At 44.3% G+C, this 72,089-nt stretch overlaps 1 protein-coding gene and 1 pseudogene across 1 annotated transcript in view; both read left to right on the top strand.

Moving 5' to 3' along the window:
• LOC136536802 (disease resistance protein RGA2-like) overlaps nt 1-879 on the top strand; it is a 1,416-nt gene extending 537 nt beyond the window's left edge. The window contains exons 1-2 of the mRNA XM_066528976.1: nt 1-168; nt 253-879. The exon at nt 1-168 is cut by the window's left edge and continues 537 nt beyond it. Of these exons, the coding sequence (XP_066385073.1) occupies nt 1-168; nt 253-879 (795 nt within the window). The remainder of the gene's footprint in view (nt 169-252) is intronic.
• Nucleotides 880-39,818: 38,939 nt separating this feature from the next.
• On the top strand, nt 39,819-63,273 carry LOC136536801 (uncharacterized; annotated as a pseudogene).
• The last annotated feature ends 8,816 nt before the right edge of the window (nt 63,274-72,089 follow it).

Here is a 72,089-nt window from a genome sequence, read left to right as displayed (position 1 = left end):
AACGCCCTGTTGCAAGACAACTCTCCTGTAGGTGTTCCAGCTGTTGTACCAGTAATTGGTGCATACAGAGCCGGGAAGAAAAGCTTAGTTGGGTATGTTTGCAACGATAATATGGTTCGCTCTCACTTCTCCTCAGGTTTGCACTTGAAAAGCAGTAACTTTCTGAATGTAAGCCGTGAAACATTCATACCTGTAAGGACTTTAGTTGTTGTTGAGTTTATTTCAGACGTGGATGACGGTGAATGGGTAAAGTTTTATTCAGATGCATCGTCACAGATGGGCGCAGGACGCAAAGTGATCATCGTAAGCAGGTTCCAAGAGACAGCAAGGTTTGGAACTGTAAAGCCAATCATCCTCAGAAGCTTGTCAGATGCAGAGTTTTCTTACCTCTTCAAGGTACTCGCATTCGGAGGGACAGACCCAGAGAATCACCCACAACTTGAATCAATAGCTATGGAGCTAGCCATGAACCTGAATGGGTTGCTCCTCGTGGGGAACATGCTCGCTGACATGTTGAGGAAGAATCAAGACGTCCAATTCTGGTTTCATATATTGAAAAGGCTCAGGAAGTCAATAGAGCATAATTTTTCCAGGTTTGGTGAGCATCCGAAACAACTTCTTGAGAGGGACCATCCGCTTGACATAACAATGCTGGTTCCGCTGCCTTCTGCTACACTTTGTGTCATGCCATCCCACGACGAAACTAGGATACTGCCCAAGGTGAAACTTGCAGACATTGTGCAAGGTTCAACTGCTATTCTACCCAATGAGGAGTTTCAGATAATTACTAAGTTTGTCACAAACTGTATCGCTGAGGAGCGTCCTTGTACTTCCTCAGACAACAAAAGGCATAAGTCAGCATGTAACTGTACTAGTTGAGCTGAACCTTGTTTATGTTTTCTTTTGGGTGTGTTAGCCTTATGGCTATGGGTTGTATCGTGATCAGCTATGTACTATCTTCGGATGGTAGAGACTAGAACTTTATTCCTTTATCTAAAAAGACTAGTGACATCTTTTTATTTGGATTGCATGGTCCTATTAAGTAAAATATATCAAGAACATCAGGATGTTTCGGTGTCTAAGTAATAGGTCCTGATTTATGTATACTTAATTGAGTTTTGGGTAGATTCTTGTATGTGTTACACTTTGTTAGAATATGTGTCGAATATTATGTATAAGTTTGGTTATGTTAGGATTCTGAGTTGGCAATATAGGGTAGAGTTGGTGTTAGACTCTGTAATCCGGTCTCCTCATAAATATGAGAGGAGGGCTGCTGTTGTAACCATGATGACATAGCGATAGGTTCACTGGGAGGACGGCGGCACGTGCTGTCGGGACCCTGGAGTGGCTGATGTTGCTGGTATTGGGGAGGAGCGCCCATAATCATGCCCTGGGGATTAAGCTTCGGCTGAACCTCATTAACAAATATCGTACCTCTGGTGTCATCTATGATCTTGCATGTTCGTCTCGGTAGATTCAATCGACGCTTCTATGCGTGGAGATTAACAAACAGCTTGTTGCTGTGGGAGGCTAATTTCTAGCAATTGGGAGCTATGGTTGGATTTGATCTAGAGGTTGTGCGGAAGGTCACCTAGAGGTTTGAGGATTATGCATCTACAAGGCGTCGTGCAGCGTATGGTGATGCGAAGTGGATACGGCGCAAGGTGGAGTATGTTATACGTGGACCGAGGCTGTGCAGTATGTGTATGGTGACGGCGGGTCGACAGAAAGTCAACGTGGCTAGTGTTTCTGGCCAAGTATCGTCGAGGAAGGCACAGATGCTAATGTCAAGGTCAAGTTTGCGTCCGCATGGCATGGCGCTGCTCAACATGGATGCAGAGGCAGCAGGGCGATGCGCAGAGCGGAGGAGGCTTGCAGATGATCGTACGTGGAGTCTGGCATGAGCCGAGTGAAGCCCGATGAGTGGTGGATGCTGGGAGTCTTTCGATTAAGGATGAGCACGTACGGGTGGTACGTCGTGTTCCTGGATTGTGTATATTGTGGCCTAATTGGAGTCGTATACATGCATGGCCATGGTCATGTTGTTAGAAAAGGATAAGAAAACAAGGATGTGGCCATACAAGACATCTGAATCTTGCTCTCAAAAGCGGGCTAATGAATAGGACCATGTCGCCCGTTAGCCTACTGGCCGTCCGATCCAACCAAGATGCAATATCAACCGTTGAATCGGGGCTGTAGCGGGTGTCTTACCCGATAAGACGCGAACCCGGCCACACGCGAATGCTCCTGAACCCGCTCGGTTGAGCACTCCGCCCCTCTGCCTCGAGCCGCACTGTTCACCTTCTCGAAGGCCCATTGGCCTCACCCACGCCGCCGCCACCCTCCCTTCCGCACTTCCCGCGAGCCCACCATGCTCCTCCGGCTAATCCTCGCGAACTCGCTCGCACGGGCGGGGATATCGGCGAGGCCACGCGGGGGCGGACAGCCGAGGGCGGTGAGACACGGGGACAGGCACGTGCATCGAGTACAGGCGAGCATGGTGGCCGAGGACTGTGGTATGCTGCTCACGACGCCGCTAAGCATGCTCGAACTAGCTGCGCTGCCTGCCGGCTTCTTCCCTTCGTACGCCTCGCCGCCCGCACCTCCCTCCGCCACGGCCCTCGTCCCAGGCCTGACCACTTCAGCCCTTCCATAGTGATGCAAGTTGGGGGCCATCCCTCAACCACGGGCAGCAACACACGCAAGGAAGAAGATACGACGGGTCCACTGGACACACACGCGGCCCGGATGCCGCCGCTGCACCCGCCGTGTCTCCCTCCCCAGCGCCAGTCTGCAGGGAACCCGCCGTGGCCACGATGCGACAGGGCAGACATGCAGATTTGGCCCAGCAGCGAGTATATCCGGCCGTGCTATTTGCTGCTCGATAAGGAGCACATTTGTGCTCGTTTTAGAAAAAAAGGAACAAACTTTTGCAGCAGAACTCCATGATCTTTCTATCCTTCAGTAGCCACCCAAAGGTTTGCTTTCTTGTATTGCTTTGAAAATTTTCCTCAATTGGATGTCCTGCTCTTGCATTTGCAATTTTGTACCAATACTGTGGTCCAGCTGATCAAGAACTGCCGTGCAACTTGAGCTGCAGCCAATTCACATTTGACAATGGCATCAACTGAGGCTTACTTGATAACTGCTAATGATGTTGTAGTTTGAAGATTCAATCATCAAAATTTGACAGCTACCAAATGACCCCAATATTTCATATAGGGTAGTTTTCGAGGCCTGGAAAGAGAGGTCCTACTACTTAACTATGTTGTATGCATAAGGATGTTCAATTACATTTGTCAAATATCTATCCCCACGAGAAAAATAAATTTGATTAATACCACATTTTCTTTTACTCAAGAGCTCTATATCAGTGTCAGTTAATACTCAGTACTTTGTATGGTAGTAATCTGGGTTAGCCATGCTACAAAAAAATGTGCTTGTTGCATCCAGGCTAGGCTCATTGCAATTATCAGGCCGTTGATGTTGTGCCACAAGTCCTGTTTATTTTCACGTAACCAAGCTTCTGATGTTATGCTTCTGATACAAGTTCCGGAAGTGGCCTGTTTTCAAGATTTTCTTATATGATACGAATGGATTCTCTCTTATTTTCAGATGAGTATGCCTTGATCAGTAGTTTTATTTTTGTAACTACTTGTAATGTTTGAGTTATCAAGTCTCAGCACTTATTAGTTATTCCTTCATGTCAGTATTCATGCTTTATGGCTTGTTGCCATGGTTATTAATTTATTCTAATGTCAAATGCAAATTGTAGTGAGGGCTGTCATATCTAGGCTCCCTTATGTGCCCATGGTGTTTTATATACTAACCTACTCAATAGGTTACTCCACATTTTATTTTAAGGTAAAATACAAATTTTAGTGAGAGCTACCATATTCAGCTCCCTTTTGTGGCTTAACCAGTCCATAGTATTTTCTATACTAACCTACTCAATAGGTTACTCCATATTTTATTTTAATGTGAAATGCAAATTTTAGTGAGGGCTGCCATATCCAGCTCCCTTTTGCGGCTTAACAATAAACTACCAATAGGTTACTCCACATTCTTTTGTGTATTCTCCTACTATTTCTTTATTTTTCTCGTTCGAGACATCTTCCTCAGAATCTCAGATACTCGGTCCTCACTCTTTGTTTACTGAACTTTTATCTTTGATTCCTTTTTACAATTTCACCTTACCTCGCCTAGGCCGCACAACATTTTCAGATTCAAAATAAAAAAAAGTCGACACTCCACTCAGGTGCGCGGCAACACCACTTGTTACTTTTCAACAAGCTTATTAATGGAATAAGCTATTTTAAATGTTAGAACATTCCAAAACAAAAGAAGCATATTCAGGCCAAAAACATCAGTAGCACTCAACGCATATGCTTCTGGCAGAAAATTACGTCATGTTTCCTCTGCATCATTTGACCCTTCTTTTATGCTGATGAGTGATGACAGGCTTTACAGGAGAGATCCGTGATCTCTTGATTTTATTCTGATCTAATAACACATTATTAGTTAGATAATAATGTTGAAATGCATTGTCAAAACTAGCTTTACAACTATAGACGCTCCACGCAGTCACACGGCGACGCTGCGCTTTGTTTTCTAGTTGATAATGGAGTCCTGCCCACGGGCTGTACACGTCATGTAGACTGCACGGTCAAACACGCGCGCGCACACGATGCCTGCTCTATGACACGCCGCGCACGCCGCGCCTCTGCTAGTCGCTCTGACGCACCGTAGAGCAGTTTTCCCAGTAGAGGTTGCAGGCCTTGTACTTATATAAATATGAGCACACGAGATCAATATAGAGTTGAGGTTCATCTGTATCCTCTTTCATGGTATCAGATAGCGCTGCTTAATCCCCTGTCGCCAGCGCCCACCTCCGTCTCCGCTGCTCGCCATGGACACCAACCCGCTGTCGCCTTCGAGCACTCCATCCATGGCAGTTCCTCTCCTTCTCTTCCTCTGTCGCTTCCTTCATCGCCCCATTCGATGACGGCGAACGCCGGGCGCCGCCGCCTCCCTCCACACCCTCCCTTCAAACAATCAACATCAAATCCCATGTCCCAGTGGTCCTCTGACATCGTCAATCCTAACTACCAGGAGTGGCGGTGTTTCATTGATTCCGTCATCGGCAAGATTGGTCTCCACTCTCACATCGCCGACGCCCCAACCGCCGTTCAGCGCGCCGACCCGGACTGGATCATGGTCGACCAGTGCCTAGTCAACTGGATCTACAACATGGTGACGCGCGACGCCATGCGCATCATCCGTGTTCCTGGTGCCACCGCGCACGCCATGTGGGCCGCCGTCGTCGACCTCTTCCGTGATCACCAGCTGCACCACGCCATCTACCTGGAGGCCGAGTACCGCCATAGTTTAAAATTGCGGACTATTGAAAATAGCGGCATCTTTTTTTCAAAAGCTATAAAGCTATAGCGCCGCTATAGCGGAGCTACGACAGATAGCGGTTTTTAAGAAAACTATGAAAAATTCAAGTCATTGATTTGTAAAAACACAGGAATCGTAAAATTTAGTGAACACAAATATGTTTTCAATGCTTTAAGAGTTTAGGGAATATTATTTAAAATGGCATTATAGCGTGACTAGTAAAATTCAAGTGTTGAATTTTTCAAAAGGCCAACTTAACAGCAAAAGATAACTATAGAATAACTAAATTGTTACTCTAAAAGCTAAAGTTGAAATAGTGGCACTATTTTAAAGCTACAGCTAAGCAATTTAGCGATGCTAAAGCATAATATAGCGGTCATAAATAACATAGCAGAAAAATAGGAATAGCTTAGCGCGGGCTCTCTCCGAAAGCTATAGCGGTGCTATAGCCCGCTATTTAAATCCATGAGTACCGCAGCTTGTACCAGTGCGACCTCAGCATCACCGACTACACCGCCAAGCTGAAGGAGCTCGTTGACGCACTGCATGATCATAGGCAGCCGGTGCCAGAGCCGTCCTAGGTCTTGAACATGCTGCGCGGGCTGAACGGCAAGTACCGCCACACCATCTCCACCATCACCTCCAAACAACCACCACACACCTTCCTCTCCGCTAGCTCGTTTATGCTACTAGAGGAGCTCTATGAGAACCAGCATGGCAAGCTGGCTGCGCAGCACGCCATGGTCGCCCAAGGTGGCAACCGCTCATCTCCTGCCACCGCCGCACCATCGCCTGGCGGCCCTCCTCCGGCCATCGGCGGCTTTAGCAACAATGCCGGTCACGGTGCCTACCCCGGCAACAATCGATCTAGGCTCCGTCGCGCCCGTGGCGGCAGGCACGGCCCACCTTCCACAACACTCCATGGGCCACCGGCTTCAACCCATGGCAAGGCATGGTCCAGGCTTGGCCATGCCTTTTCGTGCTCCAGCAGCCGGCGTTCTCGGCCCGCGACCCAACGCCCCCAACCAGCAGGCCTTCATCGCCAATGGGCCTCCTCTTCCTTCGCACGCGGCCTACCAAGGGGCGTTTCCTACCTACGACCCCAACACGCTGCTTGCAGCCCTAGCGAACATCGGCGTTCCACCCGCTGGCACCAGCACATCGGATTGGTTCCTAGACACGGGCGCCTCATCGCACATGACTTCGACTCCCGGTAACCTCCACTCCATCCAACCCCTTCCCTCCTCCACCTCCGTCACCGTGGGCAACAGCGCTTCCTTGCCGATCACCCACCTTGCTAATTCCTTTATCCCCACCTCCACTTCACCTCTGTCTCTTCACAATGTTCTTGTGACACCTTCTTTGATAAAAAATTTGGTCTTTGTTCGATCACTAACCCGTGACAATGTTGTGTCGGTTGAATTCGATCCTTATGGTTTCTCCATAAAGGATCTTCATACCCACCAGGTGAAGCTCTGATGTAACAGCACCGGCGATCTCTATCCACTGCAGCCACCGACGCACCAAGCTCTTCACGCCACCGCTGCCTCGGTCGATCTCTGGCACCAATGACTAGGACACCCGGGTCATGATTAGCTTGCTGCGGCTCTGCGCTCCTTCCCCTTCAGCTATACAAAGTTAGCCACCCACACTTGCCACGCCTGCCAGCTTGGGAAGCACGTTCGGCTGCCATTTAGCTCTTCTTCATTAGTTAGCTATTTCCCTTTTCAGTTAGTTCATTCAGACGTTTGGACGTCTCCTGTACCTAGCATATCAGGAAACAAATATTACTTGGTGATCATCCATGACTATTCCCATTACGTCTGGACTTTTCCTTTGATGAACAAATCTGATGTGGTTCCTACTTTTCTTTACTTCTGCTCCTATGTCTATCGTCAATTCCGGTTACCCATTCTTGGTTTCCAAACTGACAACGGCCGCGAGTTTGATAATTTTGCCCTCCGAAAATACTTCCAGGACAACGGCATTGTGTTCCGCCTCTCTTGCCCATATACTTCTGCGCAAAACAGCAAGGCGGAGCGCACACTGCGTACTCTCAACAATAGTGGTCGTGCCATGCTCATTCACGCGCACGCGCCGCCCGCATTCTGGGCGGAGGCCCTCGCCACTTCTACCTATCTCCTTAACCGGTGCCCATGCAAGGCTACCGGCACTGTCACACCACATTAGCTTCTCCTCGGCATGCCACCCTCCTACGACCATCTCCGCGTCTTCGGTAGCCTGTGTTATCCCAATCAGTCTGCCATCGCCGCCAACAAGCTCAGCCTGCGCTCCGTTGCGTGCGTGTTCTTAGGCTATCCAGCAGATCACAAGGGCTACCGCTGCTATAATCTAGAGACTTGCCGCATCAACAGTTCTCGGCAAGTGGTGTTCGACAAGCTGCATTTTCCCTTCTAAACACATGCTCTTCATCCGGCGTCGTTGTCACCGCTGGCCATCGCTGTTGTCCCTGATGAGGACCCAGTGATCATGGCTGGCTACCAGGCTGCACCGCCACACGTGAACGCTTGTCCCGGCACTGCACCTACCACGACATTGGCTGCTACACCTTCGACGCCCCTGGCTTCTACGACTAGCCCTGGGCGTTCGGTTCTACCAAACCGAACCAATCGGTTCTTCGGTTTTTGAAGAAGTTCGGTTCTCAAAAAACCAGTACCGATCGGTTCTTCAAAAAACATGGAATCAACCAAGTTCGGTATTGGTTCTTTCGGTTCAGTTCTGGGTAGAACCAAAAAACTAAACAGTACCCAAAATAATTGAAGTGACATACATTCAGATCTAGAATCAAATCTAGAATCATATCTGTTAGCAAAATACTTACACTGCAGGAGGCAATGGATGTAGCTATCTTGGGGTGGAGGGCGCTAATGAGTGGTGACGTGTGGACTGCGGACCGAGAGGGCTGGCAGCGCCAGCGGGGATCTCACAGGCACAGCGCAGGGGCAGCAGGGCAGGGCAGCACCATGGCAGGCAGGGGCGCAGGGCCACAAGGCGGACTAGTGGGTCCAGCAGCTCTGTGTCGCTGACTTGTGGGCCCGCTCAATGGTCAGCTCAGGCCGGGTCTAAACTAGGCCGGTTGGGCCTGGATACGGGCTGGGCTTTGGCCTGCCACATGGCGCGCGCTCGTGCGGCCACATCGTCTTACTGGGCCACTAACGGGCCATGGTCCATGGGCACAGGTGAGGCGCGGTTCATGGTGAACCCGCGTGCATTGGTCCATAGACCGCAGAGCCGGTCTATGAAGGACTTGGTCCACTTACTCCTTCCCAGGGTTCGGTTCACGTGCACTAAGTGCACGAACGTGTGGCCGGTGATGGGAAAATCCCCATCTTCTTCCCCGACGTGCTCCCGCCGGTGGTGAGCTCCCCGGCGAGCCTCACCCGTGGCGCTAGTGTTCAATTTAGGTGGGCAAAAGCATCGCCCCACTATGGCAAACATGATGGTGAGGTCAAAGCGACGAGTAGGGTTCCCCATGGGGCTGGCCACGGTGGCGGAGGTCTGGCGGTGGCGTGTCGACGGTGGTAGGGTGATGTGGTGGCTGGGAGCATGCTTGGCAGGGTGCGTGAGCTTCCTGTGGCTCCAGTGAACAGGGCGGGCGAGATAAGGAGGCGCTAGGCGCTCCTAGCGGTCCTAGCCATGGTGGAGTCGAAGTGGTTGTGGCGGCGCTTCGGCCGCAGCGCGGTGTGGTCAAACGGGGGTCCTCCGGTGGCCTTCGTCTACCTCGATCATGAGCGTGGCGTGTTCCACGGCGAGGAGGAGCTAGCCAAGGTGGTCGCATCACCTCTACCGCGGTGATGTGGCCACGGTGGCTTCGCTACAGCCATGTTCATGGCTGCGGTGTGCACGCCCGTGCGTGCTCGCGTGTGTGCTCATGTGCGTGCCGCAACGTGTTCTCGTGTCGACTTGGCTCGACATTGCACACAGCGTGTGGCGGTGCAGGGCATGTGCGTGCGTGCATGACATCGTGTGTGTGGCTTGCGTTAGCGTGCTCGAGCCGGGACAGCTCAACGTCGCCGCGGCATGCTTGGCGTGTGTGCGTGCGTTGGCGTCCATGGGGCTAGGAGGAGGTCTCAGCAGCGAGAGGCTCACCGTGCGGTGCTTGGCGGCGTTAGGTGGTGGTGCGGTGGCGAGGTGCTGCCTAGTGGTGGAAGCCACGTCGTCGGAGTAGGCGCTCGGGTGGCGCTCTGAGCTCCGGTGGTCGACGACTCTGAGCTCCCTGCTCGCCTCCCTCCTCTGGGTCCTCCTCTCAACCCTCTTCTCTCGAAGTGGTGCAGGCAATTGGGCCACCGAACGGCGGTGGTGGGCTGAGGAACCCTAGGGCGCTCTAGGTGCTATTTTATAGCCCCAAGCTCCAAAGCTCACCAATGGTGGACGGGATCAGATGGCGATCGTGGCTCGGCATGATCAAGTGGCCGAGGGTGCTCCTGCTGTCGTTATTCGCCTACAAGTGGGCTCCGCCGGGCAGCGAGGATGCGTCGTGGCCAAGGAAACGCAGGACGGGGCCATGGCGGTGATGGGCGGGGCGCGCGTGAGGGGGGCAGGGTCACGCCGTGGGCGTGGCCCTGTCAGACTTGGTCGGTCTGGCTAGCGTCTTCGAACGTGTCCAATCGGTTGGTGACGCGATCGTGCGGCCAAGACGGGTTGCGTGGAGCTCCCGCTCCCATCTCTACCCTGTGGTCGGGGAAGCAGGGGGGACCGAGGTGGGTGATGACACCTGGGTACCGCTTGGCAGCGGCTACGGTCAGGTGAAGGGCGTGCTGGCGTGGGCGTCCTGCTAGGCTGCCTTCGTGGGCCAGCTTCATGGGCCGCGTGTGCGAGTGGGAGGGCAGGCGGCTCGGCCGGGCTGGCTCACAAGGCCGAGCAGGCCCGGGCTGCTGCTGCTCCCTCTTCTTTCCTTTCTCTTTTTCTTATTCTTTTTCTATTTTGTTTTCCTTTCTCTTTTATTTGTTGCCAATTTGGTTAGGGTTTAAACTTGAGCTTCGAGTCATGTAGTGGGTCCCACAAGGTGTTTCAAATGGTGGTCAAAATACATCCCATATATTAGGGATTATTGGCTATTTTTGTTATACAAAAATAGTTGAAGTTTTTATATAGGGGTGTTTTATTCTTCCAACAAATAATTCATTATTTAGGGTTTATCATAAATAATAAGTAAGTTAGTTAAACATCACATAAGGCAAAAGAATCCAAATCACAAGTGGGTTTAAGGATGCATGCATGATTTATTTATTTAGGAATTTAATTACACATGTGGTATAAAACCAAACTATGCTTATGATTTTAACTTAGGGTTTGGCTTCTACATGTGTCACTCAACATCACATAGGGTTTAAACAAAAATTTTGTAGTTGTGATTTTTGGTATGTGGATTTTTGGGTTGTTATAGTCCTACCCCCTTAACAGAATCTCGTCCCCGAGATTAAAGCGTAACGTACCCTTCGAAAAGATAAGGATATTGTAGCCGGAGGTTAGACTCTTTCTCCCATGTTGCTTCTCTCTCAGTGTGATTGCTCCGTTGGACCTTGCACATAGGAATAGTTTTGCTTCGGGTTTCTTTGGTGTCTCTACCCAAAATTCTAATAGGATGCTCTTTATACTCGAGAGTGTTCTGAATGTCAAGTGTATCAGTCGGGATTACTTCATCGGGCACTCTCAAACACTTGCATAGCTGGGATACATGAAACACGGGATGTACACCCGCCAATTCCTTAGGTAGCTCAAGTTTGTAAGCGAGTTTTCCAATCCTCTTGTGTATCTTGTATGGCCCAACAAATCTAGGGGCAAGCTTCCCTTTCACGTGGAATCTGATAGTTCCACATAGTGGGGATACCTTGAGATAGACGAAGTCTCCCACATTGAACTCGAGTTCTCTTCTTCTTTTGTCAGCATAGCTCTTGTATCGACTTTGGGCAATTCGAACTCGAGTTCTCTTCTTCTTTTGTGAGCATAGCTCTTGTATCGACTTTGGGCAATTCTCAAATTCTCCTTTACTTGAGCAACTCCTTCTTCGGCATCTTGAATCTTAGCAGAGTCAAAGAATGATCTTTCCCCCGGTTGAGACCACATCAAAGGTGTCTTACAAGGTCTACCATATAGAGCTTCAAACGGCGACATCTTGATACTGACTTGGTAGCTGTTGTTGTAAGAGAACTCTACATAGGGTAGGCATTTCTCCCAATCAGAGCCATAATTCAGTACACTAGCATGAAGCAAGTCTTCTAAGATCTAATTCACTTGTTCAGTCTGTCCATCTGTCTATGGGTGATAAGCAGTACTGAAATCAAGTTTGGTTCCAATGGACTTGTGCAGGGTGGTTCTGTGCTGGGCGTTCATTCACTGAGCAGGGATGGTTGGAACGATCCTGAGTGTAACAATCCTGAGCAGGGTGGGAGTATTTGGTGGTGTAGCCTCCACCACCCCTACTCGATCCAGGGTTGTCATCCCTATTGTGGCGAGAGCGTTCCCTAGATGGTGCATCTCTGTGGAACCTCTTGCGATCATGGCCATGGAAGGACTCCTCAGGCTTACGCTTTCCTCTCCATATACTCCTCTCTAGCTTCAGCATGGTCCTTCTCGATCTAGATGCAGCGATCCACCAGAGCATGTAGCGTGCTACTCTCAATACCGCCAAACTTTAGCTTGATGTGCGGGTTAAGTCCCTTGTGGTAATAGTACAGCTTCTCCTTCTCAGAGTTCACAACATAGGAAGGTGCATAGCGTAGAAGGTTGGTCAAGCGAGTGGTGTACTCAGTCACCCTGTCCTTTCCCATCTTGATGTTGCGGAACTCCTTGGCTTTGGCCTCCATGATACCCTTGGGAATGTGATACTCAGTGAATGCTTCGGCGAACTCATCCCACGAGATGTTGATAGGGCCCTCATGGGAATCACTGAAACTATCCCACCAGGCGCGTGCTGCACCTATGAGCTAGTGTGCGGCAGCTCCGACACACTCATCATCGGTGAAAGTAGTGAGGTCAAGCTTCTTCTCCATCTCCTTGAGCCGGTCATTGGCTACAAGCGGGTCAGGGTCGGTGCCATCATAGGTGGGTGGCCTCAGCTTCAGAAATCCCTCTAACTTCCTTTGGAAGTCATTCTGCTGACCTCCCTAGCGATGGTTTGCTCCGTCAACAAGAGCTGCAAGAAGCTAGGTCTATTGCGCCATCACTTCCACTAGGTTCGGTGGTGGTGGTGGTGAAATGTTCTCCTCAACAAGCGGCGGGGTATTCTCCAAGTTGAAGGGTATCCCTCCATGTCCACGGCAATGGCCATGGCCATGGTTGTTGCCACCACGCCCCCCATTTGGTTAAACTAGTTTGGGGGTGGGCGCACATCCACGGTTTATTAGGCGAGCAGATCGGCGGTTCAGCATCTGCAACACGGATCATAGGAATTTTAGTGTTCGTGCCATAAGTGCTTATAATTCAGTATGATTACATGATTTTGATGATTTAAAGAAAAACATTTATACTATCCAACACTCATTACAAAGAAGCAATAAGATCCATAAGATGCAACAAGATCCAAAACATTCATTACATGGGTTTTATTACATAGCATCATCTCCAGTAGCTACACTTGAAGACTTGCGAGAATCGTACTATGCAAAGTGTCTCATATTACATCTCATAAGGGGTACATCATGGGGTACAACTTATGGAAGCCACTGACATGACTTATGACCACGAAGGGTCATCTACTCTAACTCATACACCGCAGTTGGGATACGACTGTTCTCGATCTCAATCTCCTCGTCAGACTTGTGAAGTCAGGACACGTACTTCAAGGCCTCGGTGAGCTCCTCAGTAGGCTTGGCTCTAGGTAGGGGAGGGCAGGCGTCTAGGTTGAGGCAAGTCGGGGCTAACTCAAACTCCTCTATCCTAGGCTTCATCTTGCTGCGAATCTCCTTAGGTAGCTGATCCTACATACCCTTCATCTCCCTGAGGCGCTTCTTGTCAGACTTCTGCCAAGCCTACCAAGTCCTCTCACACTTGTCCTGTAGGTACTCGTTCTACCTGAGTGCCTCGATCAGGTGACCCTGGTTTGAATGGCCTTCTTCCTGAACTCCTCTAGCTCCTGAGTCATGGTCTTGTTCTGAGATTGGATTTTCAGCATATCAATCCCCTTGGACCTCTCTTTGTCTCCTCTATGGTTGAACTCGGCCTTCTTGTCATCCAACTCTCTCTGCAACTCCAAGACCTTGCTGTTGAGGTAGCAGTTCCTATTGCCTAGGTCAGTGGCTTTGTCATGTAAGTCAGCGACCTCGGCTCTGTGGACTTCTTCACGACGGTTGAGCTCGTCCTGTAGCTTGGCAACTATCTCAAGCAGACTAGCTCGCTCCTATGCTCCCTGCGAGTCTTGCTCTTGGTACTCCCATAGAAGGGCCTGGTCCTGATGTCTCCTCTGCTCAAGCTAGGTCACGTACCTGTCTTGCTCTAGTAGGTGGATAGCCGAGACACGAAGGCATCTGTCCTCCTCGGCAAAGTTAACTCTGCCGGCTGTAAAACTCTGCTCACTAGGGGTAAGGCTGAGGTCGAGGGCCTAGGGAAGTAGACAAAACTATGTCATCTTCAGGTGCTCATAGTGGTCCCTCATCACTCTGCGAAGTGCCTTGTGTGAGACAGCTCGCAGTCCCTCCTCAACTATGTCCTCTATAGTCCACTCAGTGAAAGCTAGGACAAAAGGTAAGGTAGTGCTGGCTAGGAACTCGACTGAGGTGACAACCGGTCCTTTGATTCCTCCTTCCTGAGCTGACTTCCTGGTGCAGGTGACCTTGACAAGCTTGTTAGGGACTCCTAACATGATGAGAACTCGGCAGAAGGTCTGTGCAAAACCCTCGAGCTCACGTAGGTCGAAGGTAAGCTTGGCCTAGTCCAGAGGTAGCGGTCCTAGAGGCGGCCATTCGACGTTCGTTGCCATCTGTATGTTTTAAGGAAACAGGTGTTAGCAGGTCAATAAATAGATAAGCCTTGCATAAAAGTAAATGCAGGGTCGGTATATAACCAAAAGAAGGGTTGTTCACGTCCTATTCTATCATCCATTTCTGAGGGTTTCATCCTAGGGTCAAGTATTTCTCTGATACCAACTGAAATGACCTAATTTTCGCGAAGGGAAATCCATAGAGTCGAAGTGTATTATGACCATTGTAGATCATATTACCCAAATTCCTATCGAATACCACATCCATACAACGATAATATCAAAGTACATAAAGTGCGGAATTACATAAATTATTACATCACCGCATCGGCAGAATCAAAAGTAGCATTCATCCAGAACAGCTTGGAGATAAGATCGCCAAAACTCGAGCATAGGAACGAACCCCTCAACCGTCATACTCCTTAGAGCTATACTCCTCAGTAGAACCTGTGTGCCAAAGTTTATCAGTACGATTTGTACTGGCCACTCCCACCCTATGAGCTATGCTTTGTGGAAATTGGATGCAAGTTGGATATAATCAAAAGGAACATATAAGGCTGGGGTTTCCTATGTATTAGCATATCAAGTATATAATAGTATAGTCAAGTTTTAACACTATTCCCACACACATTCCACCCCATTTCTATCCAGAGCCAGGTTTTGATCCTGGGATCGATATACCACCATCTCCATATCATCACCATACCATCGCTCAGTCGACAGGTCAACTCTCTCTCAGCACTGTCTCATGGCCCGTAGCCCCTAGCTACGACTAACACTCTCTCATGAGGGAAGAAGAGAAGGACTCATCTCGCTATCTAGTTTAAGCAAAACCTAGGAAAGATCCATACCCGACTAGTCGGCATATGTATCGATCGATCAACCATACACTCTACAGAGGTTTTACATAACCACAAGATCTGCCTTCTTCACTGACCATCATCAACTGGGCTGATTTCGGCCGCTTGCTAGCCTAGGATAATGCTACTCTACCATTTAGCCCTGGTACACCCCAAGTCTAGTCTAGGGTGGCTCAATCTGTGAGTCATGAGCCGGGTCCACAAGGTCTCCATGAAGTCTCAGAAGGGTGTGGGGGAAATCCTTTGTGCCCTGTACCTCCTTGCACTGTCCGCTATCAACCTAGCCGTAGTGGTAATATCCTACCAAGTAGTCCGGCCGTCCCGCACCATATAGGGCGAGTGGTACGTAAGGCTTCCCGGTGAGTCTGAGTACTAGTAAGTCCTTAGAGATGACCAAGCCAGAATGTCTTCATCAGGGTTTTACCATGCCACCACAACACCTCCACCCTGGGCTCCTCCCATCACAGGTTCACACCTCGGGCCACCTCATATCACCATTTACCTACCATAGGTATCCATTCCAGGGGTGCCCAGGTAGCACCACACGACAAGACTTGCCTAGGCTCGTCATATACTCCAACTTGGTCGACACAACCCTTACTCTCCACACACCCAAGTCACACACGCAGCACTCTCCCCATAGTCCAGATAACTCCAGTTTCCACCACGCATCAATATGGTATATATAAGCGTAGTAGAAATACTAAGCACTGAAGTATAGCAGCAAGCGTGTGACTTAGCCTAACAGCAGGGTGAGTAGGGGTAAGGTTGCGTCAAGGTAAAGGCCATCAAGAAAGCATACTACCATGCAAGTCCTATCATAGTGTGATTATAACAATAAAGTAAAGCAATAGCAGCTCTATATTAGCCATGCGTAATAGGTGCTACGAGATTGGGTGGGTTGTGGCACCTTCAGTGTAGTCGTCTCTGTACTCCTCACGGTACTCTCAGTCCTCGTCCATCTGGTTCTCCTCCGAGTCTGCAAACGATCGCATTATAGTCACGGTAGCGACGTCTATAGAATAGCATAAAAAGCAATAAAAATTCAAAAGAGCCAAATGCACTCAAACATGGGTTCATTGCGTAGAGCTCGATTTTTGATGAATTTTGATCCTGGTCTTGTATTTTTCTGAGTTCGTATGAATTATTTATGAATTTCCGAAGTTTCAATCATTTCTGAAAATGGGAAAAGGCAGAATTAATATCGTGCTGACACATGTCATGCTCCTATTGGTCCACATGGCATGCTGACATCATCATGATGTCACCTCGGCTGTGTTTGTCACTGACAGGTGGGACTCGCATGATGTCATCATGATGTCACCCACTGATAAGTGGGTCCAGCGGCTCTGTGTCACTGACTTGTGGGCCCGGTCAACGGTCAGCTTAGGCCAGGTCCAAACTGGGCTGGTTGGGCCTGGATACGGGCTGGGCTTTAGCCCGCCATGTGGCACGCGCTGGTGCGGCCACGTCGTCTTACTGGGCCACTAACGGGCCGTGGTCCACGGGCGTAGGTGAGGCGCGGTTCATGGTGAACCCGCGTGCGTTGGTCCATAGACCGCAGAGCCGGTCTATGAAGGACTTGGTCCACTTACTCCTTCCTAGGGTTCGGTTCACATGCACTAAGTGCACAGATGTGCGGCCGGCGAGGGGAAAATCCCCATCTTCTTCCCCGGCGTGCTCCCATCGGTGGTGAGCTCCCCAGCGAGCCTCACCCACAGCGCTGGTGTTCAATTTAGGTGGGCAAAAGCATCACCCTGCTATGGCAAACATGATGGTGAGGTCAAAGCGATGAGTAGGGTTCCCCATGGGGTTGGCCACGGCGGCGGAGGTTCGGCTGTGGCATGTCGACGGCGGCAGGGCGATGTGGTGGCTGGGAGCATGCCTGGCAGGGCATGTGAGCTTCCCATGGCTCCAGTGAATAGGGCGGGCGAGACAAGGAGGCGCCAGGTGCTCCCAGCGGTCCTAGCCACGGTGGAGTCGAAGTGGTTGTGGTGGCGCTTCGGCCACGGCGCGATGTGGTCAAACGGGTGTCCTCCGGTGGCCTTCGTCTACCTCGATCACGAGCGTGGCGTGTTCTGCAGTGAGGAGGAGCCAGCCAAGGTGGTGGCGTCACCTCTACCATGGTGATGCAGCTGTGGTGGCTTCGCCATGTCCGTGTTTGTGGCTGCGGTGTGCGCGCCCATGCGTGCTCGTGTGCATGCTGCAATGCGTTCTCGTGCCAATTTGGCTCAACATTGCGTGCGACATGTGGCGGTGTAGGCCATGTGTTTGCGTGCATGGCATCGCGTGTGTGGTTTGCGTTGGCGTGCTCGAGATGGGATGGCTCGACCTCGCCGCGGCGTGCTTGGCGCGTGTGCGTGCGTCAACGTCCATGGGGCTAGGAGGAGGTCTCAGCAGTGAGAGGCTCACCGTGCAGTGCTTGGTGGCGTTAGGTGGTGGTGCGGTGGTGAGGTGCTGCCTAGTGGTGGAAGCCGTGTCGTCGAAGTAGGTGCTTGGGGCGGCGCTCCGAGCTCCGGTGGTCGATGACTCCGAGCTCCCTACTCGCCTCCCTCCTTCGGGTCCTCCTCTTGGCCCTCTTCTCTTAGAGTGGTGCGGGCAATTGGGCCACCGAATGGTGGCGGTGGGCTGAGGAACCCTAGGGCGCTCTGGGTGTCATTTTATAGCCCCAAGCTCCAAAGCTCACCAATGGCAGACGAGATCGGATGGTGATGCGGCTCGACGTGATCAAGTGGCCAAGGGTGCTCCTACTGTCATTATCGCCTGCAAGTGGGCTCCACCTGGCAGCGAGGATGCGTAGAGGATGCGTCGCGGCCAAGGAAACGCGGGACGGGGCTGCAGCGGTGATGGACGGGGCGCGCGCGAGGGGGGGCAGGGTCACGCTGCGGGCGTGGCCCTATTAGACTTGGTCGGTCCGGCTGGTGTCTTTGAACGCGTCCGATCGGTTGGTGGCGCGATCGTGCGGCCAAGACGGGTTGCGTGGAGCTCCCACTCCCATCTCTGCCCTGTGGTCGGGGAAGCAGGGGGGACCGAGGTGGGTAATGACACCTGGGTCCCGCTTGGCAGCGGCTACGGTCGGGTGAAGGGTGTGCTGGCATGGGCGTCCTGCTGGGCTACCTTCGTGGGCCGGCTTCATGGGCCACGTGTGTGAGTGGGAGGGCAGGCGGGCTCAGCCGGGCTAGCTCGCAAGGCCGAGCAGGCCTGGGCTGTTGCTGCTCCCTCTTCTCTCCTTTCTCTTTTTCTTATTCTTTTTCTATTTTGTTTTCCTTTCTCTTTTATTTGTTGCCAATTTGGTTAGGGTTTAAACTTGAGCTTCGAGTCATGTAGTGGGTCCCACAAGGTGTTTCAAATGGTGGTCAAAATACATCCCATATATTAGGGATTATTGGCTATTTTTGTTATACAAAAATAGTTGAAGTTTTTATATAGGGGTGTTTTATTCTTCCAACAAATAATTCATTATTTAGGGTTTATCATAAATAATAAGTAAGTTAGTTAAACATCATATAAGGCAAAAGAATCCAAATCACAAGTGGGTTTAAGGATGCATGCATGATTTATTTATTTAGGAATTTAATTACACATGTGGCATAAAACCAAACTATGCTTATGATTTTAACTTAGGGTTTGGCTTCTACATGTGTCCCTCAACATCGCATAGGGTTTAAACAAAAATTTTGTAATTGTGATTTTTGGTATGTGGATTTTTGGGTTGTTACACTAAGGTGGCGAGGTCGCTCCATTGGCTAGACCACGATCTGAGCACCCAGGACTTCGATGGAGAGGCCATCATAAGGGCAGGGTAAGGCAAGAAGCATGGGCGGTTCTGGCTTGGCGACGGCGTCATCGACACGGCCTCTACTCCCTCTCTCTCCCAGATCCGAGCAAGAAGCATGAGTGAGAGCCCGACCATTCGCACACGCCCGACCACTGCACAACACCGGGTTGACGCACTCGAGATTATTCCTGTTTTACTCGTCATACATTGATCTTTACACACCTTAATTAGCTTTGCATTACTGAAACATTGGAGTGAAATATTGCAGGCCTGGCTGGAACAAGAAATCAGGCAACGTCAGGAGCTAGAGGCCGAGCAGCGGAGGATGGTGGCCTAGCTGGAGGCCGAGTGGGCCGAGCAGCAGGCCCAGGCGCAGAGGCTGACGGACATTACGGAGTTCCTATAAGGGCTTGGGCAACATGTGGGCTTCTCTCTGCCAGCTGGGCTGTTGGTTCCACCTCCGCCTCCGCGTCCTGTAGCTGCAGCTACTCCTGTGAGTATGATAGTTTTTTACTTTCGCTTGTGCTTTGCTTGTATGGCATCTACCTTCCTAGATTAGCTATCCAAATAATCTTGTCTTACATGCAATCTTTTCTCCTTTGTACAGTCTCCATCTGACGGTGGTTCGAATAATCCACCTCATGCACCTCCGAATGACAAACCTTCACCACAGTCGCAGTGGCCGAGATGAGTGCACGTTGTATTTTTTTCATTTGTTGTTCACTTGGTGATGGACTTATGATATAATTGTGATGCACTTATGGATTTTGATGGACTTGTGGATTTATTTAGATGGACTTGAGCATTTATTATTATATATGTGATATATATTGTGATGGATGTGATATGTGCGGATGGATGTGTGGATGGATGAGATATATATGTGATGGATGAGAATATATGTGATGGATGAGATATATATGTAATTTATGTTTGTATGAATTTATTTGTCATGATGGAATTTAAAAAAAATAAAAATTGTTGTGTTTGGGTCACTTTGCCGAGTGTTGCACTCGGCAAAGGACCCCGTTGCTGAGTGTCATGGTCACAGCACTCGGCAAAGCTAGAAAAATAGGTGTTCGAAAAACCATTTTTCCGGCTTTGCCGAGTGCCATGACCATAGCACTCGGCAAATTTTTTTTTTTTTAAAAAATCAAACTTTGCCGAGTGCCGGCCATAGGGCACTTGGCAAAGAATTTTTTTAAAAAAAATCAAACTTTGCCGAGTGCCGGCCAGAAGACACTTGGCAAAGAATTTTTTTTAAAAAAATTCAAACTTTGCCGAGTGCCGGCCAGAGGGCACTCGGCAAAGAATTTTTTTTAAAAAAAATAAAATTCAAACTTTGCCGAGTGCTGGCCAGAGGGCACTCGGCAAAGATTTTTTTAAAAAAAAATTCAAACTTTGCCGAGCGCCAGCCAGGGAGCACTTGGCAAAGAATTTTAAAAAAAATCTTTGCCAAGTGCCTGCAGGGTTGGCACTCGGCAAAGCCACCATGAACGGGGCCGGCGCCGTGACGGTCGCTTTTCTTTGCCGAGTGCCCGATAAAAGACACTCGGCAAAGAGATCTTTGCCGATCAATTTTTTGCCGTGTGTTCTTGAATCTAGTAGTGTATACATGGAGGTTCGCGCATGGACGACTTCAAGATGGGGGAATATTCACCAAGGTGGAGTTTGTTAGAATATATGTCGAATATTATGTATAAGTTTGGTTACGCTAGGACTCTGAGTTGCATTCGGCAGTATAGGGTAGAGTTGGTGTTGGACTCTGTATCCCGGTCTCCTCATAAATATGAAAGGAGGGCTGCTGTTGTATCCATGATGACATAGCGACTGGTTCACAGTAGGGCAGCCGCACGTTGTTGGGACCCTAGAGCAGCCGGTGTTGCTGGTATTGGGGAGGAGCGCCCGTAATCGTGCCCCGGGGATTAGGCTTCAGTTGAACCTCGTTAACAAATATCGTGCCTTCTGGTGTCGTCTGTGATCTTGCATGTTCGTCTCAGTAGATTCAATCAATGCTTCTGCGCGTGGAGATTAGCAAACAGCTTGTTGCTGTGGGAGGCTCATTCTAACACACTTTAAACCCAGCCGATAGTGCAGATGAATGGCAAGAAGAATATTAATATTTACCATATAATGAAAATGTCGCATCAGCATGCATACATGCATCTGTTTTTCAATAAGGGTAGCTTTATTAATTTCAAGACATTACATCGAGATAATATCATGACCATAGCTAGGATACATGCGGCCTTACAAAGAGATTTAAAAAATTTAGGCACAATAGTAACACTCAATCCATAAACTAGATTGCCATCCATGTGCCTAGGTAAAAATGTGTTTGGCCACCCGCACCAATCATTGAGATGCCGTCGTAGCCAAATTCTATGATGTTGGCTTCTGTGGGATAGTCTATGTACATAGCCGATGTATAACCGAGTAAATAACCTATTGAGATGCTGTCAGTAGCCAAATTCTATGATGTTGGCTTCTGTGGCATAGTCTATGTACATAGCCGATGTATAACCGAGTAAATAACCTACAAAGGGAAGGAATTCATATTCTTTTCAAAAATCATGTCTCTCCTTTTTTTAAGAAATAGGAGAGGCAAAGCCCCTACTGAAATTAAATTAAAAAAGGAACACACTGGTACAAAACAAGGGGTACAGAAAGCACCGACTGAAGAAACATAAAAAGAAAGGAAGAAGAGAAGAAGGTGAAGAATTATGAGAAAGGGGTTTTCTATCCATGAAACTAAAAAGGGTTCTATTCTTCTTTTAACCCCGTGTGACAACATAGAGTTAAATCCTTTTTGAAGTTTGTTCTGCACTTCAGGGTACTTGGCTGAATTCCTTCGAAGATGAGGTCGTTCCTTTCTGTCCAGATGTACCAGCAAAAGTAGTATGAAGAGTTCCATGAAGAATGGAAAGCCAAATTGAGACTTAAAAGCTTCAGTTGCCTGAAGTCTGGTGCAGTTCTGAGGGGGCTAAAAAGCAAAGATGTTCCAGTAGGTAGATGCAAAGGGGCAATGCAAGAATAAGCGTTCTAACGTTTCTTCAATGTTCCCAAAGCATAGAATGTAGTTATCACTATCCAAGTGCATGTTCTTCCTTCTTAGAATTTCCTTGTACTTAGTCTATCATTTAGATATAAGCAAAAGGTTCCACTTTGTGTTTTGGCTGACAAGAGGAATTCCAAAGCCATGACAATGCCTGATAACTTCGTTGTGTCCTCAGAGTGACTTGTATAATCTTGATGATGAGAACAATGTTGATCCCAAATGCATTTCCAGGTATGTTGTGCTTAGGTCAAGTTTAGAACTTCTAGCCAAATGCACTGAGCTATCCTCCAGGAACTTTTAGCTCTGGTGAGCATTTATAGAAGTTGCAATTTGCATGTATCACCAGTTCACCACATCTATGCAAAACATTGAAACATTGGATAGAGTTTCTTTTCTGAAAAAAGAGCCTGGAAGTTCTTTGATAGTTCATCACATCTTGCATTTGACACACAATAAATTATTCAATGTACTGTATGGAAAATTTTACTGTCTTCATAGCGTCTTGAAGTAAAGCCATGAAATGTTAAGATCTCTTACTATGTATACCTGATAATGTTGAATCACAAGTAAAGTTATATTTGTTGCAAGAATGCAAGGCATGATATTTGGTGAATAATGCAGAATATTTCTTAATCACTTATGATTTTGTATAAGAACTACTGAACTCTGAGCCCAAAGAGTTCAGAATGGAAACACCAAGATTAATTCATGACTACTTACCAAAACTACATGCATTTGGTATCGTTCATGTTATGAATATTTCAGTATTGTCATCAGAAACACTAATCACACCATTTTGTACATGTGCAGGCTTTGTAGGAATGGCATTGTTTTATGGTCTATGCCTAAATAATTCCTTTGTTTTCTCTATCCAAAACCAGTGCCAGCTATCAAATCAAATTATCTCTGTGGAAAAGGAATGCCAGGATTGGTGTGTTCAGGTCAAATATGTCATTGACAAACATGTACATTTGCGCATATTGCAGATCCTCTGTAGAAGAAGATCCAGCTTATGGTTATTTCTGAAGCAATCATGTTGTTTCACTAGCTCAAGTTCGGTTCCTGAAAGAAGTTTGATGTTGGAAAATGAGTTAGTTTCTGGTGATAATGGAGCTCGTTTACTTCATCCAGCCCAATCTATGTTGGTACTACTCATGTGGAAAGAATGTCAACCTTTTAGTTGTGGGTTGGATTTTGATATGAATGTAAATATGGTGTTGGTGCTTAGCAGCCAACTCTTGTTGTAAACACACACTTTATTTCTCTATCTAAATTCTTATCATCCATTACATGAATCGAGCAGCCAACTCTTATTGCAAATACACATTTTGTTCCTATATCTGAATTATTGTCACCTGTTACACGAATTCTCTCAAATGTACACTATTGTTTCTCCAAAATTTTCAATTTTTCAATGTTTCTCTTTTATCAATGAACTTTTGAATAAAGGTGTGATGTGCTGTAAAGTGTTCATTTCGTAATCCATCTTATTGGTGTAGTAGTCAACCACCTTGATGTATACAAAACTAGCTGCTTGTTCATATATATAGAAACTTGAACAAGCTCTAAATATTTCATTCTTTTTACTGAAAGACTGTACACAAGAGTGTAAGAAACTTAATAATTTTTGTCCATGTGTAGATGTTTGAAAATTGGAACCAGCATCTACTTCTACTGAAGGAAAAGTTCAGGAAAAAACACTGGATTGCTCAGCATCTACTAAAGGAAAAATTCAGGAAAAAAAATGGATTGCTCTACCTAAGGTGAAGATGCCCTTTTTGTGTAATTGTTTTTCATCTTCCTGTCATTGCATGATTATGTGCAGGAGTCATATTTGGCTTTAAAACAGAATTTTATCGTCAGTTATAAGATAGTAACAGATCTTAACAAGTTAAGGTAAAATCTGATCAATTTAAACAAGGAAAGAGAGGAATTAAAAATGAATGACTTGCGAAAAATTCTGTACCAACATATCTTTATCTCAGAAGTATCAAACTTGAAGTGAAATGAAAGGAGTTCGAAGTAAAATAATAGGCCAATGTCTGCTTTCCATAGTCCAGAATAAGCAGAGCATTGACATTGCCAATTACATATTGGTCCGCACTTAGGCCAATTAACTATTGTCGCATGCTTACGCTAATTACCTATTTTCCTGTTCTCATGGTATTTACTGATGCCCCACATTTGAACTCAAATGGTTTCCTCAGCCAGTGCTTTCTGTCCTTCTGGCAGAGAGGATCGTCCGTGTACCAGCTTGATGATGGAATTCTTTCTTTAGTCATTGTATTGGGATTGATTAGAAGAATTATAGGGCAAGGACCAGATGAGAAGGTGCTAAGCCAGTTATATATGTCAGCAGGGCACATATCAGGTAGACACCATTAACCAATCATTAAAAAAACATTTTGTGTACACTCCATCAATTTTTCTTGTATTATGATACTGATTTATTCATGCAGATTTCAGATTGTATATTCATGCCATGCCTGATTATAAAATCTAGAATATCTTATCTTCAGTTTCTTAGCCTTGCTATGGCTGATCATTTTTTGTGCTTCCTTTGATATATGCTCAAAAACATGCATACCACTTAACCTAGGCCCTAAACATGCTCAGATTGAGCCTGATCTGAAGAACAGTAAGGGCTTTTAAGTCAGGATATGTGTATATTCCTCATGGGTGTTTTAGTTTGTGCCCTTCACAAAGGTGCATTGTGGGAATTTCAGCCAAAGAAGCTATGTAGTGGTATAGTGTAGTTGTATATGATCTGTGATGCTATCTAAATAAATTTTCTTCTGTTATATTTCCAGGTGTTAGAGATGTCCTCACAAGCAGAGATCTATACACTGTATGTTCTTATGGTGTTGAATTCCATTTGTGGCTGTTTGAAGACTACCTGTTGGTGATATGTAAATGCATGCCGTCGACCTAGCTTGCCTGAACCTGAAGAAGACTTGGATACTAGAACATATTTTTCCTCCGACAATTCTATACCCGCCCGCGCGTACCCACACCCACTCCTCTTCCTGCGCGCACCCTTTTTCTCCCCGAATCGTCGGCACTATTTTAGTGTTCAAGAGGTGGCAATCCTACATGCTCTTAGTTCTATTGAAAGATCTACTTGACTGAAAGGATGGACAACTTCATACATGGTGGATGGACATTATGTGCGATTAAATCTTTTTTGCATATGTTGTGTGCTTATTTGAAGTTAATGATGATAGTTGCCTCTAAAATATTTTATTTATTCTTTTTATTCGAACACGCAAGAGAGTTGTGTCATTATATTAAGAAGAGAAAACAAATACATAATTTATTTCTACATGAATTCTTGTCATCTATGTCACACATAATTTTAAGGATAAAATTGAATGCATAATCTTCTGGGCGTCCAAAGATCAGTCACACACATAAGCCGACAAATTACAAATGGTACCATCACAAGTGTTTATTACATCACGAATATCATCCATCACATACTCTTTACATAAACATAGCAAAAAAGTAAAGATAGCTCTCGCGGTAGCTCCATATCACAGGGACATCAACTGGTTGACCACAAGTCTAGTAATCCTCAGAAAAATCCTTATAACCAATGCCATCTGTTACCCATCCAAGATTTTTATCCAAGTAGTAAATATAAACAAGCGTAAGTACATCTCATACTCAACAAGAATAATATGGGGGTTATGAACCTCAAAAGGATGACACTGACGGTCAGACATTTTAATAAGTCACAATTTCAGCATTAATTTAGCATATAGTTGTGCTTAAGCCCAAGTTAAACCACATGATCATATGAAGCAACATTCTATCTCATAATTAATCAACAACATAAGTAATCCTCTATTCCGTCAATTTTCCAGGCCGCTCGTGACCGTGAGCACGGCTGTTATAACAGTTTTACACTCTATAAAGGTTGTACACTTTCACCGTGAGTCGTGATTCCCATTTACTCGAGGCCCGTCGACCCCCTAACACTCCCAAGGTGAGCAGACAGGGTACACTATGAAGTCTTTCTATGCCCTGTAAATGTAGAGCTCCCCTTCTCGATGGCACATTCCGCGTAGGCTATACACATAAGGACAGATACCACACTACACCCAATCCGAAATAGACCCCATTTACGCCTTTCGGTAACCTCTAACAAGCTAGAAAAGGTCCAACTACTGAACTAAAACTAGAGCCATGTAGCCCTTACGGTTGTACTGTAAGTCCCAGATTTTGCTCATAGATAAATCCTTAGGGAGAGAAATCTAGAACATCACAAAAACTATGCTCTAGCCCCCTTGTTCCTTGTTGCTAAAAAGCAAGTTTTAACCTTTATTGTATAAAGTCATTAGTCATCATTCAGATCATGTATAATTTGATGGAGCACTAGCAAAACTACCCATATACAAGTGATCCCGTAGGTATCAAGGTACAAGATAGCAATTAACAAGGATGTCCATACGGGTAACAAATTAGACACATGCATATGATTAAGTGATTAATGGTGAATAGGACAACAAGGATGATCCCATGCTATACTTGCCTTGCTCAGTGAATTCCTATTGATGCTGCTCGTCAAAGAACTCCAGGTCACCAACGTAGTGCTCACCGTCTATACTTGATCAACACAGGAACATACAAGCATCAAGAGACAATCATGCAAAGCAAACAAAGGTTATAGATTAGAATAGTACACCAACAGAGGTAAAAGATGTTGAAAAGTTTATAAATCTAATCTACATGTTGCTACGATCACATAGACACAAATTGCACTCAGATCGGGTCTAAAATGGGTAAGATATGATGAAATTGGGCTCTGGAAGGTAGATCTGTAAATAACGTGAACTATTTTCGATTTAAAATAATTAAAATTGGGATTAAATCAAAACTGAGGATGGAGGGTTTAAATCTGGAAAAGTGGAGGGACTCTTTAGCAAAAGTGCCTGACGAAAGGGTATGGTGTGATCTGGGCAGTTGGATCTGATTTGGATGCTTCGGATTAGATCAGAGGGGAATAGAGAGGGCTGTCACTTGGAGAAGATGACCAGCACGGCGGCTGCCATGGCCGACGGTGAGTGGACCTTGCTGGCGATCTTGGAACCAGCCCTAGAGGCCATGGTTTGGCTCGAGGAAAGCATAGGAAGAAACAGTAGAAGACAGCGAACTCACCATGTTGAATCACAGAGGCGATGAGCGGACGAAGATGGCGCGGGGCTTGGAAACAGCGAACGGCAGGAACCTGCATACGTCGGTGGTGATTAGCGACCAACCGAAAGCGATAAAAAAGAGAAAAGCTCCATAGGTGTGCCCATGGTACGAGAAGCTCCGCCGTGAGCTTACGGTGGCAGCGAAGCGATGGAACGACGGGACGAGTTCGGCGGCGAGGGATTAGGGTTTCAGGCGGTGGCGCAACTGCTCGGGCTCGAATGAAGGCGGAGGAGTGCGGGGGCCCGACTTATATAGCCCAAAGGCTGCGCCATCGATGGAAGGTGAAGATCCGAGCTCGGATCGAACTCGTCCAGGAAAGGAAAGCGCCGACGTTCAATTTAGGAAGGAGCCAGAGGTAGAAGAAAGGAAGGCAGGGTGTGCGGCTGATGGATCGGCCCACCAGTCAGCGAGTCAGTGAGGCGAGGCCTACCGGTCAGAGAAACAGAGAGAGAGAGAGAGAGAGGGAGATGCCGCACGGGCTCGGTCTAGCTGGGCCAGCCTGGTTGAGTGGGCCGTAGGGGAATGCTAGGCTGTGGGTTAGAGGGTGGGCCAGCAGACCAAAAGCCGAGAGAGGGAGGGAGGGAACGCTTCGCCTTTTCTTTTTTATTTTCAGAACTTTTACAAAGCTATTTTCAAATGGATTTTGAATTCCTTTTCACATTTGGTAAAAACCAGTCATCACAGAAATAAAAGTGCAGCAGCATGAATGCAACAACATGTTCCTAGCCTTATGATTAATTCAACAAAAAATATTATTTTTCTATGTTTGAATGCTCACATAATTGCATAATTAAATCAATTTAGCTATTTTGGAAAGATATAACTTTTAGGGTGTTACAATCGATCTATTACATGAATTGAGCAGGCAACTCTTACGGCAAATACACATTTTTATTACTATCTGAATTCTTGATGTATTCTCTTGAATGTGTTATTTCTTGAAATTTTCAAGAATGAACTTTTTTATGGACAACGCCTCCTTTTTAAATGGGTGCGCCTCAATCTACAGCTGCCTCTACAAATCAATCCGAACCGAGCGGCCACTAGAAAAGCATTTATAGAGTTAGCTGCTATTTTCAAATGCCTCAACAAATGCCCACATCATTAGAAGCAGCTCCACCTCTGCAAATGAATTTGTAGAGACGGCTGGATCTAGAGCTGCCACCTCTAAAAATCGATTTGTAGAGGCAGCAGGATCTAGAGCCGTCTTTAATATAAGTGCAGCACAGTAAATTTTAAATTTTTCAAATGATCTTAGATGAAGAAACCACCAAAAACCAAAGTTGTAGATCCGAAGACTTACACAACTTTGTAGTTGATAACTTTTTCATTTAAAATCATCTATCTAAGAAAAATTATGTTTAAATTTATCACATTTGAAATCCAAATTTTTCATACAACCTCGGATGAAGAAATGACCAAAACCAAATATGTAAATCTTGATGATATCGATAACTTTGCGGTTGAAAATTTTTTCATTTGAATTTGTTTAGGGTCCGAAACACTCATTTTAAAATTGGATGAAGATAATACGAGGAGAAAGAATATCTTATATAGACATAAGTGACTTAGAGCATATCCAAGAGATCTTGTAAAAATGAATCTCCAAAAATCACAATTTAGAGGATCTCCAAAATAGATAGCTCTCCAAATTACTGGAACACCGTAACAGCTTCTTTGATCCTCTCTCCAATCCGAATTTAATTGGCCACGTCAACGGATCTATTTATCATTGTTCACATGCGCCACATGGTGATCCAGTCCAACATGGGCGAGCCCTGTCATCGGTGGCGTGCCCTAAACGCTCAACCATGAGCCGCCATTCGCTCCTATCACGGTGCCGCCAGGAAGGGTTCACGGGGCTACCACGTCACGGTGCCCCTATCAGAGTTCTGCCGGCTTGCTGAATGTCTGGCAATTTATTCGTTGGCCAGGAAGGGCTCATATGGGGCTACCACGTTCAGGCGGCAGGCCCGACCAGGAACGGCAGCAGCTAGCCAGGTACAGCTGCCGGCTGCAGAGAGGCCCTCAGGTAGGCCAGAGCATACCGGCATTTTCTAACGAAGTCAAAGACACCGCGTCCTGCTGCTCCCACCCACCGCCGGGCTGGACTGCGCACGGGAGTTTAATGTTTTTTTTTATTTGAAACTGATTTTAATGTTTATGGAGGAGAGGAGGAGGCGAGCGACGCCCCCTCGCCAATTCTCCTGACTGAGAGCGCTCACGATTTTAGAAAAACCAGATAGCAAAGTTGTTGGGAGTAGTTTTTGTTTAGAAAATCTCTAAACCAGACATCACGACAGAGTCTCTCGGAGATACTCTTATGGGTGGAGTTGTTAGAAGAGATACGCGTGAGATTGATGCAACTGTTTCTACGAATCAATTTGTCTAGGTGACTTCTGTTCCAAGCCATCCCTAGAAATTTGATTATTAGAGGTGGCTAGATAACCGTCTCTATAAATTATTGATTAGTAGAGACAGAAAAATAAAGACCGTCCGCCGCCTCTATAAAGGCATCCTAGCCATCTCTACAAATCCTATCGGCAGTAGTGAAATAAGTGTACAAGAGAACGGCTTCTCAAGTCAGATGCAAATAAAAAAATAGTGGAGCTGAACTCGTTTTGGGGCGACAAGCGAATCCACCAAAACATGGCTTTTTCTAGCTTCTACGTTTTTGGAAAAGTCCTGCGAAAAAGATATTGATGGTTACATAAACCAAATTATTTATTTGCAGCTTATATAACTTAGTGAGTGTTTTAACGAGGTAAATTCTAAATTGCATAATTATTTTGAGGCTTACAAATTTTATAATTTAATAGAGTTGGTTAACTACCCAATGATTGCAATTTAACACAATTAAATGGTCTTGGTAGTGAGAATAATATTTATATGTCGATAATGTGCGAGCTTATAATAGTCATGTACGCTTGGCTGCAGGTGCTACGTACTGTGGCTGCAGTTTCTAAACTGCTGGACACTGTAATAGCTAGGGATGAAAACGGATCGGATATAGACGGATATCATCGATATTACATTTGTTTTCATATTTTTGTCCGGATTCGGATTCGAATACGGATAGTGTCAACTATGTCGGATAGGATACGATTGGATATCGACAACATAAATATGCGATTTGAGTATTCAGATATGGATACGGTATCGGATGTTGGATATCCGGACTCAGATACGGACAGATCTCAACCCCTCTAAACGGATTCGGTTTCGAATACGGTCGGAAAATATCCATACCATTTTCATCCCTGGTAATAGCTGCAGCTTTGAAACTAATACAGTCATAGCCGCAGCGGGTGTAAAGATCGAGAAGCCAACACGTTGAAATTGCACATAATATTATTGTAAGACCCTAAAATTTGCCTCTTTTAAAAATAGAGCTAAAATGATTAAATTTGGAATTTTGTGTTCATTAAAACATAGGAAATAAAAATTTTCATGAAATTAAAATTTAATATAAGGTTTAGAAACATGGATCTACATACATGTCGATGCATTTGATTTATTTGGTTGAGTGGTTTTGATTTAAAAATCCTAAATGGTTTGAATTTCTTTTGCAAATAAAATTAAAAGTGGCTTTGAAATAAAAGAAAAGAGAATTAGAAATAAAAGAATTTAAAAAGGTTATAAAATTTATTTTTGAGAACTTACCAAAATTTCTCATTTTTATTGAAAAATAAATTGGGAGTAATGTTTGAGTTTGCATAGAATCATATTTGAATTGGATTTGAACTAAGAAAAAAAATAGAAAAAGGAAAAGAAAATCTCTCTTGCTCTCTATTTTGGCCCAGCCGGCCTGCTATTTGGCCCGGGCTGCTGGTGGTTTTCACTTCCCACCAGCCCCGCTCCCTTGGGCCGACGGCCTAGCAGGCCTGCTCCCTCCCTCAGTTTCCTCCGCGCGGCCCAGCCAAAGGCCAGGCCCAGCCAGTCCCCGCGCCCTCTTCTCCTTTCTCCCGATGACAAGTGGGGCCGCCTTGTTAGCAACCATCTTCTTCCTCCAGTCGTCCCCGAACTGGACTCCAACGCCACCGTGGAGTCCGTGCTCACCCCGCTTCTCCCCTCGTTTTGCGTGCGCCCCAAACCGAGCCAGCCCTTAAAATCGGATGCCCGAGCTCTCCGCCTCCAGCCCCAAGCTCCTACATTGCAGCCTCCTTCGCTGAGTCACCGCAGCCACGCTGCAATCTAGTGCCGCCAAGTCACCGTCGACCGCTGAGAGAAGGGCCGTCTCCGCTTCCTCCGCGATGCCGAGAACCTTTGCAGTAAGTTCGCCTCAACCTCCTCTTCCACCCTGTGCTGTCCCGGTTGAAAATCATGCACTGTAGGGCCGTTTCCTTGCTTCGCCGCCGAGTTTCCTTGCTTCGGCCATGGCACCACCGTGGATAGCTCGCCACCGTGCAGTCGCAGTTTCCCCCGAGCCATCCATCGAGCTCGCCTCGAGCTTCTCTTTCTCCTCGATGTTCTCCAGTGCCCTGTGGTGACCGGGAGCGTCGAAGCCGACGTCGCCGGCGAGCTCTGGTAATGGCGCCGCCGCATGAGAGCTCGCTGACGGCCACCTACACCGCCAGCTTCCATCCCGGGTGTCCGAATCTAATCCGACGGCCCAAATACAAAGGGACCCCTTCGCTGTTAGATTTACAAAAATGCCCTTATAAATACTTCAGACTTAACCCGCGGTCCATTGCGCAATCCATAGATTACGCTTTGATCTTTTAAAAGCGTATTTTATTCGGTTGACTTCAAAAATACGTTTCCAGTTAATTACATATTTGCCACTCATTTTGTTTTAGCCATAACTTCTTCGTTTTAACTCTGATTTGACTCGTTCAACTTGCGTTAGGTTCGTAATTTCATAATCTACATGTTAATACTACTGTTAAGTAGGTTTTCAACTTTTAAAATTCATGATTAGCTTTAATCTATTATTTTAATAAAGGAAATCTTGTTTATTTCATATCTTCTATGTTTCAACTCCGTTTTGAGCCATTCAAGTTGCGTTAGATTCATAGCAACGAGATCTATGCGTTAGTAATAGTGTTTACCATGTCACTATTTCTGAAATTTCATGGTTTAAATTATATCTTGATTCACAATTATTTAACTGGATTTTATAAATAAAATATGATTCATTTCACTTTAGATTTATAATTCAAATCTAAATTTGACTTAAATTATAATCTCTATAAATATCTTATACATGTTTCTATATAATTAAAACACCTAAAGCTAATAGTTTTATATTTTCTCCTATGAGTAAATATTTTGGTAGATGTATCTTTTTCACCATGGCTCTGATTAGCGTGCTCTTCACGTCTATGTGTTCGTAGTGATGCGTAGAATCGTATTTCAACTCTTTTACTTATGATTGGTGTACTGTTCTAATTTAGATGTATTGTTTGCTTCGTGCATGATTGTATGGATGCTTGTGTGGTGCTTTATGATTACGTCCAGTCGGTGAGATATACGTGGTGATCAACAAGAAGAAGAACGTTGAAGATTAAAGCTTACCGAAGGATCAGTGTTTAAGGCAAGTATAGTATGGGATCATCCTTGTTGTCCTATACATCTTTAATTATTTAATTCATACTGCATGTGTCTACCTTAACTGCTATTAAGGATTTCCTAGTATTTTGTACTTGTACCTTGACTCCTTTGGGATATGCATTGGGTAGTTTTGCTAGTGCTCAACTACAACCATCATCTTGTAACTTGACTAATGGAATATGTAATAAACACTAAAAGATGCTTTTTAGCAACATGGAACAAGGGGGCTAAAGCATTGGGCTGTTTTTATGGTGCTCTAGATTCCTCTCTCTAAGGACTTATCTATAAGTGATCATCCAGGACTTACAGTACAGCTGTGATGGCTATATGGTTCTGGCTTTAGCTCAGTATGAGGACCTTTTCTAACTTGTTAGATGTTACCTTTATGGCGTAAGAGGGGTGTGTTTCGGGTTGGATATAGTGTGGCCTCTGTCCGTCAGTGTATAGGCTATGCGTCATTGTGCTTGTCGGAAGGGGAGCCCTACATTCGTAGGCCACAGAAACCTAGCGGCCCTAACTTATTAGATGAACCTTTGAAAGGCTTCATAGTGAACCCTGCCGACCTTCCTTGGTAGTGGGTCAAGAGGTTGGCCGCCTCAGGCGAAAGGATAAATCATGACTCACAGTGAAAGTGTACAACCTCTACAGAGTGTAAAACTAGTATATCAGCCATGCTCATGGTCACGAGCAGCCTTGGAACCCTTACGGGATAGATGATGGACACTAATGATATGGATGATGAAGATGCTCACTAATGGTTAATTGTTTATGCTATTCATTATTCATGTTTACCTAATCATGTGTTTATGGGCTTGAGATAAACTTGTTGCTACTCAATTGCTAAAAGATGACTCATTAAACTCTAATCGTAGTTAACCAGTGTCAGCCTTTTTGAGCCTCATGAACCCCGTGTTATATTTGTTGAGTACGACATGTACTTACGCTTGCTTTATTTTTAATTATTTGGATAAAAATCCTAGATGGGTACCAGATTGCTAGAGTTTGGAGGAATTAGGCTTGTGATCAACTAGTCAGTTGTCCCTGTGGATTTGGAGTCTTCGCCTGAAGGTCGGATCTGTCTTTCTGCTGTCTATACTCTGAGCTTATAATCTTTATACTAATACGCTATGTATTTAAGCATTGTCTTTTGATATTACCTTTATTTGTAGCTATATGTGAGATTTGACTTCTTGGGCTCACATATGGTGTGTATTTGGTTTTGTTCTTAAAACCGGGTGCTACAGAGTGGTATCAGAGCAATGCTGACTGTAGGACGTAAGCCTAGTAGGAACTAGTCGTTTTAAGGTTTATAAGTTGCTACAAAAACCCTTGCTCTATGAACCTTGATATTTTCTTCTCTACTGTATCTCTACCCTTGCTATTCATCTCTACCTTGGTGCTTATTTTGAAGTCTTTGTTCTCATCTTCACTCCTTGATTTGATATGCTTTTAGAACCGTCCCTCATCACCTTCTTGCGTAATCTGAAGATAAGTTTTAGGATTGTTACCCCTAATACAACAAGGACGATAGTATCGCAAGTTGAGTTGTGCACTCTTATTGCTTGTTGAATTGTCATAATGCTTATGATTGTTTTGAATCTTTATAATGATTGCAATGATTTTGTTGGGTGTTCCCACAATTTCATTTAGTTTATAGGCCTAAGGTATAAGGATCAGTGCAATAAATAGTTGGGTTATGGTATTCTTCTGTTTCTCCTACCCTGTCTTTTGGGAGCAACCTGTCTTTATCAGCTTATATCTCTAATCTTGGATCACCAAAAATCATGATAAAATTTTGGACAATAGTAGACTTCAATATCTTTCTTTGAGCGCAAGAGTCAGCCTAATGGCTATTTTGGTTATGGAGATACAAAAATCACAAGGTGAAGCATCTGTGCTGTTTGGAATCTGGAGTAGTTTCTGTTGTGCACTATTTTCGATCAAGTTAACTACAGAATTTGGAAAAGTGTTCTATAAGGAAGTTGTGGGAAATTTTATAACCTTTCCAACAGTATAAGCTACAACATCATTAGATTAACAGAATGAGAGCTACAGCTGTTTTACTGTGCTGCTATTTTTAATCTCGTGAGGAATTTCAGGTTTCTTGTTCTTTCCCATACACAAGTCTCATTGGGATATCAGGACCTCATGATACTAGTTAGATCATCTGGAAGAAGGAGCAAGCTACCCTTCTTGTGTCCCCTAGTTTATCTTATCTTAAGGGGGTAGCCAAGTTGAAGAATTTGCAAGCTGAAGTGTCCTACATTCTTGTTTGCACAGTGGAAGCATAGTGGTACCCAAAGAGGTGAGAGAAACTCAGAGTTTCAATCAGGTTTGGTTCAAGGAAGGTTTAACCAAGATCAACAAGATTTTGGTAGATCTACCGAAGAAGTTTTCAAGTTAGTTTGGATCAAGAAACCTCAGCTAAGTGTTGATGGAGTCTAAGAAAAGGGTGAAGTAAAACCTATGTATTAGCTTTGCTAGATCCGGACAAGAGTTTTATATCTACAATGATGCACCTTGTCAAGATGTGGAATGTGTCTTTACACAAGAAGAAAAGTAGTGGTTTGTTCATTAAGTCAGCTAAGGAAGCATGAGTTAAACTACCTAACATGTTATATGGAGTTATCCATTGTGGAGTGTGGAAGTACTATCTTTTTTAAAGTAAAAATGATATCTAGGAGGATCACAAGAATCTACAGGACATCTTCACTAAGTTGGTCTTGAGCTTGTGATATCCTCGTTGGAATGAAATTTATTAAGACTTGAAAAAGTGCTATCACTTGGAGAAGCAAAAGTCGCAGCCGATGCCCTTAGCAATGGAGAGTTGTGCTAAGAAGGTTCGGATGACACCAAGGACTAAGAATTGTATTCCCAGATCAAGCAACTTGATCGGAATCATTAATGTTTTAAAGATTAGTGGTAGATTCTCCTTCTGATTAAGAGATTCGTCAGGCTCTATTGGAAGATAAATATTTTAGGAAAGAGAATTGGTAGTAAAGTAAAGGTGCTCTAGTGATTGAAATTACCTAAGTATCGTTTGGAGTATCTATCAGAGCCTCAGAATCAGTTTGGCAAGTTACTTGGAGTAAGGTTAACAGGTATGCAAAGTAAAGTGGGATCCATATCAAGACAATGGAACTACACGAGGAAGTGAAGAAGAATCTAAAGACGGAGTATCTTTATCTCCTAGTTGATGTCTTCCAAATCTCGAGGACGAGATTCATCTTAAGGGGGGTAGAATTGTATGACCCTAAAATTTGCCTCTTTTGGAAATAGAGCTAAAATGATTAAATTTGGAATTTTGTGTTCATTAAAACATAGGAAATAAAAATTTTCATGAAATTAAAATTTAATATAAGGTTTAGAAACATGGATGTACATACATGTCTATGCATTTGATTTATTTGGTTGAGTGGTTTTTATTTAAAAATCCTAAATGGTTTAAATTTATTTTGCAAATAAAATTAAAAGTGGCTTTGAAATAAAATAAAAGAGAATTAGAAATAAAAGAATTTAAAAAGGTTGTAAAATTTATTTTTGAGAACTTACCAAAATTTCTCATTTTTATTGAAAAATAAATTGGGAGTAATGTTTGAGTTTGCATAGGATCATATTTGAATTGGATTTGAACTAAGAAAAGAAATAGAAAAAGGAAAAGAAAATCTCTCTCTTGCTCTCTATTTTGGCCTGGCCGGCTTGCTCTTTGGCCCAGTCTGCTGCTGGTTTTCACTTCCCACCGGCCCCGCTCCCTTGGGCCGACGGCCTAGCAGGCCTGCTCCCTCCCTCAGTTTCCTCCGCGCGGCCCAGCATAGCAATCGGCCCAGCCAAAGGCCAGGCCCAGCCAGTCCCCGCGCCCTCTTCTCCTTTCTCCTGATGACAGGTGGGGCCACCTTGTTAGCAACCCGTCTTCTTCCTCCAGTCATCCCCGAACTGGACTCCAATGCCGCCGTGGAGTCCGTGCACGCTCCGCTTCTCCCTTCGTTTTGCGTGCGCCCCAAGCCGAGCCAGCCCTTAAAATCAGATGCCCAAGCTCTCCGCCTCCAGCCCCAAGCTCCTGCGTTGCAGCCTCCTTTGCCGAGTCACCGCAGCCACGTTGCAATCTAGCGCCGCCAAGTCGTCGTCGACCGCTGAGCGAAGGGCTGTCTCCGCTTGCTCCGCGACGCCGAGAACCTTCGCAGTAAGTTCGCCTCAACCTCCTCTTCCACCCCGTGCTGTCCCGGTTGAAAATCGTGCACTGTAGGGCCGTTTCCTTAGTTCGCCGCTAAGTTTCCTTGCTCCGGCCATGGCGCCACCGTGGATAGCCCGCCACCGTGTAGTCGTAGTTTCCCCCAAGCCATCCATCGAGCTCGCCTCGAGCTTCTCTTTCTCCCCGATGTTATCTCGTGCCCTGTGGTGTCTAGGAGCGTCCAAGCCGATGTCGCTGGCGACCTCTGGTAATGGCGCCGCCGCATGAGAGCTCGCTGCCAGCCACCTACACCGCCAGCTTCCATCCTGGGCGTCCGAATCTAATCCGACGACCCAAATACAAAGGTACCCCTTCGCTGTTAGATTTACAAAAAGGCCCTTATAAATACTTCAGACTTAACCCGCGGTCCATTGCGCAATCCATAGATTATGCTTTGATCTTTTAAAAGCGTATTTTGTTTGGTTGACTTCAAAAATACGTTTTCAGTTAATTACAGATTTGCCACTCATTTTGTTTTAGTCATAACTTCTTCGTTTTAACTCTGATTTGACCCGTTCAACTTGCGTTAGGTATATAATTTTATAATCTACATGTTAATACTATTGTTAAGTAGGTTTTCAACTTTTAAAATTCATGATTAGATTTAATCTATTATTTTAATAAAGGAAATCTTGTTTATTTTATATCTTCTATGTTTCAACTCTGTTTTGAGCCATTCAAGTTACGTTAGATTCATAGCAACGAGATCTACGCGTTAGTAACAATGTTTATCATGTTACTATTTCTAAAATTTCATGGTTTAAATCATATCTTGATTAACAATTATGTAACTGGATTTTATAAATAAAATATGATTCGTTTCACTTTAGATTTATAATTCAAATCTAAATTTGACTTAAATTATAATCTCTATAAATATCTTATACATGTTTCTATATAATTAAAACACCTAAAGCTAATAGTTTTATATTTTCTCCTATGAGCAAATCTTTCGGTAGATGTATCTTTTTCACCGTGGCTCCAATTAGCATGCTCTTCGCGTCTGTGTGTTCGTAGTGATGCGTAGAATCGTATTTCAAATGCTTTTACTTATGATTGGTGTACTGTTCTAATTTAGATCTATTGTTTGCTTCGTGCATGATTGTATGGATGTTTGTGTGGTGCTTTATGATTATGTCTAGTTGGTGAGATATACGTGGTGATCAAGAAGAAGAAGAAGAACGTTGAAGATTAAAGCTTACTGAAGGATCGGTGTTTAAGGCAAGTATAGCATGGGATCATCCTTGTTGTCCTATACAACTTTAATCATTTAATTCATACTGCATGTGTCTACCTTGACTGCTATTAAGGATTTCCTAGTATTTTGTACTTGTACCTTGACTCATTTGGGATATGCATTGGGTAGTTTTACTAGTTCTCAACTACAACCATGATCTTGTAACTTGACTAATGGAATATGTAATAAACACTAAAAGATACTTTTTAGCAACATGGAACAAGGGGGCTAGAGCAATGGGCTGTTTTTATGGTGCTCTAGATTCCTCTTCCTAAGGACTTATCTGTAAGTGATCATTTAGGACTTACAGTACAGCTGTGAGGGCTATATAGCTCTGGCTTTAGCTCAGTATGAGGACCTTTTCTAACTTGTTAGAGGTTACCTTTATGGTGCAAGATGGGTGTGTCCCTGGTTGGATATAGTGCGGCCTCTGTCCGTCAGTGTATAGGCTGCGCGTCATTGTGCCTGTCGGAACAGGAGCCCTACATTCGCAGGCCACAGAAATCTAGCGGCCCTAACTTGTTAGACGAACCTTTGAAAGGCTTCATAGTGAACCCTGCCGACCTTCCTTGGTAGTGGGTCAAGAGGTTGGCCACCTCGGGCGAAAGGGTAAATCACGACTCACAGTGAAAGTGTACAACCTTTGCAGAGTGTAAAACTGATATATCAGCCGTACTCACGGTCACGAGCGGCCTTGAAACCCTTACGGGATAGATGATGGACACTAATGATATGGATGATGAAGATGCTCACTAATGGTTAATTGTTTATGCTATTCATTATTCATGTTTACCTGATCATGTGTTTATGGGCTTGAGATAAACTTGTTGCTACTCAATTGCTAAAAGATAACTCATTAAAAACTAATCGCAGTTAACCAGTGTCAGCCTTTTGAGCCTCATGAATCCCATGTTATATTTGTTGAGTACGACATATACTTACGCTTGCTTTATTTTTAATTATTTGGATAAAAATCCCGGATGGGTACCAGATTGCTAGAGTTTGGATGAATTAGGCTTGTGATCAACCAGTCAGTTGTTCCTGTGGATTTGGAGTCTTCGCCTGAAGGTCGGAGCTGTGTTTCCGCTGTCTATACTCTGAGGTTATAATCTTTATACTAATACGCTATGTATTTAAGCATTGTCTTTTGATATTACCTTTATTTGTAGCTATATGTGAGATTTGACTTTCTGAACTCACATATGATGTGTATTTGGTTTTATTCTAAAAACCGGGTGATACAATTATGCGACTATATCATCTGCTATTAACATTTTTCGTAGTATTCTATTATCATAGTTAGTACTGTGTGTGTTTGGACCGATCCTGCTGGCTGTATTTTATCTCCTGACTTGGCTCCTGTTCCCTGGCCACTGAAGAAACCAAACAAATGAACATGGTTATAGGTGGCAATTGATGTTCCAACGCGTAGCAGGTAGCATTCGTTGACCGAACTCAGGTCTGCTCTCGTCCACATAAAAAACCGAATTCAAAGGATAAATACACTCAAACTTTCAGAGATCTCAGCGAGAGAGAGAGGCGCAGCTAGCGAAGAAAGAACATTGAGATGGAGCTGCTTGTATCTGCAGTTGCAGGTGAACTCGTTAACCGGTTCATGTCCTTCTTGTTCAACGAGTACAAAAGTGAAGAGCAGTTGGGGAAGAAGATGAAAAGGCTGCAAGATCTAGTTATTAGAGCTCATATGATCGTGGAGGAGGCCGAGGTACGATACATCACCAACTCAAAGATGCTGCTTCAGCTCAAGAAGCTTGTGGAGGTCATGTACCAAGGCTACCAGGACTACTCGTTGTCGCTCCTCCACGACTGAAAGCGAGGTTAGCAGTAACTTCAATTAATTGTCCTTCACCACTTGTATTAAGCGAAGACTCCGTGCCATGATGTGCACTTCATCAGACATAAATGAGCTTCAAATTACACTGGATAATCTAGAGTCTACTGTTTCCAATATGCAAGAGTTTGTGTTGCTTCTTGGGGGGTGCGAGCGCATGTTCCGTGGCCCCTACGACTCGTATGTTTACATCGATCACTTCATGTTTGGTCGTCATGTGGAAAAGCAGCGCGTCATCAATTTCTTGCTACAAGAAAATATGCCCCCCATTTCTCCGGCTGTTCTTCCAATTCTTGGAGCACTACTACAGGATGGACTTGTTGTCCTGGACGGTAACAGCCTTTAGTCCTGGTTATCACGCCAGGACAACGATCCCGGGACTAAAGGTGGAACCTTCAGTCCCGGGTCATCGAGCCGGGACTAAAGAGGGACCTTTAGTCCCGGTTGGTAACACCAACCGGGACTAAAGGCCCTCCAGCCGAGCAAACCTGGCGCACCCATTAGTCCCGGTTGGTAATTAGTCCCGGTTGGTAACCCCAACCGGGACTAAAGGTTCCTTTTCTTTTTCTTTTTTTTTGTTTAATTTGTTTTCAGTTCAGTTACATATATTTGTTTAATATATAATATGTTTTTATGTACGTATTCTACGCTGCTAATATAAATACATGCATGCGTATAATTACATCTAATTCTCATCTTGAGCATTATTATATTCGAATAAAGTATGAAACTATATATATTATAGATATATATATATATATATATATGTATATATACAACACTTTCATAATCTTGTTCTCGAAAATAACGATATCAATAAATATTTAATTTACATCATTTATTCCTTAGGATCAAAGTAGAACTCGCCGTTGGGATTTAGCACTTTTTCTAGAAGATATCCTGCTATTGACTCTTGAACTGCTTTCAGATGGTCTTTTTGCATGACCCTTCGTTTCAACCATTCAGTCTTGCATTTGAAATAAAAGAAAAAGTATTAATACACATATATGTATATATATTCATTTAAAAATAAATAAAAATTGATATATACGTACTCTGAGGACATCTTCAGGAGTTCTTCTTATGTGCGCAGTGATAAATTCACAAACGTAGTATCCACACAAGTTATTACCTGGTTCCTGCCGCAAACACTACTGTACGAGAAGAAGATTATTCTCATCATCTCACACGTAAATTGAAGTGCGATATAGTAATTAAACACGTGGGGAAGTGTATATAGTACAACTTACTGGTATTTCAACTACATTAAGTGGTGCCTTGCAATCCTTGCGATGTTGCCGAATAAACTCTTTTCAAACCCTGTGCGACCAATAATGTACGATCGTTAATAAATTATGGCAAAGTCTATTCAATAATAGTTGTGCGCGAGAGATCGAAATTACTCCTAGATAATGTCTATCATATCTTGGTATAGTGCCCGTTCTTTTCTCAATGAGTCAAAGATTAGTAACCGACTTGAGTTTAACTCAATGACAATGAGTATCCAGTGAAAACTGCATTGGTTTATACACACACGTACATGCATATAAGTTGTATTGATATTACATAAAATGTGTAGACTACATTATTATTAACACTTACTCAAAGTTGTATGGGAAAAATATTGTTGTCTTATCGTGCTGCTTCATGAAGAACATCATGATATTCTCCTGTGCTTCAGATACCCATCGCTCCTTGACAATAATACCGGTTTTGAATACGATATAAGGATCAATGAAGCCAACACTGGTGTCTTGTATTCTTTGGAGCTCTGACATCTGCAATCTGTATATAAATATAAGTTACATGTGAGGATAATTATATACACGTACGCATGGAAGTGAGTTTATTAAATAAAAGTAAGAATCACTTATAAACAAAAGGAGCTAATGATTGATTTGTCCAGAGCGTCCATGTGGTATAGTTGATGCAATTCTTCAAAACTAATATGTAAGATGTCATCGCCACGGAAGTAATGATGGTCTCTAAATCTGATAAAGATGCACTACTCACCCCTGCCACACGCCTGCATATACCACTTGTTAAGCAAGTACATTTGCGTACCCAATTCATTCAGAGCCGCAGGGTTGTACAGACTTTTGCCATATTTATAAGTCTTCCAGGTATCAACTTTCAGGTTCTGGATTGAAGCTTTGCCCGTCAATTGATCCAAGGTTAAACCAGTATCTTGAAAAAAACATTAAGGGCTTGAACCGACACTTCTCTAAAGTTGTCTGGTCGATAGACTTCTATGTTGGAACCATATTGATTAGCAACAACAAGATTTTGCATTGGTTGCTTCTGTTGTTCGAGCTGTGGGACATCCTTCCCTGATGCGCTTTTCCTTTTCTTATCTGCATCATGTGACTTCACGAGAGAGCGGTCATAGTCTGATAGTGGCGAAGGCTTACGAAGTTCAATCATCTTTTTCTTGTGAGCATCGACCTTCTGCCTCAGCACCTCTCGTGGTAGGTAAAAGTACGGCTTCTCCTTAAGCTTCGCTTGACTCTTCTTTTTGGTATCTATAAAAAATCTTTCACTTTTTTGTCTTCTTCAGCTGCTATTTGCTCATCAGTCTTTTCAGAAAGTATTTCTTGAGAAATAACTCTTTTTCTTGGGGTCTTCTTTGCCGTCGGGACCTTAGACGTCTTTGTAGTGCGTCGCTGTGAAGGGGGTGGGGGCGGTGTTGGAGACCGACGTGGAGGCGATGTGGCTGGTGTTGGTGGAGACCGGTGTGGAGGCGTTGGAGATCGTTGTGGAGGCGGTGGGGCCGGTGTAGGAGTTGGAGATTGTTGTGGAGGCGATGGGGCCGGTGTAGGAGTTGGCGATCGCCGTGGGGATGAAGTCGTCTCGCCCCCCGTGACACTGTGATGAGATGGGGAATGAATGATTAGGCTAGGCTAGGGGGAGACCCTGCTACAAAAACAAGTTGTGTGTCAATTATTTTTTAAGCCAATAGAAAATTAATGGAAAATAATATTTCATTCACTTTCATTCATACCTAGGGTGAGGTAGGGGAAGCGGTGGCGCCCCAGGAATGATGATGAAGCGTTTGCGCCATTAAATAAATGTCTTCTCTGCTTCTCCTAGTGTCTTCTCCCCATCACCACCTTCAATGTCAAGAGGAACATTGCTATAACCTTTGAGCACTCTATCGACCGAGACGCTAGCATATCCAGGTTGAATAACTGACCCATGGATTCTTGGTGTCTTTGTTCGGTCTATTGGAGATACAACCCCGACAGCCACCATGATTGATGCATTATTACCATCTAGAATGTGTAGCTCACATGTTGTTAGAGGCTTGGTAATGTCATCAACAGGGAAGTGCAACCCAACGTCGTCTTGAATAACTGACAGCTCCGTAGAAGCACAACTGCTTTTCATCTGACCAACGGGGCTAATGGTGACTCCCAGCGTTGATTGCGATTGCATTTGACTCATTGCTAGCTGCACTTGCCTCTTGATCTCCTCCTGCATTCTTGCCTCAAGAGATTTTTCTCGTTCACGTGATTCAAGCAATGCTTGTTGTGACTCATCAACAAATTGCTCCAATGCACGGATTCATTCTACCTCCTCATCCTTCTTTCTCTGGCGGCTTCTGTAGGTATCCTTGTCTGCTGGGAATGCGTGTAGCCACGGAACCGCCCCATAGCCTCTTGTTTGACCACCATGTTTGGGATTCTCTAGGGCATATGTCAATTCATCCTTCTCTCTGTTGGGCTTAAAAACACCACTATCAGCTTCTTCCCTAGCACGAGCTAGTCTCTGTGTTGCTCTCTCAATTTTTTGGCTGAAAATTAGCTTGCCAGTGTCTGGGTCTAGGCTTCCCCCATGAGCGTAGAACCAATTCTTCGCGCGTTGAGGCCAGTTCTTCTCTATTGTTTCAGGTATGATTCCTTGGCAGTAATCTCTGCTTCTAGGTTCTACCACTTGGGAATAGCACTCTTATAACCACCTGATCCCATGCGATGATGGTATTGCTTCTGTCGGGCATTCTACCGATTCCTCATCACACGTTCCTCACTGTCTTGGGATGTCTTGTATTCTACGAAGGCATCCCAATGGGACTCCAACTTGACAAACGCCTTAGCATTGAAATTCGGCGTAGCATTCTTCAAGATAAACTTTTTATACAATGTCTTCTTCCAACTCTGGAACAATGTTGCCATCTTCTTCATTGTCCAATCCCTCACTAGCTCCTTCAAAGCATCATCTGCTTGTAATGTGAAATACTGAGTGATATCTCTCCAAGCTAGGTTCTTGTCACGATCAGATACAAAACTAACATTAGGAGCGGATATCTTCTACTTCCATTCATGAGCACTAATTGGGATCCTATCCCTTACAATGAACCCACATTGATTGACATATGTCTGAGCATGTGGTCCCAATGGTTTGCCGGTGTCGGTGTTGAATTCTGATATTATGAAATGGCCCTCTAATAGCTTTTTTAGCCCTCGGACTTTCCTACTTTTGTCGGTGGTTGATGTAGATCCAGAGACCGGCTACATGAGTAGAAACACAACGATTAACAACAAATATACATACACATGCATCTATAAGAGATGATAGATAATCGAATATACCTCGCTAGTATTTTCTTGCGCGACAATTTGTTGATCTTCAACCACCGGCATATTCAGGATATCCTCATAATCAGCAAAGTACTGACTCGTGTCATCTACATCCACATTGGTGCCGGCGTTGATAATATCCGCCATTATGTCATCACTCAAGTTATCATTCGGAGTAGTCATTTGTATCTTTAAGATAACACATAGATAGAATTACTATGGTACATAACATAAGTACATGTGATAACACATATAGAATTACTAAATCCAATTAAATATAATAACACATAATATTTCATCAACATGGAAATAAGTACATGTATATATACACATAGAATGATACAATATATTTTCTCTCTCTCTCAACACATAGAAATAAGTGTATATGTCTATATCTCTAGATATGCATGTGATACATGTACATAGAATGTCTCTCTAGATACAATTTTCTCTCTCTCTCAACACATAAAAATAAGTATATGTATATATACATATAGAAATAATTAAGTACATATGTATACATATAGAATCTCTCTCTAGATATAATATATATAGAGAGATAGAATATATAATTACTAAATCCAATTAAATAAATCTAGCATGAAATTAGATAAACTAGTAATAGATAATACATTTTAATCTAACATATATCAAAAACTATAATAAAAAACTATCTAAAAAACTATCTAAATAAAATACTAATTAAATTTTAATACATTTAAATCTAATATATAAAAAACTATCTAAAAATAACTAAAAAACTAACAATAAACTACTAATTAAAATTTAATACATTTTAATCTAACATACATTTTAATCTAACATACAGCTGAGACTTTGTAAAAAAAATCTAAAAAACATGGCCGATCGAGAGCAGCAGATCAAGATCGAGTTCGACGGAGGCCGTACGGCGTGGGCGCACAGAAAGCGTCGGCGACGGAGGGTGGGGTCAGGTGCAGCGGCGGAGACGGGATGCGGTGATGCGGGCCTGGAGAATGGCGCGGCCGGGCGGGGGTAGACGACGACAGCGGCGCGGCAGAGACGAGCTCGACGACGGCGGATGGCGCGGCCAGGCGAGGCTGAGCGACGGAGGCGAGATCGAAGATGAACAGAACAGACGTTCAATATATATAGCCCGCGACCCTTTAGTCCTGGCTGGTAACACCAGCCAGGACTAAAGGACATTTAGTCCCGGCTGGTAAGACCAACCGGGACTAAAGGGTTGGACCTTTAGTCCCGGTTGGTATTACCAGCCGGGACTAAATGTCCTTTAGTCCCGGCTGGTGTTACCAGCCGGGACTAAAGGTATTTTTTGACGGGCACCGAAATTGCCGCCCACCCTTTAGTCCCGGTTCTTGGTCTGGGCCGGGACTGAAGCCCTAAAAATTTTGCCAACCCGCCAGCGTAATTGAAAAGGCCTGGGATTTTGATTTTGTTTAATACTAGGTTAATCAATTAATTCCATAGCAACTTCAATACTTTGCAATATTTATTTTGAAAAATACTATTGATTAACTAATTATTTATTGTAAATAGGAAAATTTTGTAACCTAAAGTTTTTAATTTCTTTTATGAATATAGAATATAAATGTTACTAATACTAAGTATTTTGTTAATGCAAAAATATATTTGTAACTTAAAATTAATAAAACTAATATTATTCGATAGAAAATTTATGATCACATTATTATAACGTCAATGTTTTAATTTTTTCTCGGTTTTTGACCAAAATTAACAGGAATTTTTTGTTGAACCTATAAAAATAGAGAAAATATAGTATTTTTTGTTCTACAACTTTTTCAAATGAAAAATGGCCTATATAAGGATTGTATATATTGATGAGCTTAACAAACTCGGTATTCAAAACTTTTCAATTTGAGACAATCTAGGGTTTCGAAAACTAGTTTGTAGGCGTCGAAATTTAAAAATCACAAATTTGAACCGTCCAAACTTTCTCAAATGGAAAGTTGACCAAAACAAAAATTGTAGATCTTTTTTATTTTAACAAACTTGGTATTCAAAACTTTTCAATTTGAAGTCATTTAGAGTTCATAATACTAGAGTCAAAGTGTTGTTTTTTTATTTGACCAAATTTAACTTGGTCAAACTTGCTCAAATAAGACACTAAATGACCTCAGATGAAAAAACTCTGAATACCAAGTTTGATCATCTCAGCAAGATCTACAATTGTTACATAGCTCATTTTCCCATTTGAGAAATTTTTATCAAACACTAGTCACAACTTCTTGAATCTCATATATACTTTCTAAAACTATGTCACACACTTGTGAAATTTGAACTATATTTTGTTCAAGCTTTCTCAAATGAAAAATGGCCTATATAAGGATTGTATATATTGATGAGCTTAACAAACTCGGTATTCAAAACTTTTCAATTTGAGACAATCTAGGGTCCTGAAAACTAGTTTGTAGGTGTCGAAATTTAAAAATCACAAATTTGAACCGTCCAAACTTTCTCAAATGAAAAGTTGACCAAAACAACAATTGTAGATCTTTTTTAGTTTAACAAACTTGGTATTCAAATCTTTTCAATTTGAAGTCATTTAGAGTTCATAATACTAGAGTCAAAGTGTTGTTTTTTTATTTGACTAAATTTGACTTGGTCAAACTTGCTCAAATGAGACACTAAATGACCTCAGATGAAAAAACTTTAAATACCAAGTTTGATCATCTCAGCAAGATCTACAATTGTTACATATCTTATTTTCCCATTTGAGAAATTTTTATCAAACACTAGTCACAACTTCTTGAATCTCATATATACTTTCTAAAACTATGTCACACACTTGTGAAATTTGAACTACATTTTATTCAAGCTTTCTCAAATGAAAAAATGGCCTATATAAGGATTGTATATATTGATGAGCTTAACAAACTCGGTATTCAAAACTTTTCAATTTGAGACAATCTAGGGTCCCGAAAACTAGTTTGTAGGCGTTGAAATTTAAAAATCACAAATTTGAACCATCCAAACTTTCTCAAATGGAAAGTTGACCAAAACAACAATTGTAGATCTTTTTGAGTTTAACAAACTTGGTATTCAAAACTTTTCAGTTTGAAGTCATTTAGAGTTCATAATACTAGAGTCAAAGTGTTGTTTTTTTATTTGACCAAATTTAACTTGGTCAAACTTGCTCAAATGAGACACTAAATGACCTCAGATGAAAAAACTTTGAATACCAAGTTTGATCATCTCAGCAAGATCTACAATTGTGAAGTCATAACATATTACATAATATCCGCCTCTAAAACATAATATATTAAACATGCATCGTTGTATCATGCGGGCACAACAGTGAATTTCTTCTTGACGTATGACCCTTGGTTATGATCTTATCGTAACCATGGAGTGTCTTCATCATTTAACATGATGCTTGGATCTTTCTTCACTATGAAGGGTGGAATTCAGACATTTCTTTCGTAATCTTCTGACATGTCTGACTTGTCTTCAATTCCCACTATATTTATTTTCCCAGAAAGAATTATGTGGCGCTTTGGCTCATTGATCATTGAGTTGATGTCTTCGTTTTTTCCTCTCTTTGATTTTGTAGACATGTCTGTCACATAGAACACCTGACTCACATCGGCAGCAAGGACGAATGGTTCCTCTTTGTACCCAATATTGTTGAGGTCCACTGTTGTCATTCCATACTCTTTGTCGACTGTTACCCCTCCTCCGGTCAGCTTCACCTATTGGCACCGGAACAAAGGGACTTTAAAATTAGGTGCGTAGTCTAGTTCCCATATCTCTTCTATGCGGCCATAATATATTTGTATATTCCCATTTGGATCTGTTCCATCTATGCGAACACCACTATTTTGATTGGTGCTCCTTTTATCTTGGGCAACTGTGTAAAATGTATTTCCATTTATCTCATACCCTTGGTACGTGAGGATATGCCACGATGGCTGCCTAGCCAACAAATACAGTTGCTCATCAATATTGTCATCGCCTTGACATTCTTTTCGCAACCAACCACTGAAACTTTCCGTGTGCTGATGCCTAATCCAAGCTTCAGTCTTCCCTGGAAATTTGGATCGTAAGAACTCCTTATGTATCTCGATGTACGGATGCACCAATGATGAGTTCTGAAGAACTGTGTAGTGTGCTTTATTGAAATAATCGTCTTCGATGCCGATATATGTTTTCTTCCTTAAAGTTCCTTTACCACTAAGTCGCCCCTCGTGTCGTGATTCGGGAACACCAATCGGGGCAAGGTTAGGAATAAAGTCAACACAGAACTTAATGACCTCCTTTGTTCCATAGCCCTGGGTGATGCTTCCTTCAGGCTTAGAATGGACTTTCACATATTTCTTCAAGACTCCCATAAACCTCTTGAAGGGGAACATGCTATGTAAGAACACAGGTCCAAGAATACTAATATCCTTCACCAAATGAACTAGGATGTGTGTCATGATATTAAAGAAGGATGGAGGGAACACCAACTCAAAGCTGACAAGACATTGAACCACATCATTCTGTAGAGTAGCTAGTTCCACTAGATTGATTGCCTTCTAAGAAATTGCATTGAGAAATGCACATAGCTTCACGGTGGCTAAACGTACATGTGGAGGTAGAATTCCTCTTAAAGCAACTGGAAGCAATTGCGTCATAAGCACGTGGCAGTCATGGGACTTTAAGTTTAGGAATTTCTTATCTGGCACATTTATTATACCCTTTATATTAGAGGAGAATCCCGATGGGACCTTGATGCTGCTTAGACATTTGAACATGCTGTCCCTCTCTTCTTTGCTAAGCGTGTAGCTAGCAGGACTTAAGTAATGACGTCCATTATCTGTCTTCTCTAGATGAAGGTTGTCTCGTTCTTTCATGCCCTACAAGTCCTGGCGTGCTTCAAGTGAATCCTTTGGCTTCCCGTACACACCCATGAATCCTAACAGGTTCACACAAAGATTCTTTGTCAGGTGCATCACGTCGATTGCGTTGCGGACCTCTAGGACTTGCCAATAGGGTAGCTCCTAAAAGATGGACTTCTTCTTCCACATGGGTGCATGTCCCTTAGCATCTTTGGGAACAGATTCACTGCCTTGTCCCTTTCCAAATACTACTTTCACATCCTTGACCATTGCGAGTACATCTTCCTCGGTTCGGTTATGAGGCTTCTTCCGATGGTCTGGCTTACCTTTAAAATGCTTCTCTTTCTTTCTTACTTGGTGATTCAACGGAAGGAATCAACGATGGCCAAGGTACACGACCTTTCGACATCTTTTCAAATATATACTGTCAAGGTCATCAAAACAATGTGTGCATGCATTATATCCTTTGTTTGTCTGACCTGAAAGATTACTTAAAGTAGGCTAATCATTGATTGTTATGAACAATATTGCTCGTAGGTCAAAGTGTTCTTGTTTGTACTCATCCCAGACACGTACACCTAGTTTGTTCCATAAAACTAGAAGTTCTTCAACTAATGGCTTTAGATAGACATCAATATCGTTGCCAGGTTGTCTCAGACCTTGGATGAGGATCGGCATCATAATGAACTTCCGCTTCATGCATAACCATGGAGGAAGGTTGTAGATACATAGAGTAACTGGCCAAGTGTTATGACTAGTGCTCTGCTCTCCAAAAGGATTCATACCATTTGTACTTAAGGCGAACCTTAAGTTTATAGCCTCATTTGCAAACTCTAGAAATTCTCTGTCTATCGCTCTTCACTAGGACCCATCAGCTGGGTGTCTCAGCATATTGTCTACCTTACGGTCTTCTTTATACCACCGCAACAACTTTGCATGGTCTTTATTTCTGAACAAACGTTTTAAGCGTGGTATTATAGGAGCATACCACATAACCTTGGTAGGGATTTTCTTTCTAGGACGTTGTTCACCCTCGACGTCACTAGGATCATCGCGCCTGATCTTATACCGCGATGCTTTACATACCGGGCATTCATCCAAATTCTTGTATTCATTGCCATGGTAGAGGATGCAGTCATTAGGACATGCATGTATCTTCTGGATTTTTAATCCCAATTAGCAGACAACCTTTTTTGCTTCGTACGTAGTGGTGGGCAATTCATTTGGCTTCGGAAGCATCTTCTTTATGAGGTTCAATAAATTCCCAAATGCCTTGTTGGATATACCATTCTTTGCCTTCCACTGTAGCAATTCCAGTGTTGTACCCAACTTTTTTTGCCCCTCTTCGGCCGTCGGGTATAGCAACTTCCTATGATCCTCAAGCATACGCTCGAACTTAACTTTCTCTTTTTTACTTTCCCATTCTTGTTGTGCATCACGAATGGCATCGCCAAGAGCATCACCGAGATCATCTTCTACCGCTACCTCTTCTTCATCTCCCCCCATTGTAGTATCATCAAAGGCACCATACTGAGCAATAATGTCATCAATGTCTAAATCTTCTCCTTCACCTTCTTCCATCATGACCCCACTTTCTCCATGCTTAGTCCAACATATATAGTTTGACATGAAACCTGACTTAAGCAAATGTGAATGAAGACTCATTGAGCTTGAATATTCCTTTAAATTCTTACATAGGGCACATGGACAGCACATGAAACCATCCCGCTTATTTGCCTCAGCCACACCTAAGAAATAGTGCAAGCCCTCAATAAAGTCTTGGGAGCGGCGATCGACATTGTACATCCAATGGCGTGACATAATCTGTATTACACGACAAATTATGAAAACCTTGAACATAATTTAGTATTTTATTACACAACATAAATGACACACACACGGTTGATTAATTAACTAAGTCTGGCTACAACGTAAGCAATCCCAACTATCACTAAACAAACTAAAACTACAATGCACTTCAGTAACATAATTATTTCGTGATCGTACGCAACTAAAACAGACAAATCATTCTTCTGTTGAATATCAATAAGCTTCTCCTGCTGGCTCACTGCCTCATCAGCAGCAGCCGCTACCTCAAGCGCACCCAAATTCTACACGTATGTAGCATAATCTTCCTCCCAGTACCAACCATCGCATCCATTGCCCTCCCACTGTAATTAAAGCCAAAAAATATTTAGTCAAAAATATTCAAGAAAAGCAGGTCAATTAGCCATAAAGATAAAATGCGTAAGAAACTCACATCGCGATCCGGGCACTTGTAGAAAACACGACCCTTGTTGGGTCCCTGTCTCTTGACTCAGTACTCCATCACAATCTTCTGCTTACACTTGCCGCAGATAATGAGAGAGAGTTCTGGCCTCAGTCGTTTCGCAACCGAACGAGAGGCCGATGATCCGGTACCAGTTGTCATCTACTTTCTATACTTATTTTTGTAAACTAGTATAAATTTCATATTTTCTAAAATGATATATTTAAACAAAACTAGTATGGATTTCACATGTTTCAATAAATAACCATCCGTACTAGTTGACCTTGCTTACGTGATCATCTCGGCCAGCATTTCTCCACCAGACGGCACCGTACTTGGCCAAGGAAGAGCTCCGATTCTACGAGAAAGGGAACACGGTCTTCCACGACCGTTGCCGCTCTCCCTCGTAGCATCAAAGTTCCTCCTTGACGTCCGTTACCGCTCGGCAGAGAACATGTTGGCCGAGCTGAACATGGTCCGCAAGTTCAACTAGTACGGATTTTCTATAATTTTCTAACTATTTACTAAGTTTTTCATTTCATGGAAAATTTAATTCTAAAAAAAGGCATGATTTTTAAGTAGTTCATTTCATGGAAAAAATAATTCTAAGTGACCTGCTCGATATCGGCGAGCTCGCGGACGTTTAGGTTGCCGAGGATAGTAACATTTGTAGATGACATTTGTAGGTCTGAAGTTATCAAATATCCATCAAATTATAGCTCAAAAACATGTTTCAATAAATAATCATCCGTACTAGTTGACCTTGCTTACGTGATCAACTCGGTGAGCATTTCTCCACCGGACGGCACCGTACTTGACCAAGAAAGAGCTCCGATTCTACGAGAAAGGGAACACGGTCTTCCACGACCGTTGCCGCTCTCCCTCGTAGAATCAAAGCTCCTCCTTGACGTCCGTTACCACTCAGCAGAGAACATGCTCGCCGAGCTGAACACGGTCCGCAAGTTCAACTAGTACGGATTTTCTACAATTTTCTAAGTTTACATATAAAATCATAATAAAGTCCAACATATAAAGTTACACATGCATCTACATCGCAAAATGAGATAAGCTACTAATAAAACATAAGAGGATTAAGTTTGTTACCTCTAAAATCGAAGAGCAACACCAATGGAGGGAGAGAGAGCAAGAACAACAGCAAGCTGAAAAACAGAGGCAGTGAGTTTGAATGGAATGGCTCGGGCTCGGGGAGGAAGAAATGAGCTGAATTATAGGCCGGGATTATTAGTCCCGGTTAGGGGTCCAAACCGGGACTAAAGATTAATCTTTATTCCCGGGGCATCACCCAAACTAGGACTAAAAGCTTTAGTCCCGGCTGGTATTACCAACCGGGACTAAAGGTTTACCTTTGGTCCCAGTTGGTAATACCAGCCGGGACTAAAGACCCTGCCCCGCGGACGACCGTTGGGCAGGGACCTTTAGTCCCGGTTGGTATTACCAACCGGGACTAAAGGGTCCTTTAGTCCCGGGGGCAAAAAATACCGAGGCTAATGTCAAATTGGAACATCGTTCTAAAGTCTGTTCTCTAGTAGTGGAGGCAGTAAACTGGGTAAGAAAACCCTAGTTGCGCATGTGTGCAATAATGAGAAGGTCAGGTCGAAATTATCGTCAATTTTCAACATGAGTGGTGAGAACATCTGGAGAATTATGGAGCACCAGGTAGTATAGGAGCAGGGAGGTCCTTGGTCGTCGTCGAGTTTACATCAGATGTGGATAAGGAGGGCTGGTTGAATTTTTATTCATCAGTAAATAAGCAGATGGGGAGAGGAAGCAAGATCATAATCATAAGCAGAATTGCAGAACTATGGCGGTTTGGGACCACATCTGAATTGCTTGTCCCACGAGGAGTATAGCTACCTCTTCAAGGCTCTTGCATTTGGAAGCACAAACCCTGAAGAACACCCTCAGTTAGCAGTAGTAGCTGAAGATCTAGCAGTAGCTCTGGCCTTGGAGGGTCGCTCATCACAGCCAACCCAAAAATTTCACATGCCCCTGCAGACACCAGGGTTATCTGGACCATACGTTGCTTTGGACTGCTTTGAGATGCGTACCAGTCGGCAGTTTTCTCTCCCAGCATATAAGGGTAATTTGGTCACCACACTTCTGGTCTACCCTTCTCTCTCCCCGCCGCCACTCTCCTCTTTCTCTCCTGGACGCCGCTCTCCTCTCTCTCGTCTCTCTCCCCGCCGCCGCTCCTCTCTCTCATCTCTCTCCATCTCTCTCTCCGTGGCTCCTCTCTCCCTCTAATTTTTTTTACCTAGGAATTCAGGTCTATGTCTTCAGATTTGGTATTTGTTCTTCATGGATTTAATTTTTCTGTTGAATTGTTTTGCTCTTATCCTCAGAAAAAAAGTTATTTCCTTATGATCAAATTCTTGATTAGTTTTTCCTTTTTGTTTCTTGATTGAAATCCTAGGATCTTCTTTGATGACTACTAGCTTGTACAGTTCTAGCACCAATAAGCACATGATCAACGAGTCTAGGCCTTATGCCGAAACAGATCTACAGCTTAGGTTATTGTTGATTTTTTCTACAAAATGAACATTTACATATTTTTAAAAAAAATAATATTTGGATTGTTTAGTATTTTACTGCATCATTACAATTTGTAAACGTTTGATTTGGTTCTTTTAACAAATGTTTTAGGTATTACATTTGGCCCAATGTTACGTTCAATTAATTAATTACATGTCTACAGTGCAAAATGGTAATGAGGCCTCTGTTTTCAACCGCTGCTAGGAGCTTTTGTTCTTATCTGCTGTTAGATTAGTTTTTGTAGAAAGACAAAGAGAGAGTAGAACACCTCACTCCATTAGGGAGGGGTGATTTTCATATATATAGTCGCAAGAAGCTCAGTACAATTACATTTAAACCCTAAATATATACATATCTAACACCCCCGCAATCGTAGCAGGAGGTTCACGGACTGATAGACTGGACCGGAAATCAGTGAACAACTGTACACACAGACCCTTAGTCATGATGTCCGCGAACTGATGCGAGGATGGCACATGTAGTACACGAACTTCACCAAGCGCGACCTTCTCACGAACGAAGTGGATATCGATCTCGATGTGCTTGGTCCGTCAGTGATGAACAGGGTTGGTTGTCATGTAGATAGCACTGACGTTGTCACAGAAGACAACCGTGGTGGAGGGAAGCCGTAGATGGAGCTCCTGTAGAAGCCGACGTAGCCAGCAGCACTCAGCAATGGTATGGGCGACAACACGGTACTCTGCTTCAGCACTAGAGCGAGAGACAGTGTTCGGTCACTTGGCAGACCAGGACACTAGGTTGTCGCCAAGGAATATGCAAAAGCCGGAGGTGGAGCGACGTGTGTTGGGGCAGCCCACCCAGTCAGCGTCAAAGTAGGCGGTGAGATGGCCGACGGGTCCGGAGCCTTGGTGAAGACCGGCAGAGAGGGAGCCCTTGATGTACTGGAGGATGCGCTTGATAAGCGCGAGGTGAGGCTCGCGGGGATCAAGCATGAACAAGCACACCTACTAAACAGCATATGCCAAATCAGGCCATGTTAGAGTGAGGTACTGAAGGGCACTAGCGGACTCCGGTACTCAGAGGGGTCAGCCACTGGGGCTCCTGTGGTGGCGGACAGCTTGTTCCTCACGTCCACGAGCATGGCAGTGGGATTGCATTCAGACATGCTAGCCCGCCGGAGAAGGTCGACGGCGCACTAATGCTACGACAAGAACAACCCCAAGCTGCCGCGCATCACAGATGCCGAGGAAGTGGTGAAGGTCGACGAGATCCGTCATGGTGAACACGAAGTGGAGGCATGCCGTGATGAGCTGTAGCAACTCTTGGGATGACGCTGTGAGAATGATGTCGTCGACGTAGAGGAGTAGGTATGCGAAGTGATCTCTATCTTTGTAGACAAACAGAGATGCGTCGGACACAGACGCATTGAAGCCCATGTTGTAGATGTATGTGGCGAAGCGCTGGTTCCAAGCCCTGGGTGCTTGCTTGAGTGCATATAAGGACTTCTGTAGGAGACAAACATAGTCAGGTTTGGCGAGGTCGATGAAACCAGATGGCTGCTGGCAGTAGACAGTCTCCTCGAGGTGGCCATGGTGGAAGGCGTTCTTCACGTCCAACTCATGGATGGACCAGGCACGTGAGGCGGCAATGCTGAGGACGGTGCCGATCGTCGCCGTTTTGACAACCAAACTAAACGTCTGGTCATAGTCGATGCCGGCCTGTTGTGAGAAGCTACGGACCACCCAACGCGCCTTGTGTTGGGTGGGGGAGCCGTCGGAGTGGTACTTATGTCTAAACAACCATTTGCCAGTGACCACATTGGCACTAGGCAGTCAAGGTACAAGGCGCCAGGTACTGTTGGTGATGAGAGCATTGTACTCCTTAGCCATCACAGCACGCCAGTTGGGATCACTGAAATTAGCGAGGCAGTCATGGTGGAGAGGTTGAGGCGATCCAATGGACGTAGGCTATCGGTCTAAGACCATGTCACTGGGCGCTGGTTGCACATTCTACGTCGGGGGCGGCACCGTGGGCACCGGGTTAGTGGAGGAGGACGGCGCCATTGGCACCGAAGTCAGCGCCATTGTAGCTTGAGTCGTGGGGACCGGTCGAGGTTGCCGCTGGTAGGTGAGACCAAATCGGCCCAATCTGTCCAGGCGCTTAAGCAGTAGAGGACCCACCTAGTGGTGGTGCGGTGGCAGGGACCCTCTCCATAGGGGCAGGGGCAGCCGATGGGATGTGATCGGGTAGGTGGAGGGGGCCAGCGTAGAGGATCGCTGGGTTGGGCTGCTCGTCCTCGCTGAGAGAGGGAGAAGGTGTAGGAGCGTCTGAAGAGGAGGGTGGCTGCTCGACACCTGAAGGTGGAGCGACTGACACAGTAGAAAGAAGCATCCTGCAACAAAAACTCAAGTGAAGATGCACCAGATGATGTAGCAGCGTACGAAAACACCGACTCGTCGAACATGACATGTCGGGAAATGATAAATCATCGTGAAAGGATGTCAATGCACCGGTAACCCTTTGTGGTTAGATGGATACCCGAGAAAAATGCAAGGAGCGGAACGAGGTGCAAATTTGTGGGGAGTTGTGGCACTGAGGTTAGGATAACATAGAAGCCAAACATGTGAAGGTGGGAGTAATCAGGGAAAGTGCCATGAAGGAGCTGGTATGGGATTTTGTTTCCAACAGAAGAAGAGGGGCGCTGATTAAGCACATAATGGTTGTAGCAAGTGCCTCGGCCCAGATGGTTTGCGGCATGGAAGCATGGATAAGAAGGGTGCAAATGGTGTTGTTGATGGTGCGAAGCATATGCTCAGCTTTGCCATTTTGCCGGGAAGTGTAGGGGCAAGATGGCGAAGCAGAATGCCACGACTCGCCAAGAAGGTAGACATGTCATTATTGATGAACTTGGTGCCATTGTCGGCCTGAAAACACTTGGGAACAGAGTTAAATTGAGTCTGAACATGGGCAACAAAATCAACAAATTGACCATGGACTTTAGATTTTTGGCGCAATGGAAAGGTCCAGTAGAAATGAGTGAAATCATCAAGGATGACCAAATAATATTTATAACCCATGTTGCTAAGGACTAGAGAAGTTCAGACGTCATAGTGAAGGAGAGCAAAGGGTTCTGACGTTGTGCATGCTGAAGGAGCAAAGGGTAGACTTGTGTGTTTGCCAAGCTAACATGCATGACATAGGGAGTTATCTTGCTTATTAAAGGAGATGGCTGACATATTCTGTAGGGTGCAAACAGCATTAGGAGCAGAATGGCCGAGGCAGCGATGCCCCAAAGCTGTCTACAAAGCAAGGTTGGCATGGGTAGCGGCAATGTCAGGGATAGTTGGGAAAGTGTAGAGGTCACCATCACTGTTGCAAGGAAGGGTCACTTGCCCGGAGTGGAGATTTTTAATGGAGAAACCCATTGCTTCAAATTCGACAAAACAATGGTAGTCGCGAGTAAATTGATGAACAGAAAGAAGGTTACGAATTAATGAAGGTATGACAAGGACATTATTCAAGATGAAATTTGAGTGCGTTGTGGGTAGAGTAGCAGTGCCTCGTGATGAAACAGGGAGAGTGTTGCCATTGCCCACAGTGATGTGAAGAGGAGAGGAAGGAAGGCGAGAGAGAAGTATACCATCGGTTGTCGACATATGGGAGGTCACGCCTGTGTCAAGGACCCAAGGGTTTGCCTACTTCGGTGGACATGGCGGATGACGAGTTTGCGGGGGCATAAAGGCCGCAAGGGTCTACGGAGCCAGCCCAAGAATGCCGGGGCCGCGCTAGGCCGGGTGTTGCAGCTACTGGCAAGGCAGAGGACTAGAGGTAGAGTGAGTGGCCGACATGGTGCGTAGAGTGGACCAATGTGGAGTGGAAGCAGATGCGCGTGGGACACGACACGGTTTGTGAGATGCGCGGGCGTGGAAAGGTTGCACATGTGAGAAGAGGGAGTTGCGCCTGATAGCGGGAAACCAGCAGAGAGGGAAGGAGTGGCTGGGAAGAGGTCTTGCATTCGAGTTGCACGAGCGCAAGGAAGGAGATGGGAGAGGAGGTCCGTGAGGCACGCTAGGAAGGGAGGGGCGAGCGAGTCATAGGTAGGACGGGGAACACGCTCGGTCGTGAGTAGCAGGGGGAGAGTCGGGCCGCATGAGTCACGCTGCGCGAGATCACGAGCAGGGGAAGGGACGCGATCGCGAGCAGTGGAGGGAGTACTGTGTCACAGGATCGATGAGAAGGAGACCACATCACGTGGGAAAGAAGGAAGCCACGCACGATCACGCGCAGGGAAGAGCAGGGTGTTGCGCAAGCGGAGGGGACGCGGGACGAGGAGGCAAGACGCGGATGTCGCGGGAGCGTGCGTCGCACGGGAGCAGAGCATAGAACGTGAGGGGACGGGAGAGAAGAGTGGGGATAGCTCAGGCTCCAATCGCGAAGGGGAGGTAGGTGGAATAGGAGGGCGCGGTTCCCGCGCGGAAGGGAAGACCACGCGCGGGTCCTAGCGTGAGGGAAGACGACGCGCAGAAGGCAGAAAAGAGATATGCACGTGGATGCACAAAGAGACAGAGAGAGAAGGCGCGTCCGCGTGGCGATGAGCTCTATGGAGCGTGTCGCGCACGGAGGAGACACGCGCGTGCCTAGCCGTGAGCGGGAGGAGGAGCGGAGGACTAACGAGCGGCGCGGCGGCATGGGAGATCAGGCACGAGTGGAAGGCGGTCTGGAGAGGAAGGTGCACGTAGATTAGAGGATCGCGCACATAGCTGATGGGTGCGTGAGGAGGGATATGAGGCCGCCCGAAACAGAGGGAGAAGAGGCCACTGGAAACAAATAGAGGAAGGAGAGAAGGGAGGTGCCACACGGCCGACATTGGCGGCGGGGAGAAGGGCTGACGCAAGCAGCGGCGTGGTGGAGGTGGTGGGGGAGGGCAGGAAGACAACCTAGGTGGCTGATACCATGTAGAAAGACAAAGAGAGAGCAGAACACCTCACTCCATTAGGAAGCGGTGACTTTCATATATATAGTCGCAAGAAGCTCAGTACAATTACATTTAAACCCCTAAATATATACATATCTAACAGTTTTCTTATCATATTATCCTGGATATATTTATTTTTATTTTTGTATGCAGATTAACCTGCTCCAAGTAAGCATTTGGTCTAGCTTGCCATTTTTCCTCCAACATTACAATGGTCAAGATAAGTGAAATCTATATATTTACAAACCAAGTTTGTACACTTCCAACTTCTGTGTGTTTTTGATATTAAATGAGCATAACCTTCTCACTGAAATGCGAAAGAAAGTACCAAACCTAAAAATTATAGTGCTTGTTGCAATTTGAAATAAAATCACTGGATAGATTATTCTATCAATCAACTTTAAAACATGTCTCATAATAGTAGTAATATGGTCTATAATCTATCATGTAAAATGGATCATATTAAGAATATATATTAACAGTGACTTGCAGGTTCTTGAGGCAGATTATTCTATCAATCAACATTAAAACATGTTACATAGCTTCCGTACAGAGAGGTAATTGTGATGGAAACCACATGTCTAGAAGCAGACACTGACATTAAAGGAACTTAGTAAACTAGATAGACCTTACATAGTTGTGATGAAACTACTATGACCCTACCAGTGGCTGGCATATACTACTATGGAAACTTGTTGAGTAAATTAACAAAATGTGGAGCAACATATAAGTACAGGCATTCTTAAATGGAACATTGCCAGTTTACAATGCCACATAAATCATATAAAGGTCACTCAAAATTCGCAGTCAAGACTCAATGAAGCAATGGCTATTTTTTAGATCCAAACCAATAATATGTATGGAGGTTTTTTCGAAAGAAAAGGCAAGAGCTCTACCGCTCAATTAAGTTTAGGAAAGACAGTGTTTTATGTACACATGGCACCCATTGGGCCAATCACACCGGTTCTAGGACCAAAGTAGATACACCCCTCTCGCCGTCAATTTTTTCACCCCACAAAGGAAAAATCCCTTCGACTTTGCACAATGTCCTCTTTGATCAATGAGGCAACCTGTTGTGCCGTCTTGAACTCGTTCTAAAAAATCCTCCTATTCTTCTCCTTCCACAAGTTCCAGACAGTATATATTAGTACACCATTGAAACCTCTGCGTTCCTGTGTTGGGAACTTGCTTGCTGCATCTTCCCACCATTCAGCAATGCAGGCATGGTCCTACTGCGGCAGCTGCACCATGAGATTTTCCCAAGATAACACTTCACCCCAAACGGCCTTTGCAAAGGGGCAAAGCAAAGAGAGATGAAGCCCTGTTTCCAAAGGTCCATTACATAAAACACAATATTCCTGATGAGGCCATCCCCTCTTTTACAGGTTGTTTGTTGTTAGGACTTTGTTGTGCATTAGGATCCAAGCGTGCACTTTGCATTTGTTTTCTGCTTGCTCCTTCTAGATGAGTTCGTGCTTGAATTTTTTATGGGATCCTCTGAATTGAATAATGTATGCCGAACGTGTGGAGTAAACTCCATCGGCTGTCCACTTCCAAATGATTGTCCTGCACATCAGACTGCAACTGCACCCCTTGCAATCTAATCCAAATCCCAATAAATTCTTGGAGCTGTGTTGTTGTTGTCACATGCGTCCACAGTGATCGGATCCAATTGCCATTCCATAGTTCCTGACTCACTGTCCTATTCTTCCTGCGCACTAGTTGGAACAGGTGTGGCGCCAAGCCAACTATGATGCTAGAAGCGAGCCTTGTTATCATTTTTTATTGTGACTATGGTAGAGGAGTTGAAAAGGAGGCGGTCTGTGTTGTTGCACGGTACATCCGTTCCCACCCATGGCTTTGAGTCGTCTACCCATTCCATCCATAGCCATCGGAGGTGAAGAGCTCTCCCAAATCTTTCCAGGTCCGGCACTCCCATTCCTCCTAGCTCCTTAGGCTTGCACACTGTCGCCCAATTCACCAAGCAGTGTCCCCCATTGGCGTTCTTATCTCCTTTCCATAGGAAGGACCTTCTGATTTTATCAATCTTTATTCTTGCCCAAGCCACAAGTGGAAACTCTGTGAGGTGGTATGTCGGCATCGAAGACAGAACCGTGGTGACCAAAGTTAGCCTACCCGCTCTGTTTAGCATCTTGCCTTTCCAACTTGGTAGCCTCTGGCCGATGCGCTTGATGAGGGGTTGTACATGGACCTTCTACAAGGATCTTGTATGTAGTTGTAGCCCAGATAGCAGCACAGGAAGGATTCTCTTAGCCTAGGGAAGGAGGAAGGACATGGTCTAGGTCAATATCTTGGCATCTAATTGGGTGCACTGAGCTCTTCTGCAAGTTTATGTGCAAGCCTGAGATTTTGCCAAACTCGTGCAAGATGATCGTGGTGGCCTCTAGATCTTCCTTGAGTGGGTTAATGAAAATTGATGCATCATCAGCATACATGGAAGTTCTCCATCTTGCCGCTGGCAGGGGCAAGGCAGTGAGGACACCGTGCTGTGTTGCCATGTCTAGCTGGCGCTGTAGCGGGTCCATGGCGAGAATGAACAGCATGGGCGACAGGGGTCCCCCTGCCGGACCCCCTTCCTATGGCTGAAATATGTATGGAGGTTCTCGGTACAAACAAATGAAGGTACATACCTGCAGGTTCTTGGAATGTATCTCCATTGTTATCTACAGATGTAAAGTTTCTAGAATTCGTGTGAAAATATTCCGTCTTGTCTATAGAAACGTTTGGCCCTGGAAGTAGGATTGACCCCAAATCTGATTGTGATGCTAACTGCTGAGATTTCATATACTATGTTAATAAATTGAACTATCAATCCTAAAAAATGATAAGCTTGGTCTTCAATTCTTACCTTCTCCTGATGAAATGTTATCCCTTTAGGGACTGAATCTCCTGTGGAACTGATTAGTGGAACCCTAGCTGTTGGAATATGTTTGGAGTAGATCTAAGCACCCATCGATGCCACAGGTGAGGGCTCCGCCTGGAGCATGATTATTGGCCCGACGCTTGCCGACGGCGAGTGCTCGAATAGCAACGGTGCTGGTGGAGCCATGGGCGGCGGAGCTGCTGCTGGCACTGGTGGAGGCAGAGCCTGGGCGGCGGAGCTGCTGCTGGCACTGATGGAGGTGGAGCCATGGCTAGGTGAGAAGTGTACGGTGGATTCAGCTCCATTGCAGGTCAATTGGAAGCGGAAAGAAGGTGTGCTGAAACTGGTCCTCTGCATTTTGAAAAGGCAGGGCGGGTACTGGGAAAGGAACCTGGGAAAGAATTGGTGGACCAAAATACCCCCACAAATGTGACAAAAGAGAACGGACCAAACCTGCTATAGATGGGACCCGTCCAATAGATCCAACGGCCGGGATAAGCCCGGTGTTCACAAACCCATGTGGGTCTGTATTTTCGGTCTATGCTGACATGCTCAGGAGAAACCAGAACGTCCACTTCTAGGTCAGCCTATTAAAAAGGTACAGGAACGCGATGCAGAAGAACTTTTCTATGTTCGGCGAGCATCCCAAGAACCTCATGGACAAAGATCGTCCTATAGACATAACCATACTTGCATCATCATCATGCTCAATGCCATCATCTGCCGCACTTCGCCTGATGCCTCCTCATAGTGAAGCTGACGATTCCAAAACCGGATTGCCCAAGGTGATGTTTGGAGACCTCTAGCCTGTTCGGTTGGCTGGTTCGTATCGTTGCTGGTTCGTGAAGAAGTACTGCTGGCTGGTTTGTGTGAGAGAAAAATACTATTCTGGCTAGAAATTTACGATCATTTATGACAAGCCACAGCCAAATGAACAGGCTGCTCATATATGGCTCAGCTGTTCTACCAAAGGCAGAGTTTGAGCTAGTCGCATGGGAATCAAGGATACCCCCTTACAAAAGGTTCATTAACCTTGCTAGATATTGTGATGATGATGAGGCGCCCATCTCTCAGAAGCAGCATACAACATCACCTAGCAGGAAGCGCAAACGGTAGGTAAGTTGCTATTGCAATCATTTGTAATATAGCATCTGCCAGCCATGGCAGTCTACTCAACAAGAATTAGCTCTCTGTATAAGTCAACATGTCAAGACACAAGTACTTGTAATGTTGTGTAATATATTCAAACTAGTTTTCCATCACCACAATTTTTCTCTTCAATAGCACAGCGGTTGCCATCCAATTTTGTTTCTTCCTCTATTGCCATCCCCATTTTTTCTCCAAGTAAGGTTTGTTAGGTTTTCTTTGCGTTTTATGAGTAGTGGTTGGTTCAAAGTTGTGTGTGGTTGAATTGCGGTCAAGCGGTGACCTCACTGCTTAATATTTCGAGAACACGACTTCACGTGTATTTCATTAAGAAGTGCCGAAAGAACAACTTACAGAACGCAACTGCGGGAGAATCCATAGTGTCGGTTATAGAACCACAGAGGAAGTGGTTAGGAATCTAAATGACAATAGAACAAAAAGAAATGTGGAAAGGAGAGACCCTCCACCACAAACCTAACTGGCTAGACCTACAAAGAAAAAACACATCATCGCAAGGCTGTTAGCAAATGAGATGAAGCCGCGGTGGCAAAACATCCATTGAGAAGTGATGAGACTATGGCAGTGAAGTATCTGCTCGAGCAACACGGTGGCAAAGCATCTGCAAGAGAAAACATGGTAAAGTATCCGCAATAGGGGGACCATCATACCCAAAGCGACGTCAGCGGCAAAGTATCCACCCGAGTAGCAATGACGATAAAGCATCCATCAAAGAGGAGTGACAGTAGTGGAGTATCCACTATGAAAAACAAATCAACGGCAGCAACACCATGCAGGCTGAATAGACCATTAGAAAGACGAGCTTGAAGCACGTAGGCACAACATAGGAAGCAGCAACTCCGATGAGAGTAGTGGGAGATTAGCTACAATAGTGCACAAACGATGCCTTTAGGAAGAACCTTGACATCCGCAGACACCAACAATGTTGGGAGAAGCACACGAGTAGGTCTTTTGACCCCAGCCTACCCTCAATGAATAGAAACTTCGATGATGTCTCCAAGAAGGTAGATGGCATAGGCTGCACCACCGCCATTGGCTCAGAGGAACTGGATAGGGTTTTCACCCAGATACTGTGTGTCCACGGTCATAGGTTACCCATGGCACCCGCAGCGGTGACACCGACCACAAAGGGTTGAAGCCGCTAGCACAAGCGCCATGACCGTAGCAACCTCCACACCACCATAGAGCCAACAAGAAGCTCTCAGGCCGCAAGCATCCCTGGCCACCAAATATAACCGCCGTGTACCAGCAGGGAGCGTCCTAGCTAGGGCTCTAGCCGCTAGGCACCGTTTGGCATGGGCCCCAGTAGGTTGCTACCACCCTGGCCCGGTTGCCAATGATGGGAGGCCGCCTAGGGTTGGGACCATGGCCTCATGTACCAGCAGGCAGGGGGGCTAGCCGCCCCTAGCGTGGGTTGGCTACGAAGGCGTCCATGGCATGCGCTGGCCAGTCATGGACAGCCATAGTTGCAAAGCTGTAGACTAGCCATAGCCATAGGCCGATCAAATGAGGCTGTAGGCTATCGACGCACCGCACCTGAAGTGCCAGCGCCAGCACAATTAGATCCGGTGAGGGGGAGGCACGGGCCCCGAAGGATGCTACATAGTCCCGGCCAGCCACAACCATGAAGCTATAGACCAGCCGTTGCCATGGGCCGGCTAGAGGAGGCCGCTGTCTACTGACGTGCCATGCTCGACATAGATCTAGCGAGTGGGAGGCCAGATCTGGCCCGCTAGTCGACTAACCCACTAGAGAAGCTCGATGAAGAGCCTAGGTGGTGGAGGAGTGGGGGGAAGGAAGGGGTTCCATAAGAACCTTTTCGGGTCACCGCCACCACACATCGGAGGGCAGTGGCAGTGGCAGTATAGGTGGTGGAAGGTGGCGCTAGAGCGATGCCGACATGCTACCCTAGAGTCACCTATTGCGGCACTCAGGGTTAGAGGTGTGGGGGAAGAGGTCAACCTGATGTTGATGGTCACTAACACCTCATTTTAGACAATCAAATATGCCTAAACTGGTGATATAAATGACATAAACCATAGTCATAGGGCTTATTTCTAAACATTTCCACAAGTTGTGATGACTATGTGAGTGTAGGAACTAAAGTGGCAATATACATGCAAAAACACTTCATCAAATGCCCATTTTGACTACACCATGTTGAAGAGCTCATCAAGATACACGAAATTGTGTTTGGGTTCACCCAATTCAGAGTCCGGATAACAAAGTTATGCCGCTGGAAGATTGCAAGACGGGCCAGGCAGAGTTTGGGCAAAGATGGACGTCGAGCAACCCCTCTAGGCATCGAGCGACCTAGACTTATGTCGAATGGCCCCCAAGCTTGGTCCATAACCTCTACACTCAATGGAGAACCCAGGGGAGGCCTTGTTCATGCTATTGGACCAAGTGGGATGCTGGGTGACGCCTACCAAAGGTTGGGCGGCTAAAACCAAAGTTTGTCCATGTCACCAATCCATGCCACCAGCAAGAAACACACCTTGGAAGCATCTCGCACATTGACTCAATGATGGTTCACATCAAGGGTGGAGATGGTGTCCATGTGTCCTCTCCCATGGATCCATGGACCCACAAACCAAAGAGAATGAACTCCAAAAGTGACCAAACTATGTACCTAAGCAAATGTGGACTATGGAGCACCGAACTGACTCAAGTTCAATGACAGACGTGCCAGGGGGCATTGGGCGACCATGGCCCACGTCAGCCGACATGTGGGACCTCCCAAACCAACTTTGGACCACTCCAACCGACTCTAGGGTGCTCCATCAGCCGTAGATGCACCAAGTCGGTGCATTCAAGCGTTGGCCAATGCCCAAGTAGGTCGGTTGATGCCACTGACCTACCAACTGACCTCTTCAACTCTCTACAAGTACCCCCCCTCCAAGAACCGACCTTGGGAGGATATAAATAGTGGTGTAGAGCTCCATTTGTAATCATTCCATTCCATCTCATTCATATCTAGTAGAATAGTGGCAAGGCGAAGCTCTGTAGCTACTCCACTTAGAAGTAGAAGATAGGGAGAGTGAGAAGAAGCTTAGGAAGGATCTAGGGTTGTTGGCTTCCTCTCCACTTGTGCCATAGTGGATAAAGCTCTTCTTAGAGTGAAGTCCGACATCTTCTATGTGGTAACTCTATTCTTGTGCATTACTTAAGTGTTGTTTATATTACTATTGTTTACAAGTTTCACCGCTTGGTTTGATTGCTCCAATCTTATTTCAATGAGGCCTGGATTAGAGTAGTAAGTCTATAGATTAAGCGTGGTGCTTAGGTTATAGCTTGCCTATGTTACGGCTAGATCCCCGGATAGATTGTGGTTGGTGGTAGGTGGTGACAGCCCTATCCATCCTCTGTATTCCACCATATTGGTTCTAGTTATTAAATCGTAGGGCTTGTTATGCTTTGTGCCTAATCAAAGCTTTGGGTGAGGTTAGGGTAGGTACACCCCAAAGTAAACAACCTTGATATAACCTTCCTTAGTCTAGCCTTAGTATCTTAGAAACCACAGAGATCCACTCTACCTGTTATCTCCTATCCTTGTTTTATCCTTGGACATTCTTGTTTCTTAACTAGTTCACTTTATGTTCCTTGTGGAAATTCGATACCTTGGAATACTCCTATGTGAAAGCTACATTGACATACGTGTGCTTGTGGATTTATCTATTTGCCATATCTAGTGTCAACAAGCTTTTTAGCGCCATTGCCGAGGAATAGTAGCTGTTCTAGTTTAGAACCGAGTCATCCAAGTATCTTATATCCTTTATCCTTTATACCATGGATCACATTCCTATCATTCAATTCACTACTCCAAAGGGTGCTAGTTTGGAGCCACCCCCATCGTCAAAGTCTATCCTTACCTGTAGTTATGAACTTTGCCCTTATTTCAAAATTAAAGTTCAGGAACAATCTTTTTCTAGGGAAAAAGATGACAACCCATATGCTCATCTATGAGAGTTCAAGCAAGTATGTTCATGCCTTCACATTTTGGGCATGTCACATGAAATCCTTAAGTGGAAGCTATTTTCATTCTCTTTAATGGGATTAGCCAAACTGTGGTATACTCGAACCGTAGAGAGTGCACAAGGAGAGTGGGAAGTTCTTCAAGCCAAGTTTTGCTTAACATTCTTTCCTATCACCCGAGTGGTTCATCTTCGAAAAGAGATCCTAAACTTTAAGCAAAGGGAGAAATAATCCCTAGGTGTTGCATGGGCCCATTTGATGGATCTTTATTCATCTGGCCTTGATCTTGCTAATCCCAAACCTATGCTTTTGCAACACTTCTATTTGGGTCTTAGTGAGAAATCTGCATAATTCCTTAACATCGCTTCCGGAGGAGCCTTCGTACATCTTCCTATTAGTGAAGGGAGAGCTATCCTTGAGACAATCCTTGAAAACTCTCCCTATGCCGATGGCCATCATGACTCCCCTGAAGAAAAGGACAATCCAATCCCAGCACAAGAAGATGTTTAGACAGTCGAATCCTTGCCAAATCCATCTAAATCTTTAGCTGCCAACCATATTCCTAAATCATTCCTAGGGACACCAAAGGAAGAAGAAAATCATCCTTTGGAGTTTCCTTTTGAATTTGAGGAGGATCTATCTCTTGATGTTGGGAATACCTTCAATCATCGAATCCAACAGAGATCTTTGGCATCCTTGACCCAAAATCATCATCTTCTATGTTCATCTCAAGATTTGGTTGCCCAAAACCCCTCGAATCAACATCATTTTCCACCACAAACTTTGATATCCCCAATGTTCATCCTTGTTTCTTTGTTGATAATTCAAACCACGGAGGTGCTTCACCCCTTTTAGTTGACACCAAACGGGAGTATAAATCATCTGAGGCAAAGATCCCCAGCCTAATGGAGGACGAGGATAGGAATCCACTTGTAGAATGTCATAGACAAGAGATGATTGACAAATATGTTTAGTCTATGGACATTCTCGAGGGATCAACTTTGGGGTCCAAAAAGGAGGATCATGTGGACGAACATCAAAGCTATATTCTAGAAGAGCCACAAGATGTACGCTTTCATGAGAAATCGCTAGAGTCAATCTTACCTTCTACCTACACTTATGAGAGCTACACCCATCCTATGCTTCTCTTTTATCAAATCCTCAAGCGGATAGTTGTAGATGCTTTTGTTTACCATAAGTATTCAAAAGCTCGTAGTTGCCTTGGTGCAAGTTCTTGCAGTTGAAACTACAATGGTCGATCTTATGATTTAAAACAAAGCACTAACGGGAGATAACCTGTTTGCTTGATGTTTTCAATTCAATGAAGTTTGATTAGTTTCTATCATCTTATTAAAAAAAATAAAGTAGTAGTAGTAATAATAATAGATAAAAATAGTTTACCTTTCAAAAATTATAATTTTTCCTTCAAATAAAATAGAGCAAACACAATGAAGATTGAGCTTGATTGTTGCACCGACCGATGTGCTCACACATTGGTTGGGTTTGTAGTATCACCTTGCACTAGTCTATGTTGTAGATATTAAAATCATGAATCAAGACTTTTGAACAAGCATTAGGAGTGACATCAACAAGAAGGAATTCAAATCAAGGACAAGATATAAATGTGCAATTCAAGAGTGAGGCAAATCAGGCATGGAATGCTTAGAAGCAAATGTGATGGTCCACTCAAAGCCATCATCACATCATCACACTTCAAAGAAACAAAGGTAACATCTCTAAGGTATGTGGTTAGTGCTTAAAAGATTATCTTTGACCCAATAAGCATGAAAATGAAAAAAAATGATATGATTGAACTTGTTTGGTTTTCCTAATGGCTAAGCTTAGATTTTCAATCATTTATTCTTTCTATTCATAATCATAGCCAACTCTTTTGAATTCATGTTAACCTAATATATGGAAGTCTACACAAAAGCTTGTGCCATATTTTGACATATGTGGGGGTTAGCCGACCTGGCTTTATGTCACCCAACCTAGCACTAACATGAATCACCTCAAATTCTTGTGCACATGTTCTTCTATCTTGCTTTATCTTAATCCAACATAGGAAGAGTGTAGATTGAGATGTTAAAATTGAATGATCATGTTTTGTCTTTACATTCTCATCTCCAAAACAAATGCTTAAACATGAACCTCTTCTTATGCAACCTGTTGTCATGTTGAGTTTAGATAAATTTTGTGATCTTATGAACTAGTGGCACTTCAAAGATTTGAACTATCTCTTTCATAAATACCCATTTTGCCTTTTTGTGAAGAGAGATATGGAGCTATAAAAAAAGTTGGGCACATGAAGGTCCAAGTAAAATAAAAAAACAAAAAAATATGGGCACATGAAGGTCCAAGTATAAAAAGTATATTATATATTTTAAAAAATAGCTCCATGATCTCAATTTTTATCTTGAGGGGGTCAATTATAAGGAGATCCACTCACCACATTGCTTTGGTATGATGAATTGCACATATCACATACTATTCAATGTGAGTTTATTTACTCCTTCTCCATCATATATCATTTCTTCCAATGACTGGTTTGAGAAGTGTCACAACATTCACTAGGACCTCTATTTAACTTAACAATATACATGACATAGGTATGTTCCTCCTTCACCTTGATCGCCCCTTTGGCATGATAAATGTTTAGGCGCTTTTGTTTCATTTCCAATCATGCTATATGCCTCTATTTGCTTTTCAATAAGAGGAATAAAGTTTTTGGTTCACTAGTACATTTGTACTAGTAGAGCCATGATGCTTTCACCCTTTGTGTCTTTGAATAAGCGCAAATGCTGAAGGAACAGGTGTGGGGGTTGGGCAACCCAACCCCAGCTCAAGCAATGTCCCCTACAATGAAAAACACTGAGGCTACACACAGCAGTACTTCACACATCAACATCAACTCTCTGTACTTCATCTCAATATGAGACGCTGGTTTGTATCTTGGTACCCCTCTCCTACATTTATCTCCTTGAAAATGAATGCATAAAAAGCCAATTTCTCCATGTTATTAAAACTTGATGAACTTTAAAACATGACCCCAAGATTTGATCATAACTTTTCTTGTGAGATTGGCTTGCAAAATCTTTATTCCTTGTCTTTCACTTAATGCTTGTGGGAACCTTACTCAATTAGGATAACATTACCTAAGTTGTTGTGAAGTGTGATATAGTTATGACAAGACAAGTCCTTTCTAATCAAGTGTTTTGGAGACTTTTGCTTTGAGAAAAATTTAAAACCATGGCTTCATAACTCCTCTATGGTATAAATGTCCTACTAGATCCATAGGCAATATCTTGATAAACCCACACTTTTTTGCTGCTTAGATTTTATTTTGAGTTTTGTCAAATTCTGTTATCCTAGTGAGTGATGCACCATGCTTACATGACCAAGATCACGTACACTACACCATATATGCTTTACTCTCACACTGAGAGTAAAAAAAACATGCCTTCCACACTTATGCTATGCTCTTACACTGAGAGCTAGTACATATATGCTTTTTTACCTCTCCACAAACATTCCTTTCCACCTCTCCACAAACATGCCTTTCCACCTTTCCACAAAATAAAGACTCGATGTACTCAAGATCTCTCTCCATTCTCCATACAAGTATGAAAAAGAGACATGGGCTATATGTTATGAAAAAGAGAGAGAGAGTTGAAAAAAAGAGAGAGTTGGAAAAGATGAAAAAAGAGAGAGTTGGAAAAGATAAAGAGAGAGAGAGATGAGTGAAAAAAAACATCGAGCAAAAAAAGAGGATGAGCATCAAAGATAGCCCATGATCTCAAGCGAGAGAGAATCTTTAAAGAGTCAACTTTCCACTCGTATCCACACACTTGCACTCTTGATCATAGTTTATATGTTGTTTTCCTCCATGGATTTATGCTTCGACTTTACAATATAAACATTCTAAGTATGCCCTTCAAGTTCTCCTACCCAAAACTCCACATAAGCTATAGTTGTAGGGCCATGAGGCAAAGAAAGATCTTGGTGAGGACACATGCACAAATGCCATTGAGTGATTTGAGAGAACCATATGAGGAGTAACATGAGCTATGTTTTGTTTTGAAAAATATTGAAAAACTCCAATCTTACTTGAGAAGAAAAAGTAATCTATGTCTTCAAATTAGAACTGTTCCATTTCCCAATCACCCAAGGTGATGTTCTAGCCACTTCAAAACCCATAGGTATAAGTATGTGACTTGGAATGCCTTTTATGCTTGCATCATATCCTAAGAAAGTTGTGCATCAAATCCACCTGAATCTTTGCTCAGTCATCTTTCTTGTTCGAATCCTTTACTTGGGACGAGCAAAGGTTCGGTGTGGGGGATCTTGTTGATGGTCAATAACACCTCATTTTAGACCATCAACTATGACTAAATTGGTGATATAAATGACATAAACCATAGTCATAGGGCTTATTTCTAGCCATTTCCACAAGTTGTGATGACTATGTGAGTGTAAGAACATAGGTGGCAATATACATGCAAAAAAAACTTCATCAAATACCCATTTTGACTGCACCTTGTCGAATAGCTCATTGAGATACATGAAATTGAGTTTTGGTTCACCCAATTCGGAGTCTGGATGACAAAATTATGCCTTCCAGAAGATTGCAAGATGGGCCAGGCAGAGTTTGGGCAGAGATGGATGTCAAGCGACCCCTCTGGGCGTCAAACGACCTAGACTTGTATCCAATGACACCCAAACTTGGTCCATAGCCTCTACACTCAATGGAGAACCCAAGGGAGGCCTTGTTCATGCTATTGGACCAAGTGGAA

Source organism: Miscanthus floridulus, chromosome 2, assembly GCF_019320115.1.
Source record: "Miscanthus floridulus cultivar M001 chromosome 2, ASM1932011v1, whole genome shotgun sequence".
Taxonomy (NCBI): Eukaryota; Viridiplantae; Streptophyta; class Magnoliopsida; order Poales; family Poaceae; genus Miscanthus; species Miscanthus floridulus.
The sequence above is the reverse complement of the archived record's forward strand: the minus strand, read 5'-3'. Positions and strand labels throughout refer to the sequence as shown.